Genomic DNA, 72089 nt, shown 5'->3' with positions numbered 1-72089 from the left:
AAATTTTCCGTTTACACAAAAAAGCCTAATGGTGATGACCGGGATCACTTAACTGACCTCCGGTCCCACATCCTCTAACTACCCTAACCCGTGGCCCTAATCCACGTTGATGATTCAGTACCGGTATTTGAGCATCTAAGGAGCCAGGAGCGTCACTACCAACTACAGGAGAAGGCATGTTGAGGTAGTCAGACAAGTCGACATAGTCTTTAGTATGCATCGATGGTGTACTGTCGTAGCTGAGTTCATGACCCATGCCAGAGAAGTTGGGTTGTGGTTGACTCATTGATGGGTGACCGGGACGGTTGAAGGGAGACATGGGTGTGAATGATGCATTGAGGAAAGGTTGGAAAGGTTGTTGGGGGTGTTTGGTAGAGATATGGTTGTTGGATGTTTTGGTTTTGTGAGGTTTGGGCTTCTTGGTTATGGTAGGAGGAGGGACGGTTGGTGTCGAATGACCGTTGGGTGTTCTGACTAAGGCGACTTTGGTAGGGTGATGAGGTGGGTGCAAAGCGATGTTGGGTCTCAGGTTGATGGTCAATTTGTTGGTGGTGGTATGGGGTATGCTCTTGGTGTTGGGGTTGGGTGTATAACATGTTTTGGTTGTATGTTTGTGTGTTGGTTGAACGGAACGTTTGACGGACAGGGGGTTGTGTGTATCCGGTCTGACACTGTTGTTAGGGGTTTGATGTTGAGGTGTCAGGTGTGTAAGTCATCTAGCGTGGGTCGTACAGGTACATATCCTCGGCGATGAACTGAAAACCAACCGATTTGTACCAAGCCATATAAGTACGACTTGGTTTTTCTTCAGTTGGCATGACTGCGTCAGTTAAGACATGGTCATGGCGGTGCTTCCATTTGCGACACTCCGATCTTGCGAAGCTTTGCCATGGATTAAAGTTCCATTGGTCGTTAACTTTGCGCAGATGCCATTCTCCTAGGCTAGCTGGGGGATCTGGGATGTTTTGGGGCATATCGAACTGCAACTTCACACGATCACTATTGTGCATCTCCATAGTTGTAAACTGTATTATCGGTGTGCATGCAGTCCATACAACAGTGTCTTCAGCTTTGACCTCATGGTCATGATCCAAATTAAGGTATGGACACCAAATGAACTGAAATGTGAAAGAAGATAGGATTATAATCTAGGTAGAAGAAGTTAACAAATTATAACGAAATAATTAAGTTATTATCCTTACGTCTGTCGGTCGAAGGTGATCCAACAGATTGCGATACTGAGTAATACAGTGTCTTGGACATCTGTTGTAACTCATACCACGTGCAGACCATCTACACCAAAAAGGTAAAAATATTAGTTAGAGATAATAATCTTTAAAGAAGTAAGTAAAGATATAGCAATTTAAACAACTTACTTTTGTGCATACAGAAATCTGAAAGGGTTGTTGTTGACGGGTGCTAGGGACGGTAGTCTTGACCAACCCCATGCTTGTAGCAAAACAGCACATCCAGAAAATGTAGATGTGTCTTTGTGTGAGTTTTTGCATAAGGAGCTATAGAGATGGGCTAGACAAGCAGATCCCCAACTGTAACTTCCTATTCTATCTACATGTCTAAGTAAAGGTAAATACATAATATGCATGCTAGAACCACTACATTCGGAAAATAAAAACGAACCAATTAACAGCATAATGTAACACCTAGTTTTTATTATTCGAGCATCTTTGATAGAATGCTCATCTAAGTATAAACTATTATAGTACGACTTAAGGCGTGAAAGTAGTATACCTTGACCCTCTTGCGTTATCATCTAACAAATCAGTCTCCAAGAGATCCATGCAAATTGAATTTGCATAGTTGGTTTTACCATTAACAACCTTACCTTCAATGGGCAGTCCCAAAAGCATGTAGACATCTTCTAACATCATGGTACACTCACCGGTTGGGAACCAAAATGTGTGTGTCTTTGGTCGCCATCTTTCGCATAAAGCTAGAATGAATTTGTTATCTACGGACCAAGATAAAATCTTGCTTATATGACCAAAACCGGCGAGTTCAACATAAGGTTGAATCATCGGGTCCGTATGGACATATTCATGGACCCGAGTCCGAAACCTTGATACATTATATAAAAGAAATAACAAAAAACTTGACTAAGTTGGTATGTTAAAATAAAAGGGGGTTGGTGAATATGAAAGGAAAAAAGTTGTTGCAGATGAAAGAAAAAAAGTTAACAAAAGAAAAAACTTATATATGTTGAAATGTTTGCAACCGTTCCTTTATGTGATTCACCCATTGTGAGGTTAGACATTTTATCGGGGGGTTGGTGCATATGAAACTATAAGAAGTTGTTGCAGATGAAATTGTAGAAGAAGTAGTGAGAGTGATGGTGTGGAAGAAGTGTTGATGGTGTGGATGTATTTATAGGCAAATGAATGGGAGCATGAAAAGTTGTGCTTGCATGGTGTCTCCAATTGAATTGGCGCCAATGTACAACTTGTACATGGTATCGCCATTCAAATTAGCGCCTCCATAGGGACATGCATGCAAGACCTAGGTCTGATTGCTTGGTTTCGAGGTCTGCATGCATGCTTTGACAAGGTGTCGCCAAATGGATTGACGCCCATGTGCAAGGAATGAATGGGGGCGCCAATTCATTTGGAGTGTGTGTCTGCATGTCTGACATGTGGTTGTCCTCTCTCTTGCATGCTGAACATGTCACTTCTTAGTAGCTTGCATGGTTGACACATCATTTCGGACTAGCTTGCATGTGCGACACGTCACTTCAAACTAGCTTGCATGTGCGACATGTCACTTCGAACTAGCTTGCATGTGAGACACTTCACTCCCTTATTTAAGTGTCTTACTATCAACATCCAAGACACTTCACTCACATTCATCTGCAGCAAGAAAATAGTTTTCATCTGCACAATGTCATCTTCACCAAAATACAGTGTCAACGTTCACTGAAACGGTGAAACATACGAGTCTGAGTTATATGGTTTTTGTTTTTGAAACACTGATACCATTAGACTCACGATCAAGAGAAATGCAACCTTCTTGCATTTGAAAAAAAGAATACAATCCTATATAGGTTTGGGTATTGTGTCAAAGATCATATATCAAAATCCAATATTTTTTTAGAATAGTCAATGCAAGTTTTTCCCCCTTAACGTACGAGACGATGAAGATGTTGAATACATGTTTATTAGTCATGAATATTCAGGCTGCAACTGTATTGAGTTGTACATTACTCTTCAACCATGTATACCATCTCAGCAGTCTCAAATAACCAGTCAGGATGAATTTGGTGAATTTGATCCACAATGGTCAGATGACGTCAACCTAGAAGCAGAAGCAGAAGTGGACGTCGTTGATGAAGAAGAAGAGGAGATCGAGATACAGGTTGATCACATGCTAAACAATGACATTGAAGATGATGATCAACCACCACCAATACCTCATAGTCATGTCTACAATCCGCCTCAACATATGACAAATATAGATCTGCACGACGATGAAACATCCAAAAGTGTTTTCTATAATCCCTATCCAAGATCAAAAGGCGAATTAAAGGCGGGAGACATGTTTCGTACCAAAGAAGAATGTGTTATAGCTATCAAAAAATTCCACATGAACAACTCTGTTGATTTTACAGTGAAACGCACTGATTCTAGAAGGTATGTTATTGAATGTCATAACATCCTTTGTAAGTTTCGTTTGGACGCATCTTACAAAAAGAAAAACGACTCTTGGGAGATCGTTTCAATAGACCCACCTCACAATTGCATTGCAACTAACGTTGAACAAGATCACCATAAACTAAGCGCTGCATTGATATGTCAAGACATTTTGTCGTTGGTTAATAAAGACCCATCAGTGAAGGTGAGTATAATTATATCCCATATCAGAATAACATATAATTATACTCCATCTTACAAGAAAGTCTGGATTGTGAGGACAAAGGATGTTGAACAAGTATTCAGCAACTGGGAGGATTCATATAAAGAATTGTCACGATTTTTATGGGCACTAAAAACATATGTCCTAGGAACTGTGGCAATTATGGAGACATTGCCATCGATAATGCCAGACAGAACCTGTGTTACAGGTAATAGAATCTTTCACCGTCTCTTTTGGGCATTTGACCCGTGAATCAAAGGTTTCGCATTCTGCAAACCTATTATTCAAATTGATGACACTTGGTTATACGGCAAATACAAGGGTACTTTGTTTATGGCGGTTGCACAAGACGGTAACAACAATGTCTTTCTCATTGCCTTTGCTCTGGTTCAAGGTGAAACGGCTGGTGGATGGGGTTTCTTTCTTCGACATCTGAGAACGCATGTGGCTCCATAAGCCAATCTCTGTTTGATTTTCTGATAGACATGCTGCCATTGAGAGTGCCTACAACAACCATGACAACGGATGGCATGATCCTCCTTCTACCCATGTCTATTGCATCAGACACATTGAACAAAACTTCATTTGTGCTATAAAAGATAAGAATCTTCGCAAGAAGGTGGTGAATGTTGGGTATGCTCTAACTCAACCGTCATTTCAATATTATCGTGATGAAATTAGACTGTCTAATGAAGACGTGGGGAGATGGCTAAATAACATACCAGTAGAGCAATGGACAAGGGCATCTGACAGAGGTTGTCGATGTGGCCACATGACAACAAACCTTACGGAATGCATGAACAAGGTATTCAAAGGAATTCGAAATTTGCTGATAACCGCCTTGGTAAGATCGACCTATTATAGGTTGGCTTCTATGTTCGCAACCAGAGGTGAAAGATGGAGTGCGGTGTTAATGTCCGGGCAAGTATTCAGTGAGTGTTGCATGAAGATCATGAAAAAGGAAAGCATCAAAGCTAGCACACATGTTGTAATAGTCTTTGGCCGTCATAGGCAAAATTCCAGCGTCTAGGAAACAATGGACCACAACGAGGGGAGACCAAATTTAGCATATGCTGGTAGACTAAACAGAAGTTGGTGCGATTATGGAAAATTATAGGCCTTCCGCATTCCTTGCTCCCATGTCATTGCAGCATGCGCTTATACTCGTCAAGACGATTACAGTCATTTATTTGATGTGTACAAGGCCGTCACCATCATGAATGTATATAATCAAAGCTTCTCGGTACTACCAATGGAGGAATACTGGCCTCCATATGAAGGTGATATAGTTTGGCACAATGACGAGATGCGTAGAAAGAAAAGAGGAATGCCAAACAGCACACATATCAGGACAAAAATGGATTCCACAAATAAAATGATAAGATTATGTAGTATCTGTCGTCAACCAGGACACAACAAGAACAACTGTCCCAATCGAGGAGCATCATCTGGGTCTTAAGCTTTTTGTAACATTGTATTTCTGTAACCTTCAATCATTATATATCATTAAGTTTTTGTTACAACAAGGTTCACAACAAACATCAGTACAAAATAAGCTATCTGAAAACAGAAATACTTCTAACTGATTACAACAATCAAATTGATGTCATCTCGACCAAACATCATTTCCCTAGCATCCTTATCAGTCTTCATTCGCACCCAACCAAAAATATTGTCAAGTCTCTCAATACTTCTAATTTTTTCCCTTTCTGTTATTTTCCCATCTAACCAACGAACCAGCTCCCTCTTCAGTTGATCGAACGTAGAGATGTTCCAGAACAACATCAGCATCTGAGGTTTGTCTCTCGCATAAATCACCTTTCCGTATCCGCGACGAACACCAAACATGATTGCTAAATGATTAAATGAGATGTGGAACAATGACTCACACAACGCATATATTTATAATTAAAAAATGGCATTTTACACTGATGCGTCAATCCAATTGGCGCCTCCTCTCAAGTAATACACAGGGGCGCCAATTGGATTAAGTGCCCTAGCCAATCCAATTGGCGCTTGCATTCAATTTTTAAGAGGAGTCGCCAATTGAATTGGCGTTTCCTCCTAAAAGTGGGGTAGTTTGGGATTTTTTTTGAAACCATGGGTATTTTGGAAATTTCCTTGAAAAAATGGATCATTTTTGTAAAAAATTCACATTTTTTACCTAATTTTTTCAAAAAATACTTTTGTTTTGTTTTTTTAACTGTTTTTTAATTTTTAAAATTTGAAATCAATAAAATTTATTTGGTAGTCTTATTTTTCTAATTTTTTTTAAAATTATTCTCTATTAAAGAGTTTTAAAAACTAAAAAACTAAAATAGATTTTAGAAATTTTGATTTTGATTTTTTAATTTTTAAAATTAAAAAAAAAGTTGGTATGCTTGGTAAGTATAAAATGCAATCTAAGAGGAGAGTGAAGTAAGGTTGCTTAATTTTTTTTTCCATTTTGCGTTGATGTTCTTAATTTTTTTTTATAATGAAAATGATAAGTTCTTACTAAGATAATGAGAATAAAAATGAAGTGCAGGAAAATAAATGAATAAATGAAGTTATCCTAATGCCTCTTATCCGTTAAGGGTATCTAATCTCTTAACATTTTGAAGGATTTTTCATTATGTCAGATTTTTGTAAAGTTTTACATCACGACTTCTCTTATAATTTTATAACATAAACATGAAACCTATGTCGACTTTAAATTAACCCAATTCTAAGAACCTTATTCCAAAATCATCAAGCAATATGATGATTCTCATATAAACCAGAAAACACGCCACTTTCTGTTTAGAATAGTTTTTATAAAGCACATCACTTTCTATTACAAAATAAAACTTGAAACATAGTTTGAATGTATGAAATGTTCTTGAATAAATTTCAATAGAAAATTGATCTTCTTTAATGTACAATTTAAATATAATAACCTTAATTGCGCATAAACTTTTTGCAAAGATATGACATTTTATGCATAATAAGATTTTATGAATTTTGAGAATGAACACTTGAAAAGAATTTGATTTGTTTGAAAACATTTGTGAAATAGGTGGTTTGAAAAACTTATGTATTTTGCCTTAAATATATCCTGGGATACCCCTTTAGTTACATGCAATGGTTTGGAAAAGTTCCGTTAAGGATTGCATAGCATTGGATACACAATGGTTCAAATATTTTAAGCAACAATTCCATGACTTCAGACGCGATCTATGATGTGTTCCACTACGATGCGACAACACAAGTATAATCAACATAACAATGAATTCGGTCATGCACTCAAGAACCAAATACATTGACATTTGACATCACTTTCTTCGTGACCATGCTCTTCAAAGAAATATCGAAGTTACGGCCGTTGATACACATAATCCATTATAGGATATATTCAATAAACCTTTGGCAAGATATGCTTTTTACAAAATTGGGAGAGAGTTCGGAATTTCACAATTTCATTTGTGAAATTATCAAATTATTATCTATGCTTACCTTCCCTTTATGAGATTTTAAATAAATTATATGTTTGTATATGATGTTATACGAGATTATGTGATTTTATGTGGTAGAATTGATATTAAGTGTGACTATATGTTTTAATATGATTTGTGTGGCATCATTCATCCAAATTTTGGTTTTTATTTCAAAATTTGCCAACATGCAATCGATTGTCATAAAAATCAATTGGTTGTCATGCGTAGAAAACTCATTTTTTCGCTTAACAAAGTGTTTGGCAAGGTTTGGTAGTCTTGATAACTTTCATTCTGAATGCTTTAATTTTCCTACTTTGTTAAGAGCTCAAGAAATTGATGACTTAGTTGGAAGTTATGGAACTTATTACCCGAATTTGGTTAGAGTATTTTACTACAATATATCTTTGAAAGATGATGTTATTAGTTCAAATGTGAAAGGAGACCCAATTTCCTTTACTGTTAAAAAATTAAGAGAAACACTTGGAATACCTTATACATGGGATGAGATTAAGTCAAATTATAATGCTAATTTACCCGATTATGATAAAAGAGAATTTTATTATGGAATAGCAAGAATCTTTGAGCGTGAGTTTCATCAGAAAAGGAAGAAAATTATTGGATGTAATCCTGAGAGAAACTCATGGTCTGTTGGAATTTTTACTATAGATGATAGGCTAATTCAGTATTATCTTGCCTATGTGATTGTGCCAAAATTTTCCAATTTTTCAACCGTTAATGATCGTGAGATACAATTGTTAGACGATAGGCCTAAATCTATATGGGGTGAATAGATTCCAAGTTATAAAAAAATTATTTGAAACTTTGATTTAGAATTTTTTTGGCGCTGAAGCACGTTTCAAATATTTCCCGGATTCAAAATCGTCTAACCGAACCTATTACTGAAAAGCTCGAATATGCGTGATAGTACCAATAAAATGATAATAATCCACAAGTCAATCAATAACTATTAAGCATAACTAATTTAATACTCTACAATATTAAAAGTCTATCTCAACCGATATTCATAAAAAAAAAACTAAGTCAAGCAATTTGTCGAACACTTGGCGTGCGAAAAACAAAGTTTGGAGTTTTATATGGTGTTTGTTGTTCTAAGAAATCCAATCATAACCAAATGGTTAATGATCAATACAACAAACATAATATTCAAAATTTAATCAAAATTATGATCCAAACTATGTTGATTCGGTGATCAAAGCAATCGACAATTTACAAATCGAAAAATAAAAGAGATAGGGAGAGAGAGAGAGAGAGAGTATGCAAGGATTTGTTTAGGCAGTTCCTCAATCGACCTCGCTATGAGTACGACTGCCCTTAATTCAGATTCGAATTGAGATATTAATATAATAAATGTTACTTTGGAAAATGTATGAATACAATAGGTGATAAATCAAATCCCACAAGCCCTAAGTTTGTTTTTTACTCTAGCACCTCCGAAAACCTTGATCAGAGATTGATCAAGTTACCAACAGTGCAACTTCAATTCACCTGTTGTTGCTACTTCCTTGCATGACCTCTTTGTTTCAAGGCTTTCATCGGCTAAATTAATCCTAAGCGCACACTTGTTGAACCCAAGATTTGTCAACATGATCCACCGTTTCACGCTACTCCATTGTTGACACACCTAGTCTTAAGGTTTTCACTCGATCAGATCCGAATTGCACAATCTTGTCAAAAACTTTCAAACCCTAAAGATCTTGAAGAAAAATCCCAAAACGATTTTCTTATTTGAATCCCTCAAAGATTTCAACCCAATATTCTCGGTACAACAAACCTAATTGGATGTTATCAATCCTAATCTAGATTTTACCCAATCAAAAAATGATTGTGTGGAGTTTGATTACGTGTATGTATGGATTGAATTTAAGATGATGAGATGCTTTGAAATCCTGAATTCATGTAAGTTTTACTCACTCTAGAAACCTTACTAGAGAATGATGCATGTACCAAGTATTTATATGTGTGAGACTCACAAGAGGCAAAAGGAATGCAAAAGGAAAGGGAACAAATGAATTTTTTCAAAAAACTTAGTCAATAGATCGACCTATATGAGTCATGTGTCGACCTATTCAAGTCATGTGTCGACCTGTTGGAAGCATGTATCGACCTGTAAGACTATGTGCTGCATATAGGTCAACCTGAAGACTCGGCACATAAGACAGAAGCTGCAGGCTTTAATACTGCAGTGTATGTGTTGACTTGTACCATCTATGTGTCGACCTAAAGTTTAAAAAAATCATCTATAGGTCGACTTGTAGTCATATGTGTCGACCTATAATGAGGATTTTTCACTTAAATTAAGTTTCTCATGCTTAACACGCTATTTTGATGCACAAATATTTTCCAGACCATTCTCAATGATGTTGACATGCTTCCTAATGCAAGAACGCTAAAATACACAGATAGACTCATATGATATCGTCAAATGTACATAAACATTATTTCCTAGTTTTGACATCATGCAAAACATATATAACTGAAAGAGGTACTCACATACTCCCCCTTTTTTATGATGGCAAAACTTGAGACAATGCATTCTTGAAAAGCTCCCCCTGAATGTATGCATCATACTTCTCCCCCTTTGACAATATTAAAAAGAGACTAAGGACACAGTTAGAAGAATCACGTATATATAGTAGAGGATACAAAGGTAGTTTACAAAGATAAGAAATGTGCTCACATATAAACAACATACATGATAATACACAAACTAAATAAATAGCATAACAATAACATTAACCATAAGTACTTGATACCACGACCATTGTCTAAATCCAAACAGTTATAGATCCATTATCAATACATAAACCAAGAGTCAAACAAACCATAATCCAAAAAGCTCATGCATAAAGACACTAAAACATTAATTAATAAAATGCAGAAAGACACAAGACACCCAACATAACCAGACACCACAAGACCAATCTCACAACACATCTTTTAAACACCAATCTATCTTCTCCTACGTCCTCTCTGGTGCACCCTTTTTCCAACCATTTACATCACTGTGGTATTGAGAATAAAAAACATCACACATTTCCCTATAGATACTCTCATAACGACGAGAATCGTCATCATGTACATAAGTAATGTGATTTATTCTAGCCAAAATGGCTTTATGATTTGCATTCATGTCAGTGCATAAGGACATCAATGCATCAATCACGTATGAAGCAAAAACCTAAAAGTTTGAATCTTGAGTGGATAAATATTTTAGCATCATATTATATTGTTCTATTTGTGCATCCTCAAATGTGACTCTCCTTCGACACTCGTCAGCATAATGTTCATCTTGTTGTACTTACATATTTTGAAGCATAGTAATAATGATGGCAGTGGCATAAGAATTAGCACCAGAAGTTGCACCATGATGATCTCCAACAGATGCATCATGCATCATAGCATCTTCTTCATGGAGATTTTGTTGCTACCAAGTGTGATATTCATTATTGAACACCTTATTCTTCACCTTCATCCTCAAAAGCAGCAAGATCATCAAAGTTGTAAATTCTTTTGGCATTCTTACCAGCAAAAAAGTAATATGCCTTTTGCTGGACATCCAAGAAGTATCCCAAATTTTTAAAAGTCCTTTGAGAAAACTCTTGTACAGACCCAGGAGACTTGTATGACAGGTTAGGCAAGCCAATGTTGAAGAATTTCAGAATCTTTGAAATCATAGACACATAGCAAAATGAAGTACCTTTGTTGCACTTCTTTATAGAAAATATCCTCAAAACAATATAATGAGACCAATTAACTTAACTTTTTTGAGCAAAATGTAGACCAAGTGAACTTCAGAATAATCAATTCTTGAAAAACCACCATTTTTCGGACGGAGAACATGAGAAATAAGCCAAAGCAAAATCCTTGTAACCATCTTTAGTTGTCCAGTAGTAATAGGTTCAAAATTACCTTCATGACGGGGAGCTCTAAACATTTCGTTTATCGTATCACTCCCACTATAATCAACATGAGTATAAACATCTATCACCAACGGATTTGGTTCATCTTCCACATCAGGATCAATGATAGTTATTCCAAACAACGACTTCCACAATTCATCTTTAAACTCATAAATCACATTTCCAATAGTAAATTTAAAACGAGAATCATCTTTTGCATGCAACCCGAAATAGAACATACGAATAAGATCTTCATTTTAATCTTGTGCATGTTGCAAAAAGTAGTCAATCTTCTGATAAGAGACCAACTCAGCAATACTAGGAAGATCCAACTGAGCAACAAATTTTGCTTTCTACACATACTATTTTACCACTAGTCTATCCTCATGCTTTTCTTCAAACTCCTTAATACACCTTTGAGATACTAATGAGAAGGGAGTTTCGATAGCAGTAGATGAGAAGCTAGCCTTTCCTTTACCTTTAGAATTATCCTTAGTCTTTCCTAGCTTAGGAGCCATTGAAAAAGTTAAGATAGGATGTGCACACCACGTGTTTGATTAAAAGTTTGAATGAATAATGAATGAGTATGAGATATTTTTGAATACCCACACACTAAAGCAAGACATACAATTACAACAACACACAATAATGAGAAAATAATCCAAAAACAAGTGAGAATCTGGAACTTTTTGTGACTTAGGGTGAAAAAAGGGTTTTTTGAAAGAGTAAAAGAAGAAATAAAATAAATGGAGGAGATTTGATGAAAATGTGAAGGAATATCAAATGGGTTGAGAGAAACAAACAAGATTTAGCGAAAATGAATGACTTTTATGAGATAAGATGAAGCATGGAGACTTGAGAGCTTTGGGTGCATGAATGTGAAATGAAGAATTTTTGACCAAAAATGGAATATGAGTCGACCTCTGAGTTAATGTGTTGACTTGTTAAGGTTATGTTTCGGCACATATTAAAACGTTTAGTGAAGAATAGAAAAATTAATTCCACAGGTCAACCTATCCATGGATGTGTCAATGCATTATGGACAAAACTTAACAAAACTCACATTTATGACTTATGACATGATTTTTGATGACTCATAATAACTTACGCATGACTAATGAATAAGAGATTATGCATATGGAATGATTTAATGGTTTGAAAGCAATTAACATGCAAACATAAGAGTAAGCATGAGTTGGCAAAAGATATAGATCACATATGATGACATTTAGTATGAAGTCACTATAAACATATGAAATTAAACACACAATGGTTGCATTGAGATTTTTGGAAGTGAGCAAACATTACACATATCATACACATATTACATCATATTCCTTTGAAAAATAAACAGGTAAAAGAAATACTTACTTATGAAATAAGAAAAAGGATTGAAATGATATAACCTCACTGTACGAAAGACGGATGATGCACAAGCATTCCACGATAAACTTTTGAACAAAAGTTGAAATGAACGCCACAGGTGTCACAAACATAAAAAGAACCAAACCGCTCTTACCATTTTTCTCTTTGTAAAATTATTTGAGAGTGCTATTAATAACGTAAACAAAAGTCTCATTGACTTGATGATCATCCTAATACTTGGACTTTAAATCTTGTTCAATTATGATAATCATCTTGCTCCTACTCATGTTTTCTCATTTTAGGTTGATCAAACCCTAATTTGATGAACTTGAGTATGTCTTGTCAAAGATAACCTACATCATTAAGAACAATACCTTTTCCGACACTTTTTGGATAGAAAACATTAGTAATAATCAATACACATTTACCAATTAAAAGAACATTAAACATTAACCTCTTTAGTAACACATTATATATTTATTGTCACAAAGTCAAGATATAGAGAAGTGTTATAAATATTATGTCTTGAGCTTCCACGAAAAAAGATCACATACTCTTTTCATAGTATCAAGACATTTATCCTGCAAGATTAATGACTAGTGCTAGGTATCCAATCTCTATTGGTTCCTTGATGATTAGTGAAACCTTGGTTGCACTTATGCAGCCGTTGATGAGTGTCTTTAGGGACTAAGAGTCTCCTAAAGTTACACTTTGCAATGGTATGACCCTTCATGCAACAATAATGGCAATAAACATTGTGAGAAGATGCTTTTTTGCTATTTGAAATTTTTTCAACATAACTATACCTTCTATAAGGATTATAATAAGGCATATCATATTTTGAAGTGTCAATAGCAAAAGTGACTTTGGGTTGCAAAGCCTTGTTCAACTTGGCTTTAAGATCTTTTGACTCTTTTTGCCAAATATGACAAGTCTCACACCCAAACCAAAAGATTATGTTATCATCACAATTATCTTTTAAAATGTTTATCATAGATTTCCTTAGAGATTTCATATTTTTTTCATTTTCTAACATTTTAGTTTGCAAATGAGAGAAAATTCTTTTATTTGAAGCAAGTTTTTTGAAAGCTTATATGACTTGTCTTTGTAGATTTTCAAAAGATTCTTGCAATTTAGAATGAGATAAGTCATAAGTAGATTTAGGCTTAAAGTGACTTACATTACTTTTCTTTCTTTTGTTGGCCATGTAACACATCTTTATTGATTCGTCGCTCGAACTATAACTTTCTCCATTTGAAGAACCACTTTCGCTTTCCCAAGCAACATAAGCCCTTGTAGACTTATTTGATCTTTTGTGATTACCTTTTTCATTTTCTTTCACGATTTGAGGACATTCCGGCCTAATGTAACCTTCTTTGCCATAATGGTAGCATGTACTTCTACCCTTACTTTTCTTCTTCTCATCATCCTTTGAGGAATTTGATAACCTTCTGGATTTGCCATGATCCTTCTTCTCGGAGTGCTTATTTGCTTGTTCCTACATATATCTATTGTACCTTTTGATGAACAACCTCATGTCTTCTTCATCGGAGTCTTCGTCATCTTTAGTTTCACAATCACTAAGTTAACTATTTGAGGATTTTAAACTAGAAGTCTTTAGAGCAATGGACTTCTTCTCTTCCACCTTGTCTTTACCTTTGTCTTTCTTCATCTTCCTTTCATATTATTTTTCATGTTTTCCCAAGCAAGTGATTTCTTAATCATGTTCTTCCAATTTACCAAACAAAGTAATAAGGTCAAGTGCTTTAAGATTATTCGCCTCTTTGATATCAATGATCCTGGGTTGCCATTCCCTATTAAGACATCTTAAAACCTTGTTAGTAGCAATAACATTGGAGATATGATTACCTAGAGCATTCAATCTACTAATAAGATATGTGAATCTATTTTGCATAATCGGTAATGGTTTCACCATGCTTCATACAAAAGAGCTCAAACTCTTGGTTCAATATGTTGACCCTAGCATGTTTGACTTCATTAGTTCCCTCATGGGAAACTTATAATGTGTCCCACATAGCCTTGGAAATTTCACAACGAGAGACACGATAATACTCATCAACACCTAATGCGGATATGAGAATATTTTATGCTTTCCAATCATGAGACCACAACTTCTTATCATTATCTTTCCATTGATTTTTTGGATTTTGTATGATGACGCCTTCACCATTGGTCATTGTAATTTGATTAGGACCATTTGTGATGACGTCTTATACACCCTTATCAACAAATTTGATATGTATATGCATACAAGCTTTCCAATAGCCATAATTTTTGCAGGTGAAAATAGGTGCTCTATTATACGCCCTTTTAGGTTTGGTAGCCATTATCTAATAAGTAAATCTTAAGACCGGAAACAATCAAAGCTTGTGATACCACTTGTTAGACGATAGGCCTGAATCTAGAGGGGTGAGTAGATCACAAGTTTAAAAAAAATTATTTGAAACTTTGATTTAGAAAATTTTTGGTGCGAAAGCACGTTTCAAATATTTCTCTGATTCAAAATCGTTTAACCGAACCTACTATTGAAAAGCTCAGATATGCTTAATAGTAACAATAGAATGATAATAATCCACAAGTCAATCAAGAACTATTAAGCATAACTAATTTAATACTCTACAATAGTAAAAGTCTATCTCCAACGATATCCACACACAAAAAACTAAGTCAAACAATTTGTCGAACACTTGGTGTGCGAAAAACAAAGTTTGGAATTTTATATGGTGTTTGTTGTTCTAATAAATTCAATCATAACCAAATGGTTAATGATGAATACAATAAACACAATATTCAAAATGTAATCAAAATTATGATCCAAACTATGTTGATCCGGTGATCAAAGCAATCAACAATTTGCGAATCGAAAAATAAGATATATATATATATATATATATATATATATATATATATATATATATATATATATATATATATATAGAGAGAGAGAGAGAGAGAGAGAGAGAGAGTATGCAAGGATTTGTTTAGGCAGTTCCCCAATCGACCTCGCTATAAGTGCGTCTACCCTCAATTCAAATTCGAATTGATATATTATTAATATAATAAATATTAATTTGCAAATGTATGAATACAAGAGGTGAGAGATCAAATCCCACAAACCCTAAGTTTGTTCTTAACTCTAGCACCTCCAAAAACCTTGATCAAAGATTGATCAAGTCATCAATAATGTCGCTTCAATTCACCTGTTGTTGCTACTTCCTTACACGACCTCCTTGTCTCAAGGATTTCAGTCGGCTGAATTAATCCCAAGTGCACACTTGTTGAACCCAAGATTTGTCAACATGATCCGCTGTTTCACGCTACTCCCTTACCGACACACCTAGTCTCGAGGCTTTCACTCGATCAGATCCAAATTGCACAATCTTGTCAAAAAACTTCAAACCCTAAAGATCTTGAAGGAAAACCCTAAAACAATTTTCTTATTGAATCTCTCAAAGATCGCAACCCAATATTCTCGATACATTAAACCTAATTGGACGTTATCAATCTTAATCTAGATTGCACCTAATCAAAAAATGATTATGTGTAGTTTGATTGCGTGTATGCATAGATTGAATCGAAGATGATAAGATGTTTGAAATCCTAAATTCATGTAGGTTTTACTCACTCCAAAAACCTTACTAGAGAATGATGCACGTACCAAGTATTTATATGTGTGAGACTCATAAGAGGCAAAAAGAATGCAAAAGGAAAGGGAACAAATGAAAAATTTCAAAAAATTTAGTCAATAGGTCGATCTATACGAGTCATGTATAAACTTATTCAAGTCATGTGTTGACCTATTGGAAGCATGTGTCGAGCTGTAAGATTATGTGTTGCCTATAGGTCGACCTGAAGACTCGGCACAAAGACAAAAGTTACAGGTTTTAATACTACAACGTATGTGTCGAACTGCACAATCTATATGTTGACCTGAAGTTTAAAAAAGTCATCTATAGGTCGACCTGTAGTCATATGTGTCAACCTATGATGAGGATTTTTCACTTAACTTAAGTTTATCATGCTCAACACACTATTTTGATGCACAAATGTTTTCCAGACCATTTATAATGATATTGACATGCTTCATAATGCAAGAATGATAAAATGCATAGTTAGACTCGTATGATACTGTCCAATGTACATAAATGTTATTTCCTAGTTTTGACATAATACAAAACATATCTAAACGGAAGAGGCACTCACAACAACTACTTTATACCATCAAGAACGACATTTAGATAAATTGGGTATATATGATAATGCATCACATGGAATCTCATGATGAATTTTGTTATGGTCTTCCATATGCATATTGGTTATCTTTTGTCTTCAGGAAGAATAACATTAATCTGACATTTGAAAGAAAGTGGAGATGGTATCTCCGGAAAATGAGATCACTCCAAGGAAGGTTTGTAACACCAAAATAGGTGTTAAGCATGATTCAGTTGCTAGAACTATCACATATATTACACCTCCACAAGAAACAAGACAACCAGAAGTTTCCAACCAGCAAGTGCTTAACTATATGAACTACATGAACACTACCATTAACAACTGAATTTCTCAACTCTATATACAAATGAACATGCCTCCATATTAAGTTCAACTTTATCACCACCTTTTTATCCAATAAGATGAAGACCAAGATAACAACGATGATGATATAAACCAAGATTAGGCTTTCATGTTATTTTTCTGTTTGTTTTTCTTCATATTTTAAGTATTATGTGTTATGTTTCTAGACTATGAGTTTGGTTATGTATTATGTTTCATGCTTATAGACTATGAATTATGTTATGTGTTATGTTTTATGTTCACTATAAATTATGTTCTGTAATTTGTGTTCCATGATTTATATATCTTTACTTTCATGATATTTCATATATTTTCCCCATTCTTTTTTATAATGCCAAAGGGGGAGAGGAGTGCAATGTGTAACACCCCAAATTCAATTATTTGATATAATCGAATTATTTAAAATTTTATTCAAATTGTTAGCATGTTAATTGTGTAAGATGTAGTTGTGGGGTAAGTGTCCTTGAAATAGAGGTATATGTAGAGTATGAGTCAGGCCTTGGTGTTTATAATTATTAAGAGTTTTAATGAATTTTAGAATAATATTTATGTTTGCTTTATAATTAAAATAATAAGGAAAATTAGATGTGTAAAAGAAGTGGGGGCAAGGTCGGGAATAAGGAAGATATGGAGGATAGAATGGGGTTTCCAATGGTAAGTTTGAGGGTATTATAGGAATAGTCTATTTTGGAAGGAAATAAGCCTTGGAACAAAATAGAGATTTGAGAACCTAGCGAGTCAGAACGTGTATTTTTGGGAGTTTTATCAAAAGAGACAAAGAGGAAGAACAAAGGCTTAAGGTTGAAGAACTCTAGGAAATCAATTAGGGGGGGTGCTTCTTTAATTGGTGTTAGAACATGTGAGGTAGATGAAGGAACCTTTAACCTCCTTAGGATTAGGCATTGTAGATTTAAATTATGATGTTGTGTTATAACTTTTGATTGTATGATGAATTAGGGTGAAATTTGTGTATTATATGTGTGTATATGTTGTTTTGATGTTGTTAATCATGATATGCTATTGATTGAGGTTTTGAAGGTTTTTAACCTTGATTGTGTTCTTGATGATTTAAAGATGTTGATGTGTGATGATCTGTTGTAACATGATGTTGGCTCTTGAAAACTATGATTAAAATGATGAATTAGGAAGTTATAACCATAAAAAATAGAGTTTTATTTGATGGGTTTTCGTGGTATGAGTTTTGGTGCATTTGGGAGTGTTTGGATGGTCAAAAATCTCATTTTGGGAAAATTTTGTAGTATGTATCGACTTATGAAGGCCACGTGTCAATCTATGAATGTCACATGTTGACCTATAAATGTCATGTGTTGACCTATGAAGGCCATGAGTCGACACATGCAAGCGGCACATGAGTAAAAACGTAAAAGCTTTAAAAATGCAACACATGTGCCAACCTGTAATCATATGTGTCGATACATATGCAAACAAATTCTTCTATGTGTCGACCTATGGATTGTATGTGTCGACACATAAATTACTTTTTCACTAAAAAACTTACTTTTCAGCACAAAACCTTTTCTAATGTATTTCAAAAGGGCTTATAGGCTTCCTAAGGCTAAATTACACTCATAGTAGTCAATTGTCAGCCGTAGAGAAGTTTATGATGATTTGTTTGGTTATTTAGTGAATCGTTAAAATGAATGCAATTATGTGCTGTTATACTTGGGAAACATGATATGAATGAATGCAATGTAATAATGTGTGATGAGTTGCTGTTTTTTGTTGATGTTAATAGCATTATAACATAAATTGATGATTTCATGGAGAACAATACGATACTTGAATGATGAGATAAGTGTAAGGGAATCCTTTGTGGTGAACCTTGATGTGTTAATTACATGTTATTTGAGAGTCATGCATCATGGTGTACGGACTTTGGTTCAATTTTGGTGAGCCTCGATCCTATCATAATGGATCGGGTGTGAGTAGCTAATTCTTATTATGGGGGATTAGTGAAGCGTTACCTAGGGTGTTGGTAGCGATTTTTGGTGTGCTCCAGTTCCAAGAGGGAATCGATCCTATGGCGGAGATCATGGAGTGAGATGAACCTGAGTGTTCATATTTGGTACCACATACATGTCAAATAAGTGTTGAGTGCATTGCATAAGTGTTGCATTATGTTGATTGTTGATGATGTGTTATTGGATGAGAATACTTGGTGTGTTGGTGTTGATTGAGCATTATGTATATTGATATTATTCAATAATTTACTTTCACTTATTTTTCGCCGTTGATTACTAAAGTGTAATCTCACCTCTTCTGTTTGAATGTTGCCTTTACATGGGCATCATGCAGATACTCAGGAGTAGTTTTGTTGCATAAGTGGAAGGTATCTCTCGGAGTGGCTTCCCGTAGTTGTTATTTCTTATAGTAGGGTCTTGCTCTTGTCAATGTAACATAGGACTGGGAACATTTTGTTTTAACTTTTTTAGTCATTGTGTTTTTGACGAGGTTTAAATGATGATGATGTGAACATCATGATATTTGTTATTACATTATGGAGTTTGAAGTTATGAGATTCTTTATCTTGAATTGCAATTATAAATTATTTGATTGATTCCACTGCAATGATACCCTAAGTGAAGGTGATCAGGCGATGACAAGTGTTATGTGATGAGTTTCTAACCTGTGTTACGGAGAAAGATTTTTTTTTTGATGTGCGTGACACCCTTGTAGTCGTATTTTTAATTAAACTATGCGTTAAAATTACGTGTGGGGTATAGGGTGTTACACAATGCTTGTATGATGTTTTATACATGCTTGTATGCTTTGTTTCTTATATGCTTTGTTCTTTGTTCAAAGGAAAAGATATCAAGTTTAGGGGGAGATATTCAATCATATGGTTATGAAAGTAAGAGGAAGTTTTCTGAACTGTAAGCAAATGGATTTGAAGATATCAACATTATGCTTCTCAAGTTTCATGGTTGTCATCATCGAAAAAAGGGGGATTGTGAAGACAAGCTTCCAACATGTTTTGATGAAGATAAGCTCAATATTACCTTATCGAAGAAGGAGAAAAATATGTATGAAGATATGACTTTGTTCATAAGTTTCTATTCGTCATTTAAGGTATATAAATTCCATATCTTAGACATCTTTTAGTGCTCAAAGTTTTTATCATGCATTAGTAAAGTTAATTTTCATTTTGAACCATGCTAAATAATTTTCGAAATAAATCTATTTGACTTGGATAAATCAATAGATGTTCCATAAGTTTGGTTCAAGTGCTTAGAATTTTTTTTATTCTTTTAGGCATGACAATCGGTTGCACAAAAGCATAATCGATTGCCTTCCTCCACACCAAACTTGAAAATGCAATTTCTAGGTATGACAATTAATTGTCATTTATTCCAATCGATTGTCATAAGGCAAAACTTGAATTTTTTTGAATGTTGCACACATGACAATTAATTGTCATTTGGTGCAATCGATTATCCTTGGGAATTTTCTGAAAAATGATTTGTTCATAACACCTTTTCACCAAACCTTTTCATTACATATTTCCATATCATTTCATTAACCTTTTTCAGAAAATCTTTCAGTCATTGTCATGATTTATGAATGGTTGTTTCATCATTATAAATACAATTCAAATTTTCAATTTACAACTACCTCTTTTTAAATTATTCAAAAATCTTTTTGCATAATTTCCATAACAGAATTTTCATATTTTGATACTTTCTGAATCACATTTTCATATCATATTCTTCAAAGTATCATTGAGCAGTTAGAGAGTATATGCTATTGAATCTTTATATTTGAAAGAGAAGAAGAATTTATTTATTTTGAATAAGTTTTAACCATTCAACAAACTTCATTTATTTCTATCTATTGTATATGTTACAAAATCCCAAATATCAGAGATTGTTTGGTACTAGGAGGGATCTATAAGAAGGTGGATTGTATCTTCTTGTAAAGGCCTTTACTTATTGTCCAGGATTGTAAGAGATAAGTGCATTATAAATCACAAGAGGGTTATTTTTAGTGATTGTGTTAGAGTCTTGTATAGGAAGACCAGGACAGTCTTGTCCAAAAGATCTAACAATATTAAAATCTCTTATTGCATAAGGGGACTGGAGTACTCTCGGATTGTGAAGGGAACCAGGATATATCATCTGTGTTCTTTAAATTTCTGCATTTTACCACTTTCTAAACACTATTAAACCAGAAAGTTAAAAGGAAAGTTTCACTAAACTAAAAATCGATTAAAGTACCTAATTCACCCCCTCTTAAATGCACTATACACTTACAAACAAAACCTTACAAACCCAACCAACAACAGTTGAAATACACACTGACCCAAACCTAACAGACTAAATCTACTTAATAGCAGATAACAACAATGAACTTAAATACAATTGTCATACCCTAAAATTTTCCCCACCTAAGATCATTCATATGTTTTTCAATTATCTGCATTCATTTTATTGCACCCATTCATTTGCATAAATTTATCTGTATGATTCAGTAGCATCTTGTCTGTATCATGCCTCATGATCATTTCATAAGATCTTATTTCCATGCAGGTCATAATTCATTAATCAATGATTAGTTAACTTTGATTGTGTTGTTTTGCTAAGACCACTGCATACATTCTTATTATGCATACATCTTTCATTAACTTAATGTTTGACTTTTGTTTGAAATGTGGATTTAAATAAATTAATATAGATTTTCTTAGTTTGATTCATGTTATTTTTGAAAAAAATCATAAAAAAGATTTACAAGTTGATATTTTACTCACTTAGATTTTTAATCTTTATGTTGATATATTTTCTTCTCACTCATATGGTTCAAATTAATTTCTAAGGGCACACATTCTTTTTCACTTTTGTCATCCACTTAGTCTCACATTCATTCATGTTGCTATAATACTTAAATGATGGTATTCACAACATGTACATTAGTCCACTTTGAATCATTGCATTTCCTCATATTCAAGAAAGTTTTGTCTAAACTTTAATTTGAAATCCAAGCATAACACATTTTTTCCTTTACATTGAGTTTGCATTGTCTAAGATTGGAAGAAAATTCTATTATGCTTTAAATTGATGTACATTTGAATTTACACATTAAGAAAAACACATTTAAGTATAGACCAAGAATTTAGAAGTCCTCAAAGTTTTCCATCAAACTTAAATTCAAGTCTTGTCCAAAACCACCACCATTCTTCTAGTCTTCCTCTCCAAGCCATTTCCACCCTAATGAATCTACAAAACAAAACAATTTAGTTACAATTAATGTCTAAAACAATAAGAAAAAACAAATAAAATCAAAAAGAGAGAAAGTATGACAAACTTGTTGCAAATAAGGCATAACCAAGGAATTTACAAAGAAAAGGGGTGGGAAATTACTGTTGCACTACAGTACTATGAAATGCAGCAAACTTTGGTCAAAATAAGACAAGATATGTAGAAAATGCAGCATGTACAACAAGGATGGCATTCATCAAAGTAGAAAAACATACACCAAACACCATTGATCCCTCTGTATTATACACCTAATTTCCCCCATATAAAATCAGTAAGCAACAAGAAGAAGAGGGCATGAAAAAAAACCTACCCACCAGTTGACAATAGAGAAGAAGTAAGAGAAGTGCACACTGAGCATACCAAAAATCAAACAAAACACATTGATACATACCACAAACCATAATGATTGCAAAAAGTATGGAAATCCTATCATCTACACAATACTGAGAAAGTTACAAACTACATAACAACAACTCAACATCACTCATTACACATAAAGAGAGGGGAAGAAGAAGAATCAGAGTCATAGAAGGAAGAGGGTAAAAAAATTGCACCTAAAGTAACGTCATTGTCGTTGCGTTTCGCTCAGGTTGATAATTTTCTTCACTCTTCTTTGCATTTTCTTCCGGATTCATGTTGAATATTATATATATGTGTGTTCATGAGCAAAGAGCATGTTTAATTTACGTTTATTTTGAAATTTGTATGTTAGGATTTTGAACACCGTGGATTTCGATTTAGACACATGACTGAGAATCTGTGAAAACTAACCCTAAATTTAGATTCAGAACGAGGTTTAAAGTAGATTTGACGTTGAATGTTTGTTGATTCAAGTAGGATTTAGGGAACTGGATTGTTGTTTGTTCTCCATATTTTTTCTTGATATTCATTGTGTTTTCTTTCTCTCTTTGAGGAAGAAGAGAACTTTTCTCTTCCTTTTTTATCGTGTTTTTATTCTTCCCTTTTTGGTTTGATTTTTTTAAATGGAAATAAAGTAATAATAAAAGAGAGATTACGATTATTAATTGAATTTTATTTGTTTTTTTATAAAAAAGATAGAAGAAGGAAACAAATCGTTGCATGGGGAAGGCAATAAGATTTGTTTGTTTTTTCCACAATTTCAATCGCCATGTGTCGACCGTTCGCTGTTTTTTTTTATTCCTTTTACCTTTTCTTTGAGGTGACAACCACCCCTCACTCTCTTTCTTGGAGATTTAGGATTTCTCCTTTGAAACCAATTGGACCTTGCAACAAACACTTTAATGTAGCGTTGCTTTTTGCACACCTGAATTTTTATCTTGTCTTTTTTGTATTTTCTCTGTTTATTTTGTTTTGTTTATATGTGTTTTGCTATAAAAATAATAATGATCATAAAAAACTATTCTCTAAAAAATGAAATAGAGAGATTAGATTTTTTTTATAGTTTTTTTAATATAATAATATAAAATGATAAAAAAAAAACTTTCTTTTTTCTATTATTACATAAGTAATTAAAGGGGAGAATTGAGAGTTTTTTTTCTTTTCTTTTAAAAAACAGAAAGAGTTTTTTTTTTTCGTGTTTAAATTTATTTATTTAAAAAAATGTGCTTAGGCTTATATTTTTCTTATATAAAAATAAATAAATAAATAAATACCCCTAATGTTTATAAATAAATAAAAAAAGTAATAAGTGTCGATATTGTGATCATTAATTTGTTTTAATTGTGTTTAAAAAATAATAAATAAAAAAGAGAAAGAAATGAAACAAATCGTATAAGGTGGTTTAATTGTTTTCTTTATTTATTATGGTTTTGTGTCCATATTTCTTTTTAGTTCTAAAAAATATAATTACAAAATGGTAATTAAAATATAACAAAGTGATAATTTTTCTTCTTCTTTTTTTTGTTAAAGTTTTAAAAAAAAAGATCTAAAAAAAGAGAGATATTTATCCTTATGTTTAGATTTGTTTATGTTTAGATTTATTTTTTATTTTTATTTTTTTACAAGAATACAAAAAAGAAATCACTAAAGAAATGGATAAAAAAATATTAGTTTTGATTTTCCTTTATTTATTTAGATATGTTATTTAGTTAATTATTTAGAATTTTGTTGTTGTTGTTTCTTCATTTCATAAAAACAAAAAAAAAATAAAAAATTTATAAAATACAAAAAAAGGATAAAAAAAAAATTCTTTAATAAGTATATTATCTTAATGTTTGTGATATTTTTCCTTTTACTATGTTTATATTTATTTATGTTAGTTGTCTAATCTTATTTTATTACATTTTTTATATTCCCCATTTGACGAGTGTATCCTCCACCATTGTTTGTAATTGTTTAATTATTTTTCTTGCTTTTATTTTTCATTAGCTTGAATAAAATAATTAATTGAATAGTAAACAAAAATAAAATATGAAATCAACCTTTTTTTAAAATGAAAAAAATAATAAATGTTCGATCCGATGTCGAGCCATTTTTCTCAAGTCAAACCATTAATAATTTCCACTCCACTTCACTAACACCTCTAATCAATTTCAAAATAATTTCAAATCATTTTTCGATAATCAGTTTCATTACTTCAAACCATTTTCTTAGATAAAATTGGAAGAAAAATATTACCTGGGTGAAAGGTCCAGTTGTAATCCTGAATATTAGACCCAAGTTGTAACAGTTTGCAAGGCATAAGTGTTCGTCTTCCCTCTAAAACACTTGTAAATATTCAAACTCTTTTCTTAAATAGGTTGGAAGAAAAAGATTACCTGGATGAAATGTCCAGTCGTAATCCTGAATATTAAGCCCAAGTTGTAAGAGCTTGTAAGTCCTATGTATTCGTCTTCTCTTCAAAATATTTGTAAATATTCAAACGTCTCTTCTCAATAAAATTGAAAGAAAAAGATTATCTGGATGAAAGGTCCAGACGTAGTCCCGAGTATTAGACCCAAGTTGTAAGAGCTTGCAAGTCATAAATACTCATCTTCTAAGCCCAAAAATACATCCAACCAATCAAACTGTTTTTGCCGCCGTGCGATTGATCAAGAAAACCTTTTCATAAATGAAAGATATATTGTCTTAAGGTGATGTAAAACAATGCTTCGTCCATAATTGTTGAGTTGAGATAAGTGACGTTTTTCCGAATGTTGATTTGTAAATCCATTCGATGTGTGGTATACGTCCTCTCCTCATCTGTTTTAGGTAAAACAATATTTTTTCGTCGATTAATACAATATAGCTTTCCCTAAAATCGACCAACAAACAAACATTTTTCCACTCAGAACTACGTAAGCCTTTAGTTATCTATTGAGATACGTAGGAGCAAGATTGCGAAATCTTGTCAAGCCCATTAATAAAAAACTTAGGTTTAGTCTCCTTCGTTAAAAATCCAAAAACATTCTTCTCTCTTCTATTCTTTCTTTCTCACCTAATAACTTGAGAAGCCCAAGATTGCAAACTAACACTAACGCGCACACATAACCTAACGATTCCCGTCGAGTACAACAGACGTGAGGGGTGCTAATACCTTCTCATTGTGTAATCGACTCCCGAACCCTGATTTGGTTGCGACGACCATAATCATTGTCATTATTTCTTGGGTTTTATCGATATTTCCCATTTCCTATTTAGGAATAAATAAAGTTCGGCGATGACTCTGTTTAGTCCATCATGCGAGTGTGCGATTGCGCTTCGCTAAGTCGTGTTCTCATTTTTTTCGAGATGCGACAACAATGACACAAAAATTCATTAGTCCACCCAATACATAACTCCGATCAAAACATATATGAGCTTTAAGATTGCAAAGCTTGGGGCCCTCACTCATATTCCAAACAAAACAAAATAGCAGATTGCCAATTAAACTGGTATGCTCCTTCCTAAATTACACGAAAATTTAGGAAACCGCGATCATTGTAAGCACGCAAGCAAATTTAATATCCAAAGTTCAAGAGGATAATTAAAACCAGTCATCTTACTCTTTATACAAATCCATGACAATGATTGAATACTATATAATAAAACTTCTGCATTCAAGTACTTGTTCCTGAAAATATTATCATTCTGACATTTCCACACAACCTAGATGTACATAAACCAAATCGTTTTGAGCCTTTCACCTTTCACCTTACCACACTCTAACGAACCTCCGAGTTGTGTAAAATTTTCCAGAGCTGAGTTATGTAACACTGCAGACACATTTAACCACTTTAGAATTGCATTCCATACTTCACTCCTTTTTGGGCACTCAAAGAATAAATGAGAGACAATTTCTCCTCTCCCACATCGAAACGAGCATGAAATTTGCGATTCATTCAAGATCCCTTTCTTTGCGAGATTGTCCTTAATAGGTATTTTGTTTTGCCACATTCTCCAAACCATTGTCGATACATTAAGTGGGATCCAATTACTCTAAGCAGCTTCATACTTTCTCCTATCTTCCATCACACTATCTTGTAAAATTAACTTATATGCTTATTTTACTGAGTATTCTTTATTACACCAGAGCCGCTTGTCTTTTGAATCTTCTCTCCATATTATTCTTTGAGTTTTTTCTTTAATTTCATCTTCAAACTTTCTTTCCTTTTCGTTAAGACTTTTTCCCCAGATGATGTTCAAGTTCCCCCCTTTCGCATTTCTCTGCAACACTTCACTGAATGACGCCTCTTTATGCACAACCAGGCCAAATAGATCAGGGAATATGTTCTCCAGAACTACATTCTAGCTCCATTTCCTATTTTCCTGCACAACTTTTTAGAAAACCAATACAATCTAAATTTCCAAATCCCATTCTCTATATTATTTATATTCTGCCACCAATTCGATCCAACTTTCTTCCCTCTATTCACTCTATTGTTTATTTCGCCATATTCGCTTACTAAGACACTAACCCATAAACTTTATATTTTCGGTATGAAATCTCCAAATCCACTTTCCTAATAATACAATATTGAAAGCTCTTAAGTTCTTTAAACCTAGACTACCTTTCTCTTTCTCCCTGCACACCATGTTCCAATGAATCCAATTTGTTTTCCTACTCTCCACTCCCCCACCCACAAAAATGTTTTAAAGATAGATTATAGATTAGAGATTATACCTGACGGTGCTATGAAGAAAGAAAGAAAGAAAATAGACATGTAAAGCATAAATCACAGATTTCAGAAGCACAATACGTCCACCAATAGACAAATGTCTATTATTCCATTTGGACAATCTATTCGCCACTGCATCAACCACATGTTTCCAAAGCTTCTTTTTTCTATGGTTACCTCCAATAGAGATACCAAGGTATTTAAACGATAAAGCTCTGACTTTACAATTTAACACTTGTGCAGCTTCTTCCAACTAGTATTACGGGATATTTACCCCAACCAAGAGACTTTTGTGAAAATTCACTTTCAAACCAGATATCACTTCAAATAACTGCAAAATTGCCTTGGTGCTCCTCATGTTTTTTCAACATTTATTTCCCACAATCAGTGTATCATCAACATATTGGAGGTGTGAAATGCTTACATCTCCATTCCCAAACTCGTACCCCTCAAAAAGATTTAATTGAATACTTTTCGACTATCATTAAGTTGAACCCTTCTGCTGCTATCAGAAAGAGAAAAAGCGATAGAGGACCGCCTTGCTTTAAACCTCTTCCTACTCCGAATTCTTATGTGTGGCTTTCGTTAACTAAAACTGAAATCGTGGTAGTCCGTATGCATTCTAAAATCAAACCTCTCCATTTATTATTGAATCCCGTTTTCTCCATCACGAAATCAAAATATTTGCAATCCACCTAATCATATGCCTTTTTGAAGTCTACTTTAAACACTAAAGCATCTTTTTTTCTTCTTTTAGCGTCATCCACAAGTTCATTTGCTATCAGAAATCCATCCACCATTTGACGACCTTCTAAGAAAGCAAATTGCGAATATGAAATTACTTTTTTCATCGTCTGCTTCAATCTATTTTCCTAACAACTTTGATAATACCTTATACATGCTTCACTTAAAGTGATTGACTTGAATTCGTTAAGCTTCATCGGATTCTCTATTTTTGCATCTTCCGATATATATATATTTTTTCTTTTCAATGTCATTAATAAAGAATAATCTTATCATTTTTAAAATATTTTTTCTTATATAAAATTAACTATATTTATTTAAAATTTATATTTTTGACACAATAAGTATTATATTATTAATATTAATTACTCACCATTATATTTCTTGACCATATTACAATACTTATTTTGTAAACTTTTAATATTTTAAATTTAATTAAATGTCAATATTCTTTAAATAAAACTTATTTAAAATTTAATTTAATTTTTAATATATGTGATTTATTAAAATAGATCACTTGTGTTTTATCTAAAATATATCTTCATATTAAAAATGAGTCTACTTAGCATATATTCATTCCGTCCCATATTATAAACAAATTTCATTTCTTTAAATTCATTAGATAACCGAGGTATCCGATCTATATATAAATCAGATACATCAATTATCTAATGAATCTAAAAAAGTAAAATTTATTTATAAAATGATACAGATGGATTATATACTTTAAATAGCTATTTTTATCAAATATCAGTAAGATACCCGCGCTACATATTTAGAAAAAATCTAAGCACCCTTTTGGAAAAAAAGTAAAAATGCTCTACAATGTTGAAAAATTAAAATTAACTATAATATGATGACTAGATTCAATGAACTCCATTTATTCACTCCTTTCAAATCCAATCTTCAGTCACTAGTTACAACCTCTACAGTATAAAGTCGAATAAATATTCTATTTTCATTTTTGCGTTCAAACAGCGTTACCATGGCTAATTTCTCCGAGTTTCAACCGTTGAACGAGACCACACTCATCGAATACATAAAATCCATCCCTTCACTTTCATCCAAACTCGCCAACAATTTCTCCGACATAACCGTTAAAGAAGTCGGCGATGGCAACCTCAATTTCGTCTTCATTGTTTCCAACTCCTCCGGTTCTCTCGTCATCAAACAGGTCCGACCGAGACACTAGTGATTACGTTTAATTTATTTATTTTTTAAAATTATGGTGTCTGGATCTTTATGTTCTAATTAATAATCGGTTTATTTGTTCTAGGCTCTGCCGTATGTTCGTTGCATAGGAGAATCATGGCCGATGACGAAAGAGAGAGCTTATTTTGAGTCGTTGGCGTTGAAAGAGGAGGGTAAACTGTGTCCGGAACATGTGCCGGAAGTTTATCATTTTGATCGTGTTATGTCTTTGATTGGTATGCGTTATTTGGAGCCACCGCATATAATTCTCAGAAAAGGGTTGATTGCTGGTGTTGAGTACCCTTTGTTATCTCAACACATTTCTGATTTCATGGCAAATACACTCTTCTTTACTTCTCTGCTTTTCCGTTCTACTACTGAGCATAAACGGGACGGTATGAATTTTCCCTTTTCAAGTTTGTTCAAATTTCCAAAGTTCCATAGTTTGTTATGTGATATACTACTTTGCCTGGAATTCAATTGAGCTGATAGTGGTTATTTAGATTTGATTTTGTATTGGAAATATTGGTTCCCTGATGTCTTTGTCACTTATCTGTGATACTTTTCCTGATGTTGGACAAACAACTTAATTAAGCACTTATATAGCATAAAAACTTATCACATAAGTGCTTATATACTATGAAGCACGAACTCCGACACCACACGGATACTCCGACACTGATACCATAAAAAAACATAGGACACAGACACCACGGCATATATGATTCTATTTGAGCTTTATTTATCCATTTAATATTAAAAGATTTTAAAAAAATTCTAATCAAAATCAATGTCTTAAATTCTTTATTGATAACTTTGCTTTAATACATGTTTAACCCTCTTTAGATGTAGATATGTGTGACATTTGTCCAAAAATATATAAAGGTATGTTGAAGCAAAGAAAAAACAATTTTTTTTGAAACACTTGTCTGAATTGTCTGACCTGTGTGATAGGAGTGTTATAGGGCGATGGACACAATTTCATAGTGTCAAAGCGAATAAATAAATATTTTTTTGGAGACACTTGTCTGACTTTTGTTATACGGGTGTCATACAAGTGTCAGACACCGCGACACAACTACTTCTAGAGGTTTCTGTGCTACATAGCTTATATGTAAACATTTTTATAACTAAAGATGAATTAAAGTCAAATTGTTTTAATATAAGTTATAAGCTGTTTTCATAAGCAATCCTGAATTTTCATTTGTCATAAATTGTTTTTGTAAGTTCTGCCAAACAGTCTCACGCATGTGTATGCTAGTATATAAGTTCAAATAAACCAATTCAAAATAAACCCTAAATATGAGTCTTTATTAAGCTTTTTGTTTGAAAATGGATGGAGTAAATGATATCCTCTTCTTGTGGGTATATAAGTAAAATTTTGGAACACATGATTATATTTTGATACTTCCTTTAAGACATGTTGACATTAGCCTTACTTAATACATGCTGGCTTCATGCAGTTGCTGAATTTTGCGGGAATGTGGAGTTATGCAGGCTCACCGAGCAGGTTGTTTTTTCTGACCCATATAAAGTTTCTGAATATAATCGCTGGACTTCCCCTGATCTTGATCGTGATGCTGAGGCTGTTCGGGAAGACAATCTACTGAAGCTTGAAGTTGCTGAGCTGAAAGCAAAGTATTATGTCTCGCTTTTTCTTCTTTTAATGCAGTAGTTTTGTTGTTTGGGTTTTTGTTGATGAGAATTTATGTTCATTTAGGTTCTGTGAGAGGGCTCAGGCACTAATACATGGAGATCTACACACTGGTTCAGTGATGGTTACTCCTGAATCAACTCAAGTTATTGATCCGGAATTTGGGTTTTATGGACCAATGGGTTTTGACATTGGAGCATACCTGGGAAACTTAATTCTGGCTTACTTTTCTCAAGACGGACATGCTGATCAAGCAAACGATCGAAAAGTAGGTCTTAATTGCTGTTAACTGAACTAGCATCGTAGTGTTTATCTATTGTTGTATGTTCATCTAATTTGCTATTTTTTTCCTTTAAGTTGAATTTTTGCATTGCATTGGAAGGTGAATGAAACACGACATTTGACATTTAAAACACACAATGTCATGCAGGGATATAAGGAATGGATTCTTAAGTCAATTGAAGACACTTGGAATCTTTTCCACGATAAATTCACTGGACTTTGGGAAAAGCATAGAAATGGTGCTGGCGAGGCTTATCTTCCAGCAATCTATAACAATCCTGAGGTTCAGCTGCTTGTACAGAAGAAATACATGACAGATTTGTTTCATGACAGTCTTGGATTTGGTGCTGCCAAAATGATAAGGTGACGGCACTTCCCCTTAATTATCTTTTTTCCTTTTGTAACAAAAGCCCATAGGATGAGGTTGTGATAATCATTTTCACTATAATACTACAGAATTTCTGTCTGTATATGATTTATGGGTTAAAAATACAATCAATAGTTATAGAGAAAGAAAGGAGTAGTTTCCGTTGTAGAAAAAATGACAGTGTCTCATGATTTTTGTTTTCATATAATTGATTTTGAAATAAGCTTGTCTTGCTCGAGAGTGTTTGTGCCCAGATCTTAGTTGAGCAACATGAGATGGAATTGCATGAGTTTATTTGCATAGCTCATGTCCATAAAAGAACAGGAAGGTGGCATGACTAACTCTTCCGTTTCAATTATTTGATACACAGGAGAATTGTTGGCGTGGCACACATTGAGGATCTTGAATCTATTGCTGATGCTGGTAAACGAGCAACCTGTGAACGGCGGGCACTTAATTTAGCTAAGATGATTCTCAAAGAAAGAAGAAAATTCGAGAGCATTTCTGAAATTGTCTCCGCAATTCAGCAATTTTAGGTGTGACAAGGTTTTGCTATATCAACACCTTTACCATCATCAGTTATCTGCTTTCCGGTATAGCATTCTTAGATTTTGATCAATGAGTACTACTTGTTATTTGTTTCCGTGTCAAGTTATGTATAGTGAATAAATTTTCCAGTTTCTTCTCCATGGGAGGCTGGGAAATTGTACTGGTAGCATAACACTTTCTACGTTGTGTACACATGAAATGTATTGTTCAGGAATTTTGTGTGATTATCTAAGGTTCCATTCGAAGTTCTTTTAATTATGCAACTCAATTATGAGTATGAAGGATAAGGTGCTGCTTCTACTGATTCAGTATTGTAGTTTCAATGCTGTCGGATTTAAATAATATATTTTACATAACATTTAATGGTTGGGGCTAATGATTGTGTTGGTAGTTGGTACTCGGTATAACCCGTCTTCAGTTTCGCGTTCAAATTCGCCACAAACCTGTTTTTGATATTTTCACAAAAGTGTAAAAAATGAGGTGTGATCTCATATCCTTGGTCCCATTGACTACCTACACCTGCAGGATTCCATTGATCTAAAGCACATCCAGCTTTCATCCTCATAAAATTCGCCATGCCTTCTGTGAGTCCCGAAGGAGCCTCGCCATTTCATGGTATATCCACTCAACACCTTCTTTTTTTTATATCACCACTGTACCTCTCAATGTAGCCTGCTGCAATATGAATTACATTGTTGGTAGAAAATGCAAACACTGACTTTTTCGACACCACCAAAAAGTGTCTGGCGTTAATGTTATGTTGAAAGAGTTTCTGTATGAATTCCGTGGCTGAGTTGAGTGTTTGCCTGACTTATTCTACACCTATTTCTTTGTCGAAACGGACGATAGCGCCTGTGCTGTCTCCGGCATTGTTGGACACTGGACTGTCGATTGCCTTACCACAGTTAGTTAGCAGCTGTTAGAGTTAGTAGGAAGAACAAGACATGCTGAAGGTGTTGTTGTCCATTGTTGTTTTAGGTGATCTTTTTTATGAGATCGTTTGAGGTGTGAAATAGCAGGGAATAAGGGGGTGTTAAGAGCATGACATATATCAATTGATATTAAATTGTGAAAGAAAGTTGTGTTCATAGCCCCTTTAACAACATGAATCAAATTCATACTTTATCCTTTTCTCAAATAAAAATAATGAGATAATGATTGCTCACTCTGTCACTAAGTTATTTTGCTGTCGCCAGAGTGACCTATCATAAACCATTAAGATTTGAGTATTGTGACCTCTTTCCTAACTTCATACCCAAAATATTCAACTTTCCAACATTAATATTTTTTAGAAGTAAAACTTGTATAGAAAGAAAGAGTAATAGGAGTATTCAATTCTACAAGCAAAAGCATTTACATGATGGACTGCTATAACAGCAACAAAACCAAACAGACAATAAAATCAGAGTTTCGAAATTGGATTATCACACCGGTCATCCCATCTGAATTCTTCCAACACTTTGACTCTAGCAACAAACCACTCCCAAAATATTGCTTTGGCCATTCCAACCATTTCTTTCACTCCTTCGCAGCCCCCCCTTTAAAGAGTTTCTCATAACAAACTGCCAACCAAACCACCAACCTGAGATTCTTTTTAACATTGCCTTTAAGGTTAAGTCTGAAACGTTTGCAACGATCGATCCTACCTCTGGTATCACGGATATAGCCAATCAATTATAAATCATTTTCCACGCTTGATTTACCAACAGAGAAAGATGAGTTGTTGTTTTCTCCGCCGCAAAACACAATGTGCAAACAGTGTTGTGATTTCCGCTAATAATCCCTCTGCTAGCCAAAGCTGTTCTAGTTGGCAACCGGTTCAACAATAACCTCCATCCGAAAATGAGAACTTTGCTTGGAGCGTTCGTGATTCACAACAGATCCAATTGATGAAGAATACACTCCACCACCCGCGGATTAACATTAGTAAGAGCTTCTAAAATTTGATATATCTTTTTTTACCAAGAAGCCGTTTTTGTTCCTCCACCAAACGAAAGAAACTTCAACCTGCTGCCTTAGTTGAATATCTCGCAAGATAGATAAGAGAATATTCAGTTCTCACTATTCTTCTTCCTTGAAATACATGTCTTCCATAAGTAAACATTTTAGATATAATATCTCTATATCTCATTGACAACAGACCCGACCAAACAACCTAAGGTTCATTAAGTAAACGCCAATTCCACTTGCTCAAGAGAGTCAACTTGATTTTCTCTCAATGATTTACACCTAACCCTGATTCTTCTATTTACACACATTCAGTCAACTAATCCAAACAACTTTCCTTTTCTCAGAATTTTCACCTCGCAAAAATTCTGTCGAGAGACTACCACCTTCGTGAGTCTATCATCTAGCATTTTTGTCAGGATTCTATAAACACTCTCCACTATGCAGATTGGTCGAAACTCATTCAAACCTTGAGGGTTGCACGTTTTTGGAATTAGTGCTATGAACGACGTCGTGATAGATTTTGGCAAGATGACTTTCGAATAAAATTCAAAGCCACAATCGAATAGATCAACCTTTACAAGCTCCACTTCTTATAAAATCCCACCCAGACTTTTCTCACTATGGTAACTCCAAATTACTTCCTTCAGTCCCTCTATAGAAAACGGTTACTCAGTCATAATTTTATGTGTTTCAGACAGGTGCTTAAACTCCACCCTTGCAGTTTTGTCCTTCCTCCAAAGATTTTATGAACCTTTATTTATTTATTTGCATTTATTTTTATGTTATTTACTTTTACGCTTAACAAGTAATAGACAACCTTTTTCTCTATTAAGTCTTAAAAGCTTTTAAATCATTGATTTACGTGGATACGATAATGGTAAAATTTACTTTTGTTATTATCGCAACAAACAGATTTTATTATCGAGGACTCAGGCTAGTTTTAAATATTTAATATAGTTTTTATTATTTTAAATATTTTTTATATATATATATATATATATATATATATATATATATATATATATATATATATATATATATATATATATATATATATATATATATATATATATATATATATGTATATTATATGTATATATATATATATATATATATATATATATATATATATATATATATTATATATATGTATATATACATATGTATATAGATATGTATATACACAATATATATATATAATATATATATATATATTATATATATATATATTATATATATTATATATATATATATATATATATATATATATATAAATATATATATATATATATATATGTGTATTTGTATATTTTGTTTATAAACACTAACCCATTAACATTTAAAATCAATCTGTTTTTACTAGTTTATGTGAAGGAAGATTCTGCGGTACAATTTTTATTCGATCCTGAAATCAAAAGAATCGTATGCAGAAACCTTAGTAAAAATAGGAAAAAGAATCAAAGAGCTGAAAAGCTAGATCTACAAGAGTCTTCTATTTCAATAGAAGGAACTATGGTTGAAGTTATCAACACCAACACCAACAATAATGAAAATATAAATGGTGACACATTGTGTCAACATAGTCCCAGACATCTAGCTCATCTTGTTAGGACACAACGGAATGTTTGACAAAGTGAAATGGCTTATTTAAAACTTTGTATGCTAACCTTTTTGCAGGTTAAGATTATGAAGACACGTACACGCATCACACAAAATTCTACAAAATTAGTAGTATGTTAGGAGTTCTCGAAAATGAGGAAGAGGCGATAGTCCTACAATTATTTTCACACTCTCTGATTGGAAAAGAAAATGATGGTATCTAAATCAACTCACATCGACGATGACAAATTGGAACTTGCTAGAGAAAAAGTTCCTAAATTGATTCTTTCCCCATAACAAATTCATGGAAGCCAAGACAACCATCATTGTGTTTTTCCTAGGCATAAAAAACTCTTTGTGAAGCATGGGAAACATACAAGTCCATGCCGAGACAATGTCCAAACCACGATTTTGACGAAACCATGCATATACACATCTTTAGGAATGGACCTCAACAATAGCCAAAGTTACTGCAAAATGTTATTGTTGAAGGTTCTCAGATGTCCAAAAGTGCGAACGATGCATCAACAATCATTGAGCAGATGAGGCTCAATGATCATCACTGGCAACACAATAGAAACCCCTCGAAAAGGAAGAACAGTATCATATAACTAGCTAAATACAAATGATAGCATTCTTTCTAAAAAAAGTCATTAACTCAAACGATGGATGAATTAGATAAACAATTGTCAAAGTTGTCGCAATATCTAAAGGAAATGCATATGATACCTCAACAAAGACATATTACATTTTATGAACTATGCAGCAGAGATCATCCAACCAGATTTTCCCCTACTGATGGAGAACTAATTATGTAGGAAAATAAAAGTCTTGACAATATCAGAATAACAAGTTTCCCCGAAACAACAATTTCAATCAAAAATGGAGATTCGAAGCTGATCCATCCAATAAACATTTTTTTCAGCATTACACACACACACACACACACACGCCCGCCCGCACACACGTAGGCACGCACACACGCATGCACGTACACACGCGTACACACATGCACACACGCACACAGGCACACGCACAGGTAGACACGAACACACGCACGCTGGCAACACGCGCACACACACACACACACCCATACTCGCGCATGCACACACGCACACACACACACACACACACACGCAGGCACGCACGCATGCGCGCGCACACACACACACACACACACACACACCCATGCACGCACGTGTAACACCCCGATTTAATTTCCGTATTTATTTATTATGTGTTTATTTTAATTGATCATTATTTGGTGTGATAATTAATTAAATATGTGTTCCGGTGATTATTTGAATTATTTGAATATATGTGTTATTTGAATAATTGAATTTTATGAGTAGAAATAACAATTGTCTAGTAATGGGCCTAATTAATTAGAATGAGTGGATAATTTGATTAAGCCCATTATGAGTTAAAAAGATAGTAAGGGTTTTAGAGATTAGAGTTAGTTTTGTAAAACAAGAGAAGAAGAGAGAATAGAATAGAAGAGAAGAGAAAAAGGAGAAGAGAAAACTAGAAGAAGAAGAAGCTAGAGATTTCATCTATACTAAGATAAGGGTGGGATTTCAAGTGGTCATGAGTAAACATAATGTATGTAATGTATGTGGGTTAGATATCATGAACTTAGGATTTGGGGTTTTGATTTTTGAGAAACCCTAACATGTGTTTATGTTTTAATCCATGAAATTGATGTTTATGTTATGCTATGATGTTTCTATATTGAATTCCATGAATGAATATGCGTATAGAATATGATTTGGTGTATAATTGCATGTTTGAGTTTCACTTGAAAATTGTTGATTTGAGATTTTGGTGAAAATTAGTGGAGCTTAGAATCTTGTTTCTATGATCCTAATAGTTGCTATATGATATATAAAGGTTATATAAGTATTTATTTCATGAAAAATGATGGATTAATGTGGTTTTATGATGAAAATTCATGCTGGACAACAACATTTTTGCAACAGCAGTTTTTCTGGTTTTTGACAGCATTTTCGCAACAACAAATTTTCTGGTTTTGACTGCATTTTGAAAAACTTGTAAATTCAATAACTTTTGAACCGTAACACCGTTTGAGGTGCCGTTTGGACCGTTACGAAGCTAAGAATATTATCTATAACATGATATTCATTTTGATAACACTAGATTAATATTTTATCAAAAGAATCCTAATATGGATGTTTGTTGTATGAGTGGTGAATGTGAATGATATGTTTTCTATTGTTTGACATGTATTGGATGGTTTTAGATGGATTTTGTGAAGAAACATAATACTTGAAATTATGTATGTGATGATGTGAATTGGTGAATTTGATGAATAACATGAATTGGCTTGTTTGCTTTATGTTAATGTGTTGTGATGAGATGATGAATGCTATTTGATGTATTATTTGAGATTGAAGTCATGTTAGGTGTATGTTATGCAAATGTTGGATATGGTATGATTATGTATGATTAAGGGGTTGCGACCGTCTTAATTGCACGAGTCTTGTTGTTGTTGCACACTTACACTAGCATGAGTCTATGAAAGAGGCAATATTGGGTAATCTCGCGTAGATTATTTGCTTGTCCCAAACCTAACGCCGAATTGGGTTTGAAAGCTTAAGGCCGAATCGAGATTTAGAGGTGGTTATCTAGTCTATTTGAGAGACGCTCGGCAAGCCTGAAATGATAACGGATGGGATCCACGTGCATATCGCATTGAGTCGCACATCTCGGTGTGGATTGTTGTTTGTTTGATTATGTGAATATGATTTTGGTAGATATGCATATACATGTGTAACACCTCAAAATTTGCCCTCATCTCGTGGGACTAGCATTAACATATTTGCATATCATTTTAGGGCATTAGGCATTTCATATTGCATAACATGTGGATACATTTTGCAAGCCATTCTCCCCAAGTCTTGGTCAGAAGGTGAGAAAGTCAGAAGGTGCAAGCCTAGGGTTTTATTGATTGATCATGGCCATCTGAGGATTGGGCTGTGAATTAGGGTTTCATGATCCTCAAGGGTATTGGTCTTCATATTGATTGAATTGATACATCATCATCATCATGGTTGGATGTCATCAGGAGATTGAAGAAGATTCCTGGAGATTAGGGTTTTGACCACTGGTCAACCCTAATCAGTTGCATTGGGCCAGTCAGGGTTTAATCAGGAGAGGGGGTCTATGATGGTTATGGGGTTCATTCTATGATTATTTTGAGCTTCTTGAGGCTAGGGTTTCACCCTTGAGCCATTTCAGTTGGAGATTGAAGCTTAAATTGATCAATGCATTGCCTGATTCATCTATCAGTTGAAAAAGTCAACTGTGGTCAACTGTACATGATCTGGTGAATTTGGAGGTGGAAATGAGTTGGATACACTTCATTCATGTTGGAACAAGTGTTATATGACATCTCAAAGCTTAAGAATGAAGAAAATCAAGTCAGGACAAAAACTGCCAAAAATAGCAAGTGACTTGTAACTGAAGTTTCCAAAAATGGAAAGTTTTGGACCTCAAGGCCACGTGTCCAAGGAAGCTTCAAATGAAAAATTGTTCAACATGAAAGTTGTAGATCTTGTTCTCACCTTTCCAAAAAGTCCAAGAACTTGAAAATCCAATGTATGGTTTGGAAATTATGGCTCAGTGAATTTCAAAAATGACCTGTAATCAGGAGGTCATAACTTCCACATACTTTGTCCAAATTGCAAGTTCTTTATATGCACAAACTCCATTTGACATGTACTTTGAGGGTGAATCATTGGATTTGTTCAAAAATGGCCAAGGCAAAAAGTCACTTTTCAACTGGACAGCTGAATTGGATCAGGGGCAAAATTGTCCAACTCTCAAAATAATTGGAATTTTTGAATGGGACTTTTTCCAACACCTCAGAAATGGCATTTTAAGCTTGTTTGAATAATCATTTCATGGCTAATGCATTTGGTTTGGAATGTGGTTTGAAAAATGCATGGTGAAAATTGGACATTTTTGCATCCACATGTGATTTTGAGAAATACATGACCAATAAGCATGGGACAAGTTTCTACAGTCCACATGTGATATTTAGAAGGTGTATGTGCTGTCAAAACAGGTGGCACTAGCTGTCATGGTGAAATTCCAATTTTACCCCTCCTTTGAAAATTGCCATTTACACTAACAATGCTTTTGGTTAATTAAGTGGATTAGTGGAAGATTAAGGTATCATATATAATCTAAATCTCCTTCTAATCATAACAGAATCACAATCACCAAGAATTCAGATCTGAAAACCTCTCATTCTCTCAAGTTTCTCTCAAGAACACCAACCTTCAATCTCAAGTTTCTTCATCATTCCTCAACCAATCTTCACGATTTTTGTTGCATTGAACTCACATCATCCTCAACAACATCTGTTTGGATAATTTGGAAGGGAAAGAAGGCCAATCGCGACTGTTCAAAATTTCATCATCCATGGCAAATTCGAATTAAGAGCTCTAGGATCAACATCAATTGGAACTGGACACACATATCACCTTCCTCATCATATTTCTACTTCTGTTTGTGGAGAAAAGCACGTGAGGAGCATCAAATTGCACTGCCATTTCCAGGTAACTCGAAAATTCGACTTTCACCATTTGCTTAATGCTTATATGCGTTAGAAAGAGTGATGAACGTAGGTTATGAGTATGTGTTTGGTTTTGAGAATAGTGAACCCTAGGGAGAGAAATCTGAGTTTGAAAGTATGAACACGAACCCTAGGTGCTTCGATTTGGTTGATTTAGGAACAATTAGGTTTGGATAAGTGGATATTTGGATTGTAGACATTGAGACGAGTCCAACGGATATGGCCATGTCCATTTTCGTTAACTTTTGATGTTCTTCATAATTTTCATTTTCTGGAAATGTTTTGGTGAGAACGAAGAAGAAAGATGAGTTTGATCTGAAAAAGCTTTTGAAAATTCAAGTGAGATGTTTCCCGCCAGCGCCAAATATATTTACGGAAATGCCATTGTTGTTTTTAATTAATTCATTTAATTTATAAAAATTATAAAGACCTTAAAAAATTAATAAAAAATAGCAAAAAAATCCTAAAAATATGGCAATTTTTTCTATGACTTTGTTGACTTGTCTAGATGATTTTTGACCTATTGGTCAAAGTTGTGCTTGGTGAAAATGTTGTTTGGCATAGGCTTTTCTCACACATGTTCATTTTGATACATTTTGTTAATTGACTTGTGAAATGCTCATATTGTAAAAGAAATTTGTGCCAATTTTTGTGATGATTCCTGACTGGTTGATGTTCATTTATATGTAAATTTCATGCATTTTTGATACCTGGTTATGTAGTTATGAATTTTGGAAGTTAGGTGTGACAATTTGTGTCACACCTCTTGATGTCAACTTGTGGAATTTAATTGATTGACCTATACATGTTAGAATTGAATGAAATTTTGCATGGTGTTTGATTGACATGTTAGGATGCCTGGTGAATTTTTGTGGAATTTTACACTGCATTTTCTAATTGATTGTGAATTTTCATTTCTGGTGATTAAATTTGCAAGCTCATGTGACCTAGGTTGGTAGAATGATTGTGAAATCTTCATATGGTATTGTATGGTCATGAAATTTGGTATGAATGTTGTAGACACATAATGTGACATCCCTGTTTTGGTCTCATCCATTTCTTTATTGTTTTCATTGAGTTATGAATTTTTGAAGTGGATGTATGCATTGATGTTGTGGTTTGAAGCATGAAATTGTGACTGTTTTTGTTGATTTTCATTGACATGGTTCTATTTGCCCAATTGAGCTCAAATTTGACATGGTAGACCTTGAAGATCCCCTGTTTAGGTGTAATTTATTTGATAATTTTTAGATTTGTTTTGATGTGGATTTGAATGCAATAATTCTGTTTGTATGCTTGGTGCCTCATTTGGACTAGTTTGCCTTATTTCGTGCATAGCATGAACATGATGAATGATATAAACATGAGACCAAGTGTGTTTGCTCTTGTTTGACATTAATTTGAGTTTGGTTGGTGAATACCTTGCTGTTTAGGAATTTTTTCTTGCTTTGGACCCTAGGCTTGGCCTAGTGGTCTAGTTGCTAATGTTTGCTTGATTTTTCAGGATTAAAAAGCAATGCACATGGAGAATGATCCAAATCAATTTTAATTGATGTTGTTGATATTTGTACATTAACATAACTTGGTTTTGTAGGTTGTGAAGCTTAGGCTTAAGCTTTGAGCTTGCCTTGTGTTGTGTATTGAGTTGTATAGTTTGATTGATTGAACTTGCTGTTTATGGTTTGTCTGTCTGATTACTAACTGTGTTTGATTGTTTCCAGGTACTTTAGTTGCTCAGTTCCTTGTGAACTTTTTGCTTTGCTTTGCTTAAGCAACTTGCATTGAGGTATAGCTTCCTAAACTTCATGTAGTCTGGAGACCCTGCTGTTACCGGGCCGGGCAAATGTCTGAAGTCCTCCTTAAGAGGCAATGCTTGTGTATGTTTATTTTTAAGCCCAAGCAGGTGAAAGTCCTTCAAAGAAGGCGATTGGTGGAAGTTAGGGACAAGCAGTCTGTCCCCCACTATTCAGTTGAGTCTTCTCCTTGCTCCCATTACATGGTTGTAGCATTGAGATCAAAAGCCCAAGATCCGTTGTGTCAGAGTCATCGAGTATAAAAGGGTTCCCCTATTCTGGACCCATGCTCATTTGTCAGCTCTCCCTGGTTAGGGATAAGAGCTGTGAGGTCTGATCCTCACTTCATCCTTTCATCTGCTTCACCTTAGCCTCGTAATGGCAAGGTTAAGAGCAAAACCAGCCTGTACAGACGACTTGCTTAGGCAGTCAAACCTGATTGATTGAGCCCCCTTGTTTGGCTATAGCGTGTGCTCTGTGAATCTCTGATTGATATGCTTGTTTGAGATGCCTGTTCTCACTTGATATGTGATTGTATGCTTGTGTGCTAGCTTCTTTCCTGGTTAGGATAGGCTTGTTTATGCAAGTAGGTAGAAACCTGAACTTAGGGTGACTTTGCATGACAACATTAGGCTCGAGTCTCAGCTCCCTAGTGTCGTGTTTTCCCCCCGGTTTCTGGTTAACAATTCAGTCCCTTTCAGGGGAACTACATCGCCCTGATCCTCGTGCCAGACGAGGTATGTAGGCAGGTGGTCGTGCGAGACCACTCCGGGCAATCTTTTTCTTTTTGCGTGTGTTTGCATGTTATCTGACTGTGTATGTTTGGGTTCGGATGCCGACGTAAGCCCAGTGATTGGCAGTCGGGCTCCACGTTTGCCCTTCTGAGTGAGTTTTGGTTCGGATGCCGACGTAATTCCATCCAGTGGTTGTCGGGCTCCATGTTTGCCACCCTTGCTTGTTTGTTTTGTGTTGTTTGGCGTGCGTAAGCCGAACTACAGTGGCTCTGATTCTTGTTCCAGACAAGATATGTAGGCATAAGGTGCGATGCCTTATCGAGCTCCGTTTCTCCTAACCCCACCTGCGTTCCCTGTGTGTGTGTGTGATGTTTTAGCAACCTTTTCTTTATTCTAGGACGTGGATCCCTAGGAGTACCTAGGACGTGAGGGGTGCTAATACCTTCCCCTCGCGTAACCGACTCCCGAACCTTTTCTCTCTGGTCGCGAGACCATGTCTTTCCAGGTTTCTCTGAGCGTTTCCTTTCCCTATCTTGGGATAAATAACGTTTAGTGGCGGCTCTGTGTGTTTTTATTTTTAGGCTCGCCGGTTGATTTTTCGCAGGATGCGACAGCTGGCGACTCTGCTGGGGACATCTGGATGTAGACCTATGCTGGTCCATCGTCCCTAAGCAAGTCCTTCCTAGCGTTCTAGGATTAGTTTAGGTTGCTTGTTGTGTGATTTATTGCATTTATTATTCTAACCAGTGTGTATATATTTGCATTAATGTCTGCATGCATCATACTATCATGTTGTTGCCGTCCTCTGCAGGTGGTTCTGTTGTTTGGGGTGGGTGTTCTGAGTGGGGCTAAAACCCAGGCCCGAGTATACACCTAGGACTAGTGTGGTCTCATGTTCCTCATTTGCTGGATCAGCATATTGTTGCAACGTGACATACCACGAGCCAGACGAGGTTCATTTGATAGTGCTTTCCTCTGTGGGGTACTCCACTTTGGTTGAGTTACTTCATCTGAACTATTGACTCTGGTGACCGATCATTTCCCGGATCTTTGGTTTAGACGATCTCAGGAGAGCTGCAATGGCACACCCGAAAGGGCAAACCCATTGAGTATCTCTGCACGATTGTCGAGACTATTGTCCGCCTTAGGATAACCTGTTTAGAATTTACCTGTGAGGGGAAGGTGATTCGTTCAGATGCATAATCAGATGTTGACTTTTGGATCAGTGATTCAGAGACGTGTTTATAAGTCGGATTTATGATCATTTATTGCCGTGACGCCGGAGTGCTGTCCGTGATTTATCAGTGGGGATCCGTTTATTTCAGGATTCCCCGGGCCGAGATAGTCATCAGTGGGGATCCGTTTATTTCGGATTCCCTGGGCCGATTCAGATGGTGGTGTGTCTGCTCAGAGACCAGTGATGATGATGATGTATCTGTCTTCCGTTTATTTCGGAACCCGTGGGTCAGAATTGTGATTGTTCATTCCTCAGATGGTTATGATCAGTTCAGAGACCAGATTCAGTGCAACAGATGATCAGATGACTTGGAGGATGGCAATGCATTGCATTCATTCATCAGCATCATTACATCTCGCATTATTTGCATCTAACACATGTTTATCCATATGCAGGGACATTTTGGATTGATATCCTGGTTGAGAGGCTTTCTGCTAGAAATGAGAACCGGCTTGAAGCATGATGTTGTCTACAGTTTCTTCAACCCAGAGATTGATGAGTTGAGAGACATGATTGCATTGATTACACCTGACCATGTGGGGATGTTCAGGGAGTCATACGGTAGTATCCTGAAGATGGTTTTCAGACTCACTGACAGTGACAGAAGCGCCATTCATACTCTTCTCCAGTTCTATGACCCGGGGCTGAGATGCTTTGTATTTCCGGGCTATTTGTTGGGACCTCTGATGGAGGACTATGCCAGTATCCTGGGTGTTCAGATCCGCGATCAGATTCCTTTTTGTGCTATTAGGAGAGAGCCTGACGTCCTTGGGATTTCCCGTGCTCTTTATTTGAGGCCGGAAATAGTCAAAGAGGGTTTGAAGGAGAAAGGAAAATTACCCGGTTTTCATTTGAGTTTCTTGGAGGCTAATGCCAAGGAGCATGCTGCTATGGGTAACTGGAAGACGGTTTGTGCTCTGACCGCCGTGAGCATTTATGGGATTGTTCTGTTTCCTAATCAGAAGGATTTTGTGGACCATAATGCTATCAGATTGTTCATGCAGAGAAACCTTATTCCTACTCTGGTCGGAGACGTTTACTACCCGGTGCATAACAGGAATGAGAAGAGGCGTGGTGGTTTGATCAGATGCTGTTCTCAGTTGCTCTTCCGATGGTTTATGGGGTATTTGCCTTCTCGGGGTGCCTTTGCTCATATTGATCCCACTGTCAAGTGGTCGTTCAGGTTGATGGGTTTGCGGGCTGATGATATCGCTTGGACTCATAATGGTTTGGCTGGACGGAATTTTATATATAGCTGCGGGGATTTTCCCAATGTGCCTCTTATAGGAGTTCAGGGTTGCATTAATTACAACCCGACGCTTCTTAGGAGACAGATGGGGTTCGCTATGGAGGTTCCTCCTCTCGAGTGTGAGACTCAGGAGTCCTTTTACTTCCCGATTGAGGGCAATCAGGCCAAGCTGATGCAGGTGTCCGGGGCATGGCGCAACATCCAGAAGAAGGGTAATGTTCCATTTGGTAAGGTCAATTGTCGGTATTTTCCTTTGTTTGAAGATTGGCTGCGGAAGAGGATTGAAGCCACATTTCTACCATTTCCTGGGGGTGATCCTGTGTGTCCTATGATCGAGGGTCCAAGTTCTTCCGTCAGCATGGAGGAATTCCTTGAGATGAAGAGGGCCAGAGATCAGTTACTTGCAGAGAAAGCTGAGTTGGAGAGAAGTGTTGCTCGGTTTCAGGCAGCTAATCAAGAGATCAAAGTCAAGATGGAAGATCAAGACAAGCGACATGCCCTAGAAGCCCAACGCTTTGAGATGGATACGGCCTACTATGGGAAGATCAGCCAGGCTTTAGCATCGTCCAACAGGGAGCATGACATCACAAAGGAGAAGCTGTTCAGAGCATCAAAGGTGATTGAAGATGAGAAGAGAAGGCAAATACTTGTCAGAGATCAGAGGGACGACAGAGTCCGAGTCCTCATTGCTGAGTGGGAGACCAAGCTGAAGGTCAGGGAAGCAGAGAATCTGAAGATCATTGCCGAGAGAGACCACTATATGGCCGAGAGAGACCACTACTTCAGGCAGATGAAGATTCATCAGAAGGAAGTGGGGAGACTACAACAGGAGAACACCGAGCTCAGGTTTGCCGCAGAGTTCGCGAGGATGGAAGATGAGATAGGGCCATCTGTGGGACCCTCATCCAGTTAGATCTTTCATTTGTGTTGGATTACCGTCAGGCTTGTTGACGGAATTCACTTGTCTGTATTTCTTTCCTATTCTGGAGGATTGTATTTGATTTTATCTGGTTGATGTATGACTATGGCACTGTTTGTGCACTCTTTGGTTATGTGATGGTTATTTTCAGTCAGTGATTAATCTTCAAGCTTTATTTGCTTTGCCGTATGCAATCACACAAGCACACACATGGTCGGGGGTATCATGCTGAATCACATATCTCCGATCTGCACGATAAAATCAAACGCTGAATATCAGAATATTAGTGCCGGATTATTGCTTGTCTCAGTGATGCCAGGATCGAGAGACAAAGTGTCCTTCATATGAATAGACACTGCATCCATGCATTGATCATAATGACTGTGCTTTATTTTGCAGGTGTTTGTTATTAACGTGCTTGCTTGTGACAGGAATCATTGCTCGCGCTCGAAGGACAGTACCTTTGCACTCAACACGCCCTCACAGATATTACACCCGAAGGAATACACCCAGACTCATGGAGCTTCCCAGTGCTGATATGCTTGAATTGAAGGAAAAGATGACCGAGCTGATCAATATAATGCAAGGTTTTGCAATTGGTCAGAAAGCACTGGCGGATAAAGTTGAGAAACTCGAGCGGGTTTCTGCTCAGAACAGTGGGGTCAACCTGGATGGAGTCTCCAACCAGGGGCAGGGATCTCGTGATGGTGGAAAGAAGACAACAGTTGGTCTGGTGAATAATGCTGGTGCTGCTGGTCAACCGGGGCCTAGTCAAAATATGAAGGACAATTTTGTGCCTCCGTTCTATGGTTTTGATGAAGATCAGGAAGAGGATAGGGAGGCTGACCAATTTTCTATGCAGAACGAGCCTTTCGTGCCTTACAACATTCCTCCTCAGAATAAAGAAATTCAGCTGCTGGCTGAGAAAATCAAAGTGCTGGAGAGCTATGCCACGCCTGGGGTGGTAAATATGTCCAACATGGGGCTGGTGGAGGGGATTGTAATCCCTCAGAAATTCAAGGCGCCCGCATTCGACAAATACAATGGCAGTTCTTGCCCGGAAACTCATCTCCAGGCATTTGTCCGCAAAATCTCGGCATACACCGCAGATCAAAAACTGTGGATGTACTTTTTCCAGGACAACCTGTCTGGGGGCTCCCTGGAATGGTACACCAAGTTGAGATCTTCTGATATCAAAAGCTGGCAAGATCTTGGGGATGCGTTCTTCAAGCAGTACCATTTTAATGCAGATATGGCTCCGAGCCGTACCCAGTTGCAGGGTATGTCTCAAAAGCATAATGAGGGCTTTAAGGAGTATGCCCAAAGGTGGAGAGAACTGGCTGCGAGGGTGCAACCTCCTCTTGTGGACAGGGAGATGTCAGATCTGTTTATGGGGACCTTGCAGGGGCCGTTTGCCGAAAGAATGGTGGGTTGTCCTGTGACCAATTTCTCAGACATTGTGGTGGCAGGCGAAAGAATTGAGAGTTGGTTGAAGTTGGGCAAGATTCAGGGTGCGTCTTCTTCTTCGTCAGGATCGAAGAAACCATTTGGTAATAATGGCGGGCAGAGGAAGAAGGAAGGAGACACTAGTGCAGTGTACACTCAACGTGGACCCAGTAGGGACCGTTACTTCCAGCACAATGCTGCAGTAACAATTCCTGCTGAGTCTCAGCCAGCACAACCACAACAGCAGCAACAGCAACAGAGACAACAACCCTTTCAGCAGAGGCAGCAAAGGGCTGGTTATCAGATCCGGGGCAGAGTACAGGATCGTCAGTTTGATAGGCCTCCAGTGAGCTATGCTTTCTTGTTTAAGAAGCTGCAAGATTTGGGCCTTGTGCAAACTAGAACTCTGGCACCTTTGAGACCTGATCAAAGGCCGCCCAGCTATGATGAGAACGCGAAGTGTGAATTCCACTCAGGTGCGCCTGGGCATAACATTGAGAACTGTAAAGCTTTTAAGCACACAGTTCAGGATCTAGTGGATTCCAAGGCTATTAATTTTGCTCCATCTCCCAATGTCAACGCAAATCCCATGCCCGCGCATGGTCAAAGGGGGGTGAATGCAATTTCTGCTGAAAATAGGGTTGGACTGTCTGAGGTTGATCAACTGAGGACGCCTTTGGCTGAGTTGAAAAGACAATTGTTGATGAATGGGGTTTACCCGGGCTGCGGGTCTGAGTGTGCTGAGTGCACTACTTCTGCAAACGGTTGTGAGCTTCTGCGGAAGCATGTCCAGGGTTTGATGGACGCAGGGGTTATTCTGATTGAAAGGGCTGGTGAAGAGAAGGAAGAGGTCTCCACCATAACCATTTTCTATGATCCGGTGGATTTGTCTAGCCTGGTGGAGGAGGCTCCAGTTACCATCACGGTACCTGGGCCGATTCCATATGACAAAGATGATGCTGTGCCATGGCATTATGGGGGAGAAGTTTATTGTAATGGTGAGAAGGTTGGGGAGCCATCTGCTAGTGAAACCACCGTGCTAAAAGTGGATAATGTCGGTCCCAGCGGTTTCACTCGCAGCGGTAGGCTGTTTGCTCCCGATGCTTTGAGGAGGGGGGAGGAAGAAAAAGATAAAAAAGAAAAGGCCGAGGCTTTAGCCAGGGCGAAGGGGAAGGCTGTGGCAGAGAATGGAGGTACTCCTGTGGTGACACCGGCGCCTGCGGGGTCGGATAACAAATTTGATGATGAGGCTGAAGAATTCCTCAGAATAATCAAAAAGTCAGAGTATAAATTGGTGGATCACTTGCAGCAGACTCCTTCTAAGATCTCGATCCTTTCACTGCTGTTGAGCTCCGAGGGTCATAGGGAGGCTTTATTGAAGATATTGAAGAAAGCCTATGTGCCTCAGGAGATCACAATCAACCAATTGGAGACGGTTGTATCCAATGTGCATGCTAGCCATGGGTTGGGCTTTACTGATATGGATTTGACCGTCGATGGAAGGAACCACAATAGGGCTCTACACATTGCAATGGAGTGCAAAGGAGCCGTGCTTTCGCATGTGCTGGTTGATACCGGCTCCTCATTGAATGTGTTGCCCAAGAAAGCCTTGGCGAAGTTGAACTGTGATGGGCTGATTTTGACCCCGACTGATCTGATTGTGCGGGCATTTGATGGGTCAAAGCGGGCCGTATTTGGGGAGGTGGAATTGCCAGTGAAGATTGGCCCAGAAGTGTTTAAGTCGACCTTCTATGTTATGGACATCCAGCCAGCTTACAGTTGCTTGTTGGGTCGCCCATGGATTCATGCTGCAGGAGCAGTTACATCGACTTTGCACCAGAAGCTGAAATATGTTTGGGGTGGTCAAGTCGTCACCGTCTGCGGAGAGGAAGACATCTTTGTTAGCCACCTGTCTTCGTTTAAATATGTGGAGATGGATGGAGAAATATGGGAGACGCCTAGCCAGGCATTCGAAACCGTCAAGGTGGAGAATGCTCTGTTTGCTAAGCAAGAGGAGGAGAAACCATCCATCGCTTCGTACAAACAGGCTGCTGAGGTGGTAAAAAGCGGGGAAGCTCCCGGTTGGGGAAGAGTGATGGAGGTCCCCGAGAAGAAGGACCGTTTTGGGGTTGGATATCAACCGAGCCGAGGCTCCGGACGAGGAAGAGGACGTCGTGCGTCAGTAACTTTTACGAGTGCCGGAATGCTGGATCCGGATCACATATGTATGATGGATGAAGACTCTGACAGCGATTGCTATATGGACCACTGGATAAAGCCGTGCGAACCAGGGATGGAAATCCAGAACTGGAAGGCCGAAGAAATCATCCGGGTCACTCTCCTCGAAGAGTAATATTTTTCTTGTTTCCTTCTTATTCGCATGAAAGCCATACGTGTTGCCCGACACGTAATGGTCCATTGTAAGGGCCTCGTCATGTTCATAAATTTGCAAGATTTTGCATCATTAATAAAAGGATGTTTTTCAGTCAAAAGCGGTGTTCCCTGTTTTTCATTTATTTTTGAAGTTTAAAAAATAAAAACAAAATAAAAATGGCAATGTTTTCATTTTTCATTTTTGTTTTTTTTCACACCGGTTCTAAAGCAATGCATGAATCAACATTCATGCAGATGCGATTCCTCTCCGGATCTCATTGATAACAATCCTGTTACACCCTTGTATGACTTCGACAATCCGATCTATCTTGCTGAAGAAGAAGACGAAGAAGATTGTGAACTGCCAGGGGAATTAGCCAGGTTGTTAAAACAAGAGGAGAAGGTGATTCAGCCACATGAGGAACAGATTGAGGTGGTGAATCTGGGTACCGACGAGGTTAAGAAAGAAGTGAAAATCGGGGCTGCTTTGGAGGAAAGTGTAAAGAGCAGAATGGTGGCATTGTTGAAAGAGTATGTCGATATCTTTGCCTGGTCTTATCAAGATATGCCAGGGTTGGATACCGATATCGTTGTGCACAAGCTACCGTTGAGAACAGATTGTCCTCCAGTGAAGCAGAAGTTGCGCAGAACTCGACCTGATATGGCGATGAAGATTAAAGAAGAAGTGCAGAAGCAGTGGGATGCTGGTTTCCTTGCTGTCACTAACTATCCTCCATGGGTTGCGAACATTGTGCCAGTCCCGAAGAAGGATGGGAAGGTGAGAATGTGTGTGGACTACCGAGATCTGAATAGAGCTAGTCCGAAGGATGATTTTCCGCTACCTCACATTGATGTGTTGGTTGATAATACAGCTCAATTCTCGGTGTTTTCCTTCATGGATGGCTTTTCTGGCTATAATCAGATCAAAATGTCGCCAGATGATATGGAGAAAACAACGTTCATCACACCATGGGGTACCTTTTGTTACAAGGTAATGCCATTTGGTCTCAAAAACGCCGGTGCTACTTATCAGAGAGCCATGGTGACTTTGTTTCATGATATGATTCATCATGAAATCGAATGCTATGTTGATGACATGATAGCAAAGTCCCAGACAGAAGAGGGGCATTTGGTAGATTTGGCCAAGTTGTTCGACCGGTTGAGACAGTTCAGACTGAGGTTGAATCCGAACAAGTGCACATTCGGAGTGCGGTCCGGTAAATTGCTGGGGTTCATTGTAAGCGAAAAAGGAATCGAGGTTGATCCTGCAAAAGTAAAAGCGATAAAAGAAATGCCTGAACCGAGAACAGAGAAAGAGGTTCGTGGTTTCTTAGGCAGATTGAACTACATTTCACGGTTCATATCTCATCTAACGGCCACGTGTGAACCGATATTCAAATTGTTGAGAAAAGATCAAACGGTCAGGTGGAATGATGATTGCCAAGCGGCATTTGAAAAAATAAAAGAGTATTTGCAGGAGCCTCCGATTCTGATGCCTCCTGTGGAAGGAAGACCATTAATTCTGTACCTGACAGTCCTCGAGGGGTCTATGGGGTGTGTATTGGGGCAGCATGACGAGTCTGGTCGAAAAGAGCATGCCATATACTACCTTAGCAAAAAGTTTACTGACTGTGAAACAAGATATTCACTGCTCGAGAAAACTTGCTGTGCTTTGGTCTGGGCTGCTCGCCGACTAAGGCAGTACATGCTGGTTCATACCACTTTATTGATTTCCAAGATGGATCCAATCAAGTACATTTTTGAAAAGCCAGCATTGACCGGAAGGGTTGCGAGGTGGCAAATGATTTTGACTGAATATGATATACAATATACCTCTCAGAAGGCGATTAAGGGGAGCGTATTGTCTGATTACCTCGCCCAGCAACCCATTGATGATTATCAACCGATGAAGTTTGAATTCCCTGATGAGGACATCATGTTTCTCAAATCGAAAGATTGCGAGGAACCGATCCCGGAGGAGGGGCCTGACCCTGAATCCGAATGGATTCTGATGTTTGATGGGGCCGTTAACGTGAATGGAAGCGGTGTTGGTGCTGTTTTGGTTACGCCGAAAGGATCTCATATTCCTTTTGCTGCCCGGCTAACATTTGAGTGCACCAACAACGTAGCTGAATATGAAGCTTGCATATTGGGTATCGAGGAGGCGATTGATTTGAGAATCAAGAACCTTGTCATATATGGAGATTCAGCTCTGGTGATAAATCAGGTTAACGGGAAATGGTATACGCATCAATCTCATTTGGTTCCGTATCGAGATTATACGAGGAGATTGTTGACGTTTTTCACCGAGGTGAAGTTGCATCATGTGCCCAGAGAGGAGAATCCTTTGGCAGATGCTTTGGCTACTCTGGCTGCCTTGATTAAGGTGCAGAGGTGGAATCAGTTCCCCAGTGTGGAAGTGGGACGCCTGGATAGACCGGCTTATGTGTTTGCTGTCGATACAACATCTGATGATGAGAAGCCGTGGTATTACGATATCAAGCGCTATCTTGAGACGCAAGAGTATCCTGAGGGAGCATCAAAGAAAGATAGAAAGACTCTGCGGAGGTTAGCCATGGTGTTCTACTTGAATAAGGATGGGGTTTTGTATAAGAGGAATTTTGATTGGGTTTTGCTCAGATGTGTTGATGATGCAGAAGCAAGCCAATTGATGAAAGAGGTTCATGAGGGATCGTTCGGTACCCATGCCAGTGGGAATGCGATGGTGAAAAAGCTGCTGAGAGCAGGTTATTACTGGATGACGATGGAGGCCCAATGTTTTAATTTCGTGCGGAAGTGCCATAAATGCCAGATTTATGCTGATAAGGTGCACGTGCCTCCAAATCCGTTGAGCTTGATGTCGTCTCCATGGCCGTTTGCTATGTGGGGCATTGATATGATTGGTAAGATAGAGCCTACAGCTTCGAACGGGCACAGGTTCATATTAGTGGCTATTGACTACTTCACCAAGTGGGTTGAAGCAGCCTCTTATACAAATGTAACGAAGCAGGTCGTTGCCAGATTTCTCAAGAGAGACATCATTTGCTGATATGGGGTTCCCGAGAGAATCATTACTGATAATGGTTCTAATTTGAATAATAAGATGATGGCAGAGCTGTGCCGGGAATTCAAGATTGAGCATCACAATTCTTCTCCCTATCGTCCGAAGATGAATGGGGCGGTTGAGGCAGCCAACAAGAATATAAAGAAGATTGTGCAGAAAATGGTGGTGACCTACAAGGATTGGCATGAGATGTTGCCGTTTGCATTGCATGGGTATCGAACGTCGGTGCGCACATCTACTAGGGCAACTCCTTTCTCATTGGTATATGGGATGGAGGCGGTATTACCTGTGGAGGTTCAGATTCCTTCTTTGAGAGTCCTGATGGACGTGAAATTGCAAGAGGCTGAATGGGTAAGGACCCGGTACGAAGAATTGAGCCTGATAGAGGAAAAGAGGCTTGCAGCCATCTGTCATGGGCAGTTGTACCAGCAACGGATGAAGCGTGCTTTTGACAAGAAGGTGAGACCTCGGGTATATCACGTGGGTGATATGGTGCTGAAAAGGATCCTTCCTCCTCAAAACGATCGAAGGGGCAAATGGACGCCGAATTATGAGGGTCCATTCGTGGTCAAGAAGGTTTTCTCTGGTGGAGCCTTGTTGTTAACGACCATGGATGGCGAAGATTTCCCATCCCCTGTGAATGCGGACGCAGTTAAAAAATACTTCGTATAATTGACCCGCTGGACGAAAAGAACAAAATAGTCCAGGCAAAAATGGGCATCCCGGCGAACCAAAAACAGAAAGAAAGGTTCGGGCAAAAATTAGGGATAAATATGAAAACTGTACACCCGGCAAGTCGAAAACCTGAAGAGGCGACTTGGGCAAAAAAGGGTATCCCGGTGGACTGAAAACCCGAAAGGGCGGTCCAGGCAAAAGAGGGATTGAAACGAACAACTGCGTCTGGCATGATCGTTTGCGCTTTGGTTGAAGCATCATGGATAATACCCGGTAGGGATCGGTTGGAATCGTCTTGTTCAGAAGGCAGAAAGCAAGGAGAGTCTGAGGACATATGGGGTGTAACCGAGTTGGAACTCGATGAGATCACGGGTTTCACATTGCCATTAGGATAGATTTTTCCTTTTGAGCGTGATTACCTCTTTTCAGGAATTGCTTCCTTTGTATTGCTCAGTTTGAGCCACACACTTTTCAAATCAATAAAAGGCATATTCAGTCAAATAATTTTGTTTTTGTTTTTCATTACCGCTTTGATTGCAAAAACATCCGGATATTTTTGATAAAGAATATTGCATTTTTAACACATACAGGTTTCCTTCCAATGCATGTTTATAAGATTGAAAGCTTGAAATCTTATTCGGAAGGTTGAGTGACCCAAGTGTTGAAATCTTGACACGCCTGGGGCACGGTTTTATCTAACGATCTGTTTTGCAGGAACTGTTGGATATTTTCACTCACTTGCAGGTTGTGATGTGGAAGCTTGACAAAACAGATCCCCAGAGAGTTCGCTCAGGAACTAATATATGAAAGAATGACGAAAACGTTGCGACGTACGACGATCCTTGATGGTCATCAAGAAGACTCTTCAAAGTCGGAAGATTTGAGAGTATGTAATTCCCCGCAGAGTCCGGTCAGGGACGAGTGCATGAAGAAAGGACGGAGAAATGACGAGAGACGTCCGACGACCCTTGAAATTAATCAAGAAGACTCTTCAAAGTCGGAAAATTGAAATTTCTGTATAATCCTAGGAGTATGTTCTCGTCGAGCGCGGAGCGATTTGGAATACAAGATGATGGAGCAGAAAAGGTCCAGACGAGTCTGGGAATTCTCAAGAGTGGAAAACTGATGCGAGATTGGGAGATGGATACCAGGGTTCGACGAGTCGACGGGTGTTCTGTACCGATTTTTCTCATTTTCCCAGCTAGGTCCCCAAGCAGAGTTAGAGGACCAAATCCCCAGCGGATTCCAGATCTGTGACATCCCCAACGGAGTAGTATGCGTTTCCCTAGCATGGTCAAGGTGGTTATCCCCGGCAGGCGACATATTGATGTTTCCCCAGATGAGTCTGGAGGTTGTTATTCCCCTAGCAGAGTCTCTGTGAGTATTTCCCAGTGAAGTCAACAGGTATCTGTGAGGGTTTTCCCGAAGCGGAGTCAGGATTGATATCCTCAGCAAGTCAAAGATTGGTGTATCCCCACAGAGTGTTGGTGGTGCTTATTCCCCAGCAGTTTCTCGAGTGGATTGGGTGCAAAGGAGGTTCTTCCCCAGCAAGGGTGGCCTTATTCCCAGCAGCAGTGCTATTCCCCAGCAGGGTGGAATCGGAGATTGACGAGTTCCTCAGCAGAGTGTCTCGTATTCCCCAGAAGAGTCCCTCGAGGGGGATATTTCTTTTATGCATTCATCATAAAAAAAATATAGCATGGCATATTGCATAGAAAAATAATAAATCGCGTAGCATTTCCATGATTATGGAGCATTACGCAGAAAAAATCAATCATGCATCATTGCAAGCGCAAGCTAGTCTCAAGCCGTGGTTACCGTTTGAGAAGTGGTTTTGGCCCGGCAGTGAAGGGGTTACTCCGAGGAGTTTAGCCTCATGATTAGATCAAAAGTATTTCCCCAGTAGTACGATACTGAGGAGTTTTTTCGTCAGGGCGGAGATGGAAATATGGTGAGATCAGTGCAACTCAAGCCGTGGTTACCGCTTGAGGTTTTGTTGCATTGAATGGTGAAGGTGTTACTCTGAGGAGTTTAGCATCATGACGTCAGATCAGCAATGTTCCCCAGTAGTGCGATATTGGAGGAAATGTTTCCGTCGGACAGAGAGGGAAATAAAATCAAAGGATGTTACGCGATCAACGCGATTTCGGGGTTCAAATGGAGAAGAGGAAATGTTGAGGCATTTTCTGGGGTTCAAACGGAGATGGAGTTGAAGATTTTATCCGGGATGAGGTCCTTAGGATTATCTTCTGTTCATGTGTCACCTTAGGCTTTGGCGGATGCCAGTGGCGGTCGTTATAGGTGTCTTCTGAGGAAGAGATACACATGCTACCTTCCTTTGTGAAGGTATACCCTCTGACATGTCGCCCTCAGAGTGGTTGGGTGTTATTTCCGACGTTGCCAGCGGAATTATCACGGGAGAATGGAGAAAGGATATGCTGAGGCATTTTCCGGGGTTCAAATGGAGAAAGGGAGATGTTGCGACATTTTCTGGAGAACGGGGTTCATTCTGGCGATCGAGAGTTATCGTCAGGCAACTGGGGTTCAAACTGGAGATGGGGTTCATTATTTTGGCAAAGAAGGAGTGCTGAGGCATTTTCCGGGGTTCAAATGCAGAGATCCGAGGATCGTTTGCGCAGAGAAAATTTCGGGGTTCGAGGAAAGAAAAAAGATAAGAAAAATTTCGGGGTTCAAGAAAAGCTTAAAGAGAAGAGAATAACGATCCTGTGTGGATGAGTGGTGTTCAGACCATGGTTATCCCTGAGTTACCATTTATTTTGGTATCCAGGTCGACGTTTCAGAGTTTGTTTCTTCGCCGATGCTGACAGGCGTTGTTGATTATTTTCCCATCAGAGTGCAAATTGTTCGTCTGTTCGTGGTATTCAATCACTCTTCATCCTGATCATCCGAAAGCCGAGGCTATTTCGTATCGACAGGTTCACAGTGGATTGAATAGGGGCAGCTGTAACACCTCAAAATTTGCCCTCCTCTCGTGGGACTAGCATTAACATATTTGCATATCATTTTAGGGCATTAGGCATTTCATATTGCATAACATGTGGATACATTTTGCAAGCCATTCTCCCCAAGTCTTGGTCAGAAGGTGAGAAAGTCAGAAGGTGCAAGCCTAGGGTTTTATTGATTGATCATGGCCATCTGAGGATTGGGCTGTGAATTAGGGTTTCATGATCCTCAAGGGTATTGGTCTTCATATTGATTGAATTGATACATCATCATCATCATGGTTGGATGTCATCAGGAGATTGAAGAAGATTCCTGGAGATTAGGGTTTTGACCACTGGTCAACCCTAATCAGTTGCATTGGGCCAGTCAGGGTTTAATCAGGAGAGGGGGTCTATGATGGTTATGGGGTTCATTCTATGATTATTTTGAGCTTCTTGAGGCTAGGGTTTCACCCTTGAGCCATTTCAGTTGGAGATTGAAGCTTAAATTGATCAATGCATTGCCTGATTCATCTATCAGTTGAAAAAGTCAACTGTGGTCAACTGTACATGATCTGGTGAATTTGGAGGTGGAAATGAGTTGGATACACTTCATTCATGTTGGAACAAGTGTTATATGACATCTCAAAGCTTAAGAATGAAGAAAATCAAGTCAGGACAAAAACTGCCAAAAATAGCAAGTGACTTGTAACTGAAGTTTCCAAAAATGGAAAGTTTTGGACCTCAAGGCCACGTGTCCAAGGAAGCTTCAAATGAAAAATTGTTCAACATGAAAGTTGTAGATCTTGTTCTCACCTTTCCAAAAAGTCCAAGAACTTGAAAATCCAATGTATGGTTTGGAAATTATGGCTCAGTGAATTTCAAAAATGACCTGTAATCAGGAGGTCATAACTTCCACATACTTTGTCCAAATTGCAAGTTCTTTATATGCACAAACTCCATTTGACATGTACTTTGAGGGTACATCATTGGATTTGTTCAAAAATGGCCAAGGCAAAAAGTCACTTTTCAACTGGACAGCTGAATTGGATCAGGGGCAAAATTGTCCAACTCTCAAAATAATTGGAATTTTTGAATGGGACTTTTTCCAACACCTCAGAAATGGCATTTTAAGCTTGTTTGAATAATCATTTCATGGCTAATGCATTTGGTTTGGAATGTGGTTTGAAAAATGCATGGTGAAAATTGGACATTTTTGCATCCACATGTGATTTTGAGAAATACATGACCAATAAGCATGGGACAAGTTTCTACAGTCCACATGTGATATTTAGAAGGTGTATGTGCTGTCAAAACAGGTGGCACTAGCTGTCATGGTGAAATTCCAATTTTACCCCTCCTTTGAAAATTGCCATTTACACTAACAATGCTTTTGGTTAATTAAGTGGATTAGTGGAAGATTAAGGTATCATATATAATCTAAATCTCCTTCTAATCATAACAGAATCACAATCACCAAGAATTCAGATCTGAAAACCTCTCATTCTCTCAAGTTTCTCTCAAGAACACCAACCTTCAATCTCAAGTTTCTTCATCATTCCTCAACCAATCTTCACGATTTTTGTTGCATTGAACTCACATCATCCTCAACAACATCTGTTTGGATAATTTGGAAGGGAAAGAAGGCCAATCGCGACTGTTCAAAATTTCATCATCCATGGCAAATTCGAATTAAGAGCTCTAGGATCAACATCAATTGGAACTGGACACACATATCACCTTCCTCATCATATTTCTACTTCTGTTTGTGGAGAAAAGCACGTGAGGAGCATCAAATTGCACTGCCATTTCCAGGTAACTCGAAAATTCGACTTTCACCATTTGCTTAATGCTTATATGCGTTAGAAAGAGTGATGAACGTAGGTTATGAGTATGTGTTTGGTTTTGAGAATAGTGAACCCTAGGGAGAGAAATCTGAGTTTGAAAGTATGAACACGAACCCTAGGTGCTTCGATTTGGTTGATTTAGGAACAATTAGGTTTGGATAAGTGGATATTTGGATTGTAGACATTGAGACGAGTCCAACGGATATGGCCATGTCCATTTTCGTTAACTTTTGATGTTCTTCATAATTTTCATTTTCTGGAAATGTTTTGGTGAGAACGAAGAAGAAAGATGAGTTTGATCTGAAAAAGCTTTTGAAAATTCAAGTGAGATGTTTCCCGCCAGCGCCAAATATATTTACGGAAATGCCATTGTTGTTTTTAATTAATTCATTTAATTTATAAAAAATTATAAAGACCTTAAAAAATTAATAAAAAATAGCAAAAAAATCCTAAAAATATGGCAATTTTTTCTATGACTTTGTTGACTTGTCTAGATGATTTTTGACCTATTGGTCAAAGTTGTGCTTGGTGAAAATGTTGTTTGGCATAGGCTTTTCTCACACATGTTCATTTTGATACATTTTGTTAATTGACTTGTGAAATGCTCATATTGTAAAAGAAATTTGTGCCAATTTTTGTGATGATTCCTGACTGGTTGATGTTCATTTATATGTAAATTTCATGCATTTTTGATACCTGGTCATGTAGTTATGAATTTTGGAAGTTAGGTGTGACAATTTGTGTCACACCTCTTGATGTCAACTTGTGGAATTTAATTGATTGACCTATACATGTTAGAATTGAATGAAATTTTGCATGGTGTTTGATTGACATGTTAGGATGCCTGGTGAATTTTTGTGGAATTTTACACTGCATTTTCTAATTGATTGTGAATTTTCATTTCTGGTGATTAAATTTGCAAGCTCATGTGACCTAGGTTGGTAGAATGATTGTGAAATCTTCATATGGTATTGTATGGTCATGAAATTTGGTATGAATGTTGTAGACACATAATGTGACATCCCTGTTTTGGTCTCATCCATTTCTTTATTGTTTTCATTGAGTTATGAATTTTTGAAGTGGATGTATGCATTGATGTTGTGGTTTGAAGCATGAAATTGTGACTGTTTTTGTTGATTTTCATTGACATGGTTCTATTTGCCCAATTGAGCTCAAATTTGACATGGTAGACCTTGAAGATCCCCTGTTTAGGTGTAATTTATTTGATAATTTTTAGATTTGTTTTGATGTGGATTTGAATGCAATAATTCTGTTTGTATGCTTGGTGCCTCATTTGGACTAGTTTGCCTTATTTCGTGCATAGCATGAACATGATGAATGATATAAACATGAGACCAAGTGTGTTTGCTCTTGTTTGACATTAATTTGAGTTTGGTTGGTGAATACCTTGCTGTTTAGGAATTGTTTCTTGCTTTGGACCCTAGGCTTGGCCTAGTGGTCTAGTTGCTAATGTTTGCTTGATTTTTCAGGATTAAAAAGCAATGCACATGGAGAATGATCCAAATCAATTTTAATTGATGTTGTTGATATTTGTACATTAACATAACTTGGTTTTGTAGGTTGTGAAGCTTAGGCTTAAGCTTTGAGCTTGCCTTGTGTTGTGTATTGAGTTGTATAGTTTGATTGATTGAACTTGCTGTTTATGGTTTGTCTGTCTGATTACTAACTGTGTTTGATTGTTTCCAGGTACTTTAGTTGCTCAGTTCCTTGTGAACTTTTTGCTTTGCTTTGCTTAAGCAACTTGCATTGAGGTATAGCTTCCTAAACTTCATGTAGTCTGGAGACCCGGCTGTTACCGGGCCGGGCAAATGTCTGAAGTCCTCCTTAAGAGGCAATGCTTGTGTATGTTTATTTTTAAGCCCAAGCAGGTGAAAGTCCTTCAAAGAAGGCGATTGGTGGAAGTTAGGGACAAGCAGTCTGTCCCCCACTATTCAGTTGAGTCTTCTCCTTGCTCCCATTACATGGTTGTAGCATTGAGATCAAAAGCCCAAGATCCGTTGTGTCAGAGTCATCGAGTATAAAAGGGTTCCCCTATTCTGGACCCATGCTCATTTGTCAGCTCTCCCTGGTTAGGGATAAGAGCTGTGAGGTCTGATCCTCACTTCATCCTTTCATCTGCTTCACCTTAGCCTCGTAATGGCAAGGTTAAGAGCAAAACCAGCCTGTACAGACGACTTGCTTAGGCAGTCAAACCTGATTGATTGAGCCCCCTTGTTTGGCTATAGCGTGTGCTCTGTGAATCTCTGATTGATATGCTTGTTTGAGATGCCTGTTCTCACTTGATATGTGATTGTATGCTTGTGTGCTAGCTTCTTTCCTGGTTAGGATAGGCTTGTTTATGCAAGTAGGTAGAAACCTGAACTTAGGGTGACTTTGCATGACAACATTAGGCTCGAGTCTCAGCTCCCTAGTGTCGTGTTTTCCCCCCGGTTTCTGGTTAACAATTCAGTCCCTTTCAGGGGAACTACATCGCCCTGATCCTCGTGCCAGACGAGGTATGTAGGCAGGTGGTCGTGCGAGACCACTCCGGGCAATCTTTTTCTTTTTGCGTGTGTTTGCATGTTATCTGACTGTGTATGTTTGGGTTCGGATGCCGACGTAAGCCCAGTGATTGGCAGTCGGGCTCCACGTTTGCCCTTCTGAGTGAGTTTTGGTTCGGATGCCGACGTAATTCCATCTAGTGGTTGTCGGGCTCCATGTTTGCCACCCTTGCTTGTTTGTTTTGTGTTGTTTGGCGTGCGTAAGCCGAACTACAGTGGCTCTGATTCTTGTTCCAGACAAGATAGGTAGGCATAAGGTGCGATGCCTTATCGAGCTCCGTTTCTCCTAACCCCACCTGCGTTCCCTGTGTGTGTGTGTGATGTTTTAGCAACCTTTTCTTTATTCTAGGACGTGGATCCCTAGGAGTACCTAGGACGTGAGGGGTGCTAATACCTTCCCCTCGCGTAACCGACTCCCGAACCTTTTCTCTCTGGTCGCGAGACCATGTCTTTCCAGGTTTATCTGAGCGTTTCCTTTCCCTATCTTGGGATAAATAACGTTTAGTGGCGGCTCTGTGTGTTTTTATTTTTAGGCTCGCCGGTTGATTTTTCGCAGGATGCGACAACATGGATTTTAGGTGATCCATTTGATATGAATTGTTGATGTGTTGTTGATGTGATATGTGTTCATATTTGTGATATATGTGATGAAATTGTGACTTGTATACATTATGGAATCTTGTAAAAGTTGTATAAATATTTGATGATGATTTCTAAATGATGATGGATGATAATATGCATATGAAATCGATATGTTGTGAAATATGACTTTTTTACATCATTTAGTATTTATAAATGAATACTTGTGGATTGTTGAGCCTTGTCGTATGATGGTAAACATGTGATTCTTTAATAAGATGATATGGTGCATGTTTGTATGAAGCGTGACGAATTCTTATAATATATGTATGTTTGTTATACATTTCATATTATTATGTTTTTCTATAATGATTTGAATTCTCACCCTTCTGTTGGAATGATGTTCTATCGCGACATCGCTTAGGTAGCGGAGATAGTGGTGCTTCGCACAAGGATTAGATTCGGAGGCTAGTTCTTGTTGTGTTTTGAATAGATAGTCTATAATGCTTTGGTCATGTAACACTTGGGTTTATGAGATTATTTGTTTTTTATTTATTTTATGTTGAGAGATATTGTTGTGCTCTCTTTTATCTTGTTATTTGGATATGTTGGTTTTGATGTTGAGTGGCCTTAGAGCCCAAAACGATATTTTTGTGGTAGATGATTTATGGGAATCATCACTATTTACGATTTATGAAGAGAGATGTTATTCCGCTGTGTGAGTTTGCATGTTGGTTATTTGGTTTTGATTTATAATCCGTGTTACTTGTATGTGACCATGTCATACGTTATTTATGGCAGAAGTAAATGTGATGCCCTTATGTATGCATGCTTTAATTTACTCTAATTATGCAATTGTATGCTATATTTGAGTAGTAGTAGTTTGGGGGGTGTTACATTAGTGGTATCAGAGCACAGTCGATCATTCAGCCAAGTTATGAATTTGTTTGACTCCGTTGTATCTGATTTGTGTGTATGACACAGTCGATACGGTTTGTTTAACAATCCTTGTTGTTGTGGTTGTTTGGTTGATGTAGAAGGAAGATGGTTGCTGGAAGGAATGATGATGAGCTTGTGGCGGCATTGACCCTGTTGGTTGGTGCCATTCTGCAAATGAATGCTGGTGATGAGGAGATGCTGATGAGTTCCGTGCTTTTGGGAAGTTCCAGAGGAACAAACTGCCAAATTTTGAAAGAGCTCATGAACGCGACAAAGCTCAAAAGTGGTTGAAGGCGATTGATAAAATATTTCGAGTTATGAATTGTTCAGATGCGCAGAAGGTGCAGTTTGGCACTCATATGCTTGAGAAAGAAGCTGATGATTGGTGGCGCAACACTGTTCAGAGATTTGATGAGGATGACATTGAAGTGACTTGGGTACTTTTCCGTGATGCTTTTCTGGAGAAGTATTTTCCAGAAGATGTTCGTGGAAAGAAGGAAATTGAATTCCTTGAGTTGAAGCAAGGTAATGGTACCGTAGCCGAGTATGCTGCAAAGTTTGAGGAGTTGATCAAATTTTGTCCCCATTACAATACTGCTAATGCTGAGAGATCCAAGTGTCTTAAGTTTGTGAATGGATTGAGATCTGATATCAAGAAGAAGAAAGAAGGTACTATGAGGTTGTGTGTGGATTACAGACAACTGAATAAGGTTACTATTAAGAATAAGTATCCGCTTCCGAGGATTGATGATTTGATGGATCAGTTGGTTGGTGCTTGTGTGTTTAGCAAGATTGATTTGAGGTCTGGGTATCATCAGATCAGTGTGAAAGTGGAAGATATTCAAAAGACTGCTTTTAGAACAAGGTATGGACACTATGAGTATTCAGTGATGCCTTTCAGTGTGACGAATTCACCTGGTGTATTTATGGAGTACATGAATAAGATTTTTCATAAATATCTCGATAAGTTTGTTGTTGTGTTTATCAATGATATTTTGATCTATTCGAAGAGTAAAGAGGATCATGCTGAGCATTTGGGGATTTTTTTATCTGTACTGAAAGAGAAGCAGTTGTTTGCTAAACTTTCGAAGTACGAGTTTTGGTTGAAGGAAGTGAGTTTCCTTGGTCATATGATCTCTAATGGTGGTATTTCGGTTGATCCTTCTAAGATTGAGGCTATATCTCAATGGGAAGCACCGAAATATGTGTCTGAGATTCGTAGTTTTCTTGGTTTGGCAAGTTATTATCGAAAGTTTATTGAAGGCTTTTCTAAGTTATCTTTGCCACTAACGCAGTTGACTAGGAAAGGTCAAGCTTCCATTTGGACTGCAGAGTGTGAAGCTAGTTTTCAAGAGCTGAAGAGGAGATTGACTACTGCTCCTGTTTTGGTTTTATCGAATCCATCAGAACTATTTGTTGTGTATTGTGATGCTTCTTTGATGGGTTTAGAAGGTGTATTAATGCAGAATCAACAAGTTGTAGCTTATGCTTCAAGGCAACTCAAAGTGCATGAGAGGAATTATCCGACTCATGATTTGGAATTAGCTGCTTTTGTGTTTGTTTTGAAGATTTAGAGACATTATTTGTTTGGGTCGAGATTCGATGTGTTTAGTGATCACAAGAGTTTGAAGTATTTGTTTGATCAGAAAAAGTTGAATATGAGGCAAAAGAGATGGTTGGAATTCTTGAAGGATTATGATTTTGGTTTGAATTACCATTATGGAAAAGCGAATGTTGTAGCCGACGCTTTGAGTAGGAAATCTTTGCATATGTCGATGTTGATGGTGCGAGAATCGGATTTGCTTGAAAAATTTCGAGATATGAGTTTGGTTTGTGAAGAGACTTCTTTTGGAGTGAAGCTTGGTATATTGAAGCTTACTAGTGGAATTTTGGATGGGATTCGAGAAGGTTAGAAATCTGATTTGGTTTTGGTAGATCGATTGACGTTGATCAATCAAGGTAAAGGTGGTGATTTTTAGATTGGTGAGAATGGTATCATGAGGTGTCATGATAGAGTTTGTGTTCCCGATGTTTCAGATTTGAGAAAGAGGATTCTTGATGAAGGACATCGTAGTGGTTTAAGTATTCATCCTAGTGCTACTAAGATGTATCAAGATTTGAGGAAATTATTTTGATGGCCTGGTATGAAGAAAGAGATTGTGGAATTTATGTATTCGTGTTTGATTTGTCAGAAATCAAAGATTGAGCATCAGAAGCTGTCTAGTTTGTTACAACCGTTATCTATTCCTGAATGGAAATGGGATAGTATTTATATGGATTTTGTTTCTGGTTTACCTAGGACTCCGAGTAATTGTGAAGCTATTTGGGTTATTGTGGACAGGTTGATGAAATCTACTCACTTTATTCCGATTAGAATGGATTATCCAACGGAGAGGCTTGCAAAGCTGTATATTGAGAAAATTGTCAGTTTGCATGGTATTCCGTCTAGCATTGTGTCAGATAGGGATGCGAGGTTTACTTCGATATTTTGGGAAGGTTTGCAACGTGCTTTGGGTACAAAGTTGTGTTTGAGTTCTGCTTATTATCCGCAGACAGATGGTCAAACCGAGAGGACGATTCAGTCGCTTGAGGATCTTTTGCGAGCTTGTGTTTTGGAACAAAGAGGTGCTTGGGATAGTTATTTGTCTTTGATTGAGTTTACCTACAACAATAGTTTTCATTCGAGTATTCGTATGGCTCCGTTTGAAGCTTTGTATGGTAGAAGATGTAGGATGCCATTGTGTTGGTACGAATCTGGAAAGAGTGTTGTGGTTGGACCTGAGATAGTTCAACAGATTACTGATAAGATTAAAATGATCAGAGAGAAGATGAAGGTTTCTCAGAGTCATCAGAAGAGTTACCATGACAAGAGAAGGAAAATGCTTGAGTTTAAGGTAGATGATCATGTGTTTTTAAGAGTTACTCCGGTAACGTGTGTTGGTAGAGCATTGAGGTCGCGTAAGTTAACGCAGAGTTTTATTGGTCGGTATCAGATTTTCGAGAAAGTAGGTGATGTGGCTTATCGGATTACGTTGCCGCTGTCACTTGCTAATCTCCATGATGTGTTTCACGTGTCTCAATTGAGGAGATACATTGCAGATCCTTCATATGTTGTCTAATTAGATGATGTTGAGGTTAGAGATAATTTGACCGTGGAGACATTACCTATGCGGATAGAAGATAAAGAGGTGAAACAACTCCGTGGTAAAGAGATCGCTTTGGTGAAAGTCGTTTGGGGAGGACCAGATGGTGGAAATGTGACGTGGGAGCTTGAGAGTCAGATGAGGGATTCATATCCAGAGTTGTTTGCTTGAGGTAATTTTTTAGGACAAAAATATTTCAAGTGGGGGAGAGTTGTAACACCCCGATTTAATTTCTGTGTTTATTTATTAGGTGTTTATTTTAATTAATAATTATCTGGTGTGATAATTAATTAAATATGTGTTATGGTGATTATTTGAATTATTTGAATATATGTGTTATTTGAATAATTGAATTTTATGAGTAGAAATAACAATCGTCTAGTAATGGGCCTAATTAATTAGAATGGGTGGATAAATGGGTTAAGCCCATTATGAGTTAAGAAGATAGTAAGGGTTTTAAAGATTAGAGTTAGTTTTGTAAAACAAGAGAGAGAATAGAATAGAATAGAAGAGAAAGAGGAGAAGAGGAAACTAGAAGAAGAATGACCTAGAGATTTCATCTATACTAAGGTAAGGGTGGGAATTCAAGTGTGTTAGTGTAAGCCCTAGAGGCCAATACTTTTGGTACTTGTATCGAATTATTTATTAATAATAAAAGGCATTTTCTTTATTATGGTTGATTAATAAAGTCTCTGGAATAGATAGTCCGTTTAATGTATTAAGTGTGACTTAATCATGAGAACACATTGAACATAAGGACACTATTCTTAAAGTATCCGTAGTCGAGCTTTAATGTGAAGTGGGATAACATTAAAGCATTAAGACTATTATGTTTGTAGACTGATGATCACATCTCATGGATCATAGATAAAGAGTTATCAAGTCTTAAACATAGGTATGAATATTAGGAGTAATATTTATACCGGATTGACCCGCTATGAGAATACTATATAGAAAGTTATGCAAAAGTGTCATAAGTTATTCTCATGGTGATAATAGTGTATACCACTCTTCGACCTGAAACCACTATGGATCCTAGATGTAGAGTCGAGTGCTTTTTTGCTGATCTAACGTTGTCTGTAACTGGATAACCATAAAGACAGTTGATGGGTACTCCACGAAGCATGCTGAGGGACATGAGTGTCCTAGATGGAATTTGCCAATCCTGCGTAACAGGATAAATGTCTATGGGCCCAATATTGAACTGGACAAGGGTGACACGGTCTATACCTTGTGTTCAATATAGACATAAGGGCAAAGGGGTAATTATACACATAATTATTATCACAGGAGGTTTTGTCAGATCACATGACATTTTCGTGACTTGGGTAGCAGTGATGTGTTGCTAAATACCGCTCACTGTTTATTATGTTAAATGCACGATTTAATATAATTGCCAACGTCGCGAAAACCTATAGGGTCACACACAAAGGACGGATTGATGAGCGATAGAATAATTAAGGAACATCGTAAGGTACGGTGTACTTAAGTGGAATACGAAACATGGTAAGGTACCAAATACTTAAGTGATTTTGGCATTTTATGAGATATGGGCCAAAATGCACTTAAGTGGGCTTTTTGGCTTGAAGCCCACACAAGTGGTTCTATAAATAGAACCCCTTGGGTAAAAGCATAGTCACTCCACAGTAACTCACTGAGACATAAAACACAACTGAAGAGTTGGAATTTCGTATCTCTCTCTCACTCAAAGCCTTCATTCATAACAGCTAGCACTGCGATTAAAGGAATCCATTCGTGTGGACTGAGTAGAGACGTTGTCATCGTTCAACGTTCGTGATCGCCCCGTGGATCTGTATCAAAGGTTTTGATCATTATCAGAGATCTGCACCAAAGGTTTGAATCGCCACAAGAGGTAACGATTCTATCACTGATCATGCCCATTCGTAAGGATCACTAAATGGAGAAATTTTTAAATTCCGCTGAGCCTTGGATGGCAATTCTCCTACAAAGTGATCATGGGTAAACATAATATATGTAATGTATGTGGGTTATATATCATGAACTTATGATTTGTAGATTTTGATTTTTAAGAAACCCTAACATGTGTTTATGTTTTAATCCATGAAATTGATGTTTATGTTATGCTATGATGTTTCTATATTGAATTCCATGAATGTGTATGTGTATAGAACATGATTTGGTGTATAATTGCATGTTTGACTTTCACTTGAAAATGGTTGATTTGGGATTTTGGTGAAAATTAGTGGAGCTTAGAATAATGTTTCTATGATCCAAATAGTTGCTATATATATATATATATATATATATATATATATATATATATATATATATATATATATATATATATATATATATATATATATATAGGTTGTATAACTATTTATTTCATGAAAAATGATGGATTAATGTGGTTTTATGATGAAAATTCGTGCTGGACAACAACATTTTCGCAACAGCAGTTTTTCTGGTTTTTGACAGCATTTTCGCAACAACAAATTTTCTGGTTTTGACAGCATTTTGAAAAACTTGTAAATTCAATAACTTTTGAACCGTAACTTCGTTTGAGGTGCCGTTTGGACTGTTACGAAGCTAAGAATATTATCAATAACATGATATTCATTTTGATAACATTAGATTAATATTTTATCAAAAGAATCCTAATGTGGATGTATGTTATATATGTGGTGAATATGAATGACATGTTTTCTATTGTTTGGCATGTATTGGATGGTTTTTGATGGATTTTGTGAAGAAACATAATACTTGAAATTATGTATGTGATGATGTGAATTGGTGAATTTGATGAATAACATGAATTGAATTGTTTGCTTTATGTTAATGTGTTGTGATGAGATGATGAATGCTATTTGATGTATTATTTGGGATTGAAGTCATGTTAGGTGTATGTTATGCAAATGTTGGATGTGGTATGCTTATGTATGACTAAGGGGCTACGATCGTCTTAATTGCATGAGTCTTGTTATTGTTGCACACTTATACTAGCATGAGTCTATGAAAGAGGCAATATTGGGTAATCTCACGTAGATTATTTGCTTGTCCCAAGCCTAACGCCGAATGGGGTTTGAAAGCTTAAGGCCGAATCGAGCTTTAGAGGTGGTTATCTAGTCTATTTGAGAGACGTTCGGCAAACCGAAAATGATAACGGATGGGATCCACATGCATATCACATTGAGTCACGCGTTGAGTCACACATGTCGGTGTGAATTGTTATTTGTGTGATCATGTGATATGATTGCGTGGATATGATTTTGGTAGATATGCATATATGTGGATTTAAGATGATCCATTTGATATGAATTGTTGATGTGTTGTTGATGTAATATGTGTGCATATTTGTGATATATGTGATGAAATTGTGACTTGTATACATTATGGAATCATGTGAAAGTTGTATACACATTTGATGATGATTTGTAAATGATGATGGATGATAATATGTACATAAAATCGATATGTTATGAAATATGACTTTTGTACATCATTTAGTATTTATAAATGAATACTTGTGGATTGTTGAGCCATGTCGTATGATGGTAAACATGTGATTCTTTAATAAGATGATATGATACATGTTTGTTTGAAGCGTGACGAATTCTAATAATATATGTATGTTTGTTATACATTTCATATTATTATGTTTTTCTATAATGATTTGAATTCTCACCCTTCAATTGGAATGATGTTCTATCACGACATCGCTCAGGTAGCGGAGATAGTGGTGCTTCGCACAAGGATTAGATTCGGAGGCTAGTTCTTGTTGTGTTTTGACTAGGTAGTCTATAGTGCTTTGGTCATGTAACACTTAGGTTTATGGGATTATTTGTTTGTTTTTTGATGTTGAGAGATATTGTTGTGCTCTCTTTTATCTTGTTATTTGGATATGTTGGTTTTGATGTTGAGTGACCTTAGAGCTCAAAATGATATTTTGTGGTAGATGATTTATGGGAATCATCACTATTTACCATTTATGAAGAGAGATGTTATTCCGTTGTATGAGTTTGTATGTTGGTTATTTGGTTTTGATTTATAATATGTGTTACTTGTATGTGACCATGGCATGTGTTGTTTATGACAAAAGTAAATGTGATGTCCTCGTGTATGCATGCTTTAATTTACTCTAATTATGCAATTGTATGCTGTATTTGAGTACTAGTAGTTTGGGGGATGTTACAGCATGCACACAGGCACACATACACACACACACACACACACACACGCATGCACGCACACACACACTCACACACTCACACTCATGCACGCACACACACGCACGCATGCATGTATGCACGCGCTCACACACTCATACACACACGCGCACACACACACACACACATCATAACAAAGATGAAGTATACACTCAATCAGTTTAAGGTGTCTATGGCCAACCACAAAAAACAACGAAGCTTTCATTAAGAATCTTGAAACACAGGTGGGTCAATTAGCCAAATAGTTTTCAAATCTCCTAAGTAGCACATTTAGTGCAAACATAAAGAATAATCCGAAGGAAAACTACAATGTGACTCTTGGGGATAATGTGATTGTTGTCAAAGCCAATAATGAAAGAGTAAAAGAACCAGAGGAAGAAGGATTATATGATGAAACCTACAAGAAAAATTTGAAGGACATACCCAAGAAGGGAGTTGACCCGGGAGTAGTTGTATTACCTGTCGCTATAGGTAACATAAAATTTGAAAATGCACTTATTGACTTAGGTGCAAGTTTTAATATTATGCCACTATAAGTGGTAGAAAGAATTGAGTATCAGTATGTAAAGCCATATGTAGGAGAACTGCAAATGGAAGACATAACATGCAAGAAACTAGTGGGAGAATTCAAAGATGTAGAGATATAGATAGACAAATTCTCATTTCTTGTAGATTTTGTAATAATGGATGTTAAGGCAGATCCAAAGATACCTCTCACCTTAGGAAGATCTTTCATGAATACTGCAAGGATACTCGTGGATATTGACAAAGGAGAAGTAAATGTTTGAATAAAAAACCATGAGTTAAGTTTCAAGGTAATTGGTGTAACGTTACACTGTCAATCTAGTGACATTAAACAAGCGCTTGTTGGGAGGCAACCCAACCATATTTTACAGTTTTTTTAGAATTAGGTCTTTTCAATCACTTTGACAAAAAGCAACATGCCAAGCCACAAAAATGTGGGCTCACTAAGTGCAAAATGGCTAGGCCATTTCTCGTCCATCGTGCCTAGTGGAAAGCTCAAAAGTCAAGAACATGAGCTCTCGACTAGCGCGACCTAGTTTGCCTTGCGAGAGGTCTGTTTCAGAACCTTGGGAATTATGAATGTGGGTAACATGTGGTAAAATTATTAGTTAAATAGAGGAGCATACTACTGACCTATAGACATGCATGATAGATAAGTAATGATGAAATCTCCCCCAACAAGCTTTCTTACTGTTAACACTGAAATCTCCATTTATTTTCTTTCATTTATTTGTTATTTACTTTTACGCTTAACAACCAATACACGATCCTTTTCTCTACGTAAAATCTTATAAATTATTGAAATGTCTTTGAAACAGATAGATAGGTAATTGTAAAATTTATTTTTGCTCCTAACGAAACAATGGTAATTTCATAAGAGAACATATTCAATCAGGGACCATCACTGCAAATCATGTACCAAATCAAAAATAATAATTTGATATCTTCACTCAATCATTAGGGACAGAGAATTTTTTTTTCTTTCTAAATTGTATATTCACAACCTTCATCCTCCAAATTAAGAGAAATATTAGACATTATATTTATTCATAATGAAAGTTAATTATTAATTTATTTCTATCTCAAAATTTGTTAAACTAGTTATAAAGTACAGTTAGTTGGTATTTCTAAGACTAATTAATATATATATATATATATATATATATATATGGTTACCTTTTAAAAATCTTACCGGAGCCGGCCGTAGATGTAGGCCACCATAGATGATAAATTAATTCTTAAGTCTGAATATTTATAATTTCAGACAATAGCTTATTACATAAATATAACGACAAAAGTCACTTATTCTTACATTTAATTAATAAGCGACTGCATAATTAACTAAGCTATATTGCCATATTTTGCCTTATACTCTGTCCATAACTGATC

The 72089-nt window shown here is 37.0% G+C and overlaps 2 protein-coding genes across 2 annotated transcripts in view; one reads left to right on the top strand and one right to left on the bottom strand.

Moving 5' to 3' along the window:
• Positions 1-29147: 29147 nt before the first annotated feature.
• LOC127098250 (methylthioribose kinase) lies at positions 29148-32572 on the top strand. The gene is made up of 6 exons (XM_051036785.1): positions 29148-29448; positions 29551-29860; positions 30929-31103; positions 31186-31387; positions 31550-31764; positions 32139-32572. Exons 1-6 carry the CDS (start codon positions 29260-29262, stop codon positions 32302-32304), a joined length of 1257 nt encoding a protein of 418 aa, XP_050892742.1. The 5' UTR covers positions 29148-29259; the 3' UTR covers positions 32305-32572.
• Positions 32573-71922: 39350 nt separating this feature from the next.
• The window catches only part of LOC127098252 (uncharacterized), a 1019-nt gene continuing 852 nt past the window's right edge, over positions 71923-72089 (bottom strand). The window contains exon 2 of the mRNA XM_051036787.1: positions 71923-72089. This exon is cut by the window's right edge and continues 530 nt beyond it. Coding sequence (XP_050892744.1) covers positions 72042-72089 — 48 coding nt within the window. The 3' untranslated portion in view covers positions 71923-72041.

This window comes from Lathyrus oleraceus, chromosome 6 (assembly GCF_024323335.1).
Source record: "Lathyrus oleraceus cultivar Zhongwan6 chromosome 6, CAAS_Psat_ZW6_1.0, whole genome shotgun sequence".
Classification (NCBI taxonomy): Eukaryota; Viridiplantae; Streptophyta; class Magnoliopsida; order Fabales; family Fabaceae; genus Lathyrus; species Lathyrus oleraceus.
The sequence above is the reverse complement of the archived record's forward strand: the minus strand, read 5'-3'. Positions and strand labels throughout refer to the sequence as shown.

Coding starts and splice junctions, on each gene's coding strand:
- LOC127098250 (XM_051036785.1), top strand. CDS start 29,260: ATGGCTAATTTCTCCGAGTTTCAACCGTTGAACGAGACCACACTCATC. Junction 31,104..31,185: donor GTTGCTGAGCTGAAAGCAAA/GTATTATGTCTC, acceptor ATGTTCATTTAG/GTTCTGTGAGAGGGCTCAGG. Junction 31,765..32,138: donor GGTGCTGCCAAAATGATAAG/GTGACGGCACTT, acceptor TTTGATACACAG/GAGAATTGTTGGCGTGGCAC.